Source organism: Anabrus simplex, chromosome 13, assembly GCF_040414725.1.
Source record: "Anabrus simplex isolate iqAnaSimp1 chromosome 13, ASM4041472v1, whole genome shotgun sequence".
Classification (NCBI taxonomy): Eukaryota; Metazoa; Arthropoda; class Insecta; order Orthoptera; family Tettigoniidae; genus Anabrus; species Anabrus simplex.
The window spans coordinates 33,456,409-33,528,497 of record NC_090277.1 but is presented as its reverse complement, the minus strand read 5'-3'; the positions used below and the strand labels follow the sequence as shown (position 1 = coordinate 33,528,497).

General features: G+C 39.2%; 1 protein-coding gene across 1 annotated transcript; it reads right to left on the bottom strand.

The window, feature by feature from the left end:
• Positions 1-25,006: 25,006 nt before the first annotated feature.
• Positions 25,007-70,632, bottom strand: LOC136884811 (zinc finger protein OZF-like). Its single transcript, XM_068230096.1, has 5 exons — positions 70,493-70,632; positions 67,645-67,755; positions 52,699-52,779; positions 44,570-44,652; positions 25,007-26,819 (listed from the first exon to the last, which is right to left on the bottom strand). Exons 2-5 carry the CDS (start codon positions 67,708-67,710, stop codon positions 25,868-25,870), a joined length of 1,182 nt encoding a protein of 393 aa, XP_068086197.1. The 5' UTR covers positions 67,711-67,755; positions 70,493-70,632; the 3' UTR covers positions 25,007-25,867.
• Between the last annotated feature and the right edge of the window lie 1,457 nt (positions 70,633-72,089).

The window sequence follows — 72,089 nt, the reverse complement described above, 5'->3', positions numbered from 1 at the left end:
ATTATCATATTATCTTCGGTGCCCTAGGGCATACTAAAAATAATGCTCAAAGACCGTATAGATTGATACGAGTATGTAGCAAAGATGGAACATGACAGATTTGCTGGAGGAGTAAAACAGCCGACCAGCAGTGCCAAACTGAGTCACTTAATTTGAGAGCATCTGTCGTCGTGTGCTTGTCTGAAATACTAATGCACATTAAAGCCCACATCAATTTCAATTAATTAAGAACACAGCCGATCGATTATATCATATACAGAGTTCAGTTCCTGATTAAATGCACTATAAGGAACCATGCAGCTCATCAGCATCGGTGAGGAACGAACCAAAACAGTATGTTCCCTCATTTAAAGATTACTCTGTGGCGACGAATAAGTTGGCAGTGAACTTCACAGCAAAATATCGAAGGTGCAATAACCCGCACATGCTTTAACATTCAATTAGGTGATTTCACTGTAGTTTTCTGCAAATTACAAGTCATCTTTAAACTAAGTGCGTCTAGTAACTACAGGCTGAGGTGGTAATTTGCATCGTTGTATCCGAGCCCAAAGCCACGCGGATAATTCAGTACGGATGTCCTTACTAATAAGCAACATCAACTTTGGACGGAAGCAGAAGAAGCAACTTTCGTCATTCACTAGAGGAAAATAAGGCCGGATATATAGAAGTTTGATAAATACATTGAACCCCACCGGACAAAAAACCCAGGACCTAATATGGAGCTCTTTTAGTGCGACGATTTCGTTTGTCTGGCCGTGACCCCGCAGCCAACCACGAGAGAAGACTCGGATTCTCAAGTGAGGAAGACAAAGAACAGAACACGCCAAGCCCCACTGTGTGTGAGAGAAATGCGCAAGCAAGACAGACACAGGAATTTAATAATACAGAAGATTGTACAATATGTTTTGGGAATTACTAATGCCAACAGTGAGGGTAGAAATATGAGATTATTCAGCGTTGGAAACCCCAACCAACTGAATACCATCCAGCACAGAGCGCAAATTTGGACGAAATAACAAAGGGCAACGTAGCCAAGATATAATTGCAGTGGCATTTTGGAGATTTTTCTGTCAATGTATAACATAGGTCGACCTCTACAACTTCCGGAAATGTTACAACAGAACATCTAATATATTCATGTTAAGAACCACTTCAAACGGTTTTCATTGTTCTGACATTCGTTGTTTTCCTTAATTCAAAAGGGTTACATTATGAGCTGTAACCTTTTTCTGGATTATCATAACCGTATAAGAACTGTGTGTACAACAACTTTCATTAAAAAATATATAATTCGTGTATTTTTGGGGGGCAATGGTGTAAACTGCTAAAACTCTAAACTCTTCTTCTGAAATATCAAATATCACGGATTTTGAATTGTAACCCTTTCGTTCTGGGCCATTGATTTATGCAGCTATTCCCGTTCATAGTATGTATTAATTGAGCATTCTCGTAGAAGCTGGGAAATAACAGCGAACCGTTAAAAGAAAGTCAGTTGCTCTCAGAAAGAAATGTCTGTTAGCCGGGGATGTACCCCGCGTCAGTGGAGGGGGCAGAGACTTCAACTCCTCAGATCCAACTACAAGAGAGAATCGTATTTTCTGAACACTATTTATTTACAATAGTACACAAGAGATACATAAATACAAATAATACACAAAAATTCAAAATTTTTGAAAAGTTTTTCAAAATTTGATGTGTTGCATACGACACACTGGTTCTCAAGGCATACACATCTCCAATGCAATCTGGCAGTGTGTTTCCGCAACAGTCGGTCTAATTTCCTACAACAGTTAAATCGGCAGTGCAGTGTAGTGCTCCAACAGTTGATTTCACATCCTGTAATAAGCTTTGAAGCAGTTTCTATTTGCAACAAGGCGTAAATGTAGATTGCACTCGGAACAGAACCACCTTGCCCGCACACTTTTGCATCCGGCAACCTACAGCGGTGATTTTTTTCATAATTCGCAAACTCTGGCATGTGTGCTGCTCCAGTTGTCCTTTTTGTCTTGCTAGGATGAGGAGTTGGTAGTCTGTTCCTTTTAAGTGGCATGCAGGGCTCTTCCTCAGCCTCGTCTCCATCTTGTGTTGTTGGTTGAAAATCGAGCAGCCAGTCAGAAATGGAAGTCTTTAACTGGAGGTAGTCCAGAGTGTCTTTAGGTTTCTTTTTCAATATCTGACTGTCCCTCCGGTATTCAAGCCATGCAACAACACAAACAAAATCAATAAAATGGAAGATCAGTCGTACAGTCCATTATTTAGTCCTTGCATCTTGCCTGTACAAAGCAATCACTCTGTCCAACAAGTCAACCCCTCCCATGCTTTCGTTGTATTTCTTGACGATATCAGGCCTATTCACAGTAATGTATCCTCTTCCTCGTTTTGACCAGCGCCGGCAAGGCCCTATGGGTAACTCTCCTTCAACAGATGATGCATGTACTACAGGCTTATTATCAAACCATTTCACGACGAAAATATGCCCATCCCCTCGAACAGACTGATCAACACCACGTCCTCGTTTCTGCATTTCACTATCTGTCTGGAGCCTGCTTTCAGGAGGGATTCGACTTTTCTGCATTGTCCCAGTACCCTGATAATGTGCATCTGAATGGAGGCAGTCCAGCAATTCCACAGAGATAAAAGATCTATCCATGTAGATAATACTGCCCCCTTTATTGCCAAGCTAAGCCCAGCCAGTGAGCGAGAGATCCCAAGGTGGACCGTTCATTCATGGCTTTCTGTTTTCTGGAGGCATTTAAGGGAACAAGGGGTGACGACCCAGCAAAAATGATAATTTAAAAACAACATTCTGACATTTATTGACACAAGCATCATTGGACAACGAAATATCCTTGCTGAGATTAAATACAATGCTGTTTCATGATATCTTATCTTCCAGTATCAATTTACAATCGATCAAAACTAATCTTCATCCTCCATCTCTATGGTTAAGCTCTGGAATCAAAATACAAAAAAGGATTAGGCCTTTACTGCCTATTGAAAGGAAACATATTTTCAATGAAAATATATCCTGAGCCTCCTATGATTGTTCACAAAAGAAATTAGCAGGCAGCCATCTCGCCTATTAGTTCCATAACAAAATTAAACTGAATTTCCCATTAATTTATTACAATTTCAACACGTGGTCACTGTTAGATACTGATAAATTTCGTTAACTAAGGTATGCAACGTCTGTTAATGATATCAGTAGAAATTCTGATGGAAATCTGAGTTGACTCCAAGATCATAATTCATTAATTATTATTAATTTCCAATACTATCTGAGTAACATTTACTTTGATCATCACACGATCGTGTTTACAAATTGGTGTATTTCACTAAATAATCCTCACTGTAATCATGACACACATTTGTCAAATTAATTCATTAATCAATTAATTATTATCATTATTACTCGTTATCTCCTAAGTTCACATTAATTATGTCGATTGTGGACATTTTAATTTTTACTTGCACAGTACTTAAAGTTTCGAATCAGTTTGAAAATATTTGGAAATTTTAAGATAAATACACTGAGAAGTAATCTCATAACCACGTGTGAATTAGTTAAGGATTAATTTATAAATCGCTTGCCTTTGCTGAAAAATGAACTAGACGATCTTTCGCCTAAATTTGTGATAAGGAAAATTAAATCCTAGCCTAATCTTACTTGACGTTATTCTCAGCAAATTGTTCCTTAAAGTACACTAAACAAATCATCATGGTGGCAAATCAACGTTGAAATAATCCGTACCGTCGCGATGAACGCACGACCAGATTAAAATACACTGAATAACTGAAAACATGAAAATATTCCTAACTACATCTCAAACACACACACACACACACACACACACATCACATTCACACAAAGTAACACGTATTTTATGTATACAATATTTACAGCAAATCCGCCATTATGAATTAATTAATTATTTTTAACGTGGTCGCGTCAATATGATTCGGAAGATGAACTTGTGTCTGGTAACATTCTCAATTCCATTAGTGGCTAGTGATCGAACTAGTGTTATCACTTGAAGTGAAATACTCTTTAAATAACAACGGAGATCCATCTAAATTTCAGAGATTAACTTTAAGATACTAATAGAATTCAATAATCATCACCATCACGTGGGTTACAAGTCGCATGTGTAGCGTTCGTGGGCCTTAATCACATTATTTTTTATTCCATACTCATGGAATGTATCCAACACGTTCTCCGCTTTATTCTAATTCACATTGTGCTCCCAAAGACACAAGCAACAAATTATTCAATAAAAAATTATTCAATTAATATCCCGCAGGATCACCAATATTCCAGGCGCAATCCTGAATTGAGCACATCAAATATCATATATGAGAAATGCTAAGACAATTTATAGCCCACGACCGTTTAATTACATTCTTAACCCGGTCTTCTACTTACATGTATTATTATTATTATTAGTGATTATTAGGTCTATCAGTCCTCCTTGAAATGTCGTGAAATTAGATGACACGATCCTAAAAAATTGCAGGTGAACTTGGATGACACTCAATTCGACACTGTTTCACAAAAATTACGTAAACTCCATATCACCTTATTTCCAAATACCACACGTAAGCAAATGAAGTTTATCGCGTGGTCAGTGATTTTTAATATGTCTAAATCCTACATATGATAATTCATTCAAAGGCAGACTACAACAATTAGTCTAATAGATTTCAAATTTCAGTCACACACGTGTAACTCAACTACCATGACACCTTGAGAAATGAAAATGGAAGTAACCCAATCTACTGCAATAACTGATAAACTACGATCTAGGGAAGAAAGATCATCTAGTTTTACATAGATGAGAAACATATCAGACAGTTAAAATGCTACTCAAGTTTAGCTGAAGTTTGATTCCAGTTTGAGGTCTGGCAATCCGGCATTTTCTCGTCAGTCACCTCCTCCAGCCAGAAATGCCTTACATGCTGAGCAGGTCATGGAGACACAGCAGTAGACGTCCCACGATGAAATTCCGCTGAATCTTGTAGAGGAAGAATCCATCTTGATGTTCACGTCGATTCGTTGGGATGAGTTTCGCCACGTGCCAGTAATGTAAGCTGTAACTAATGCAACAAATATTAGATTTTGCACACTCACGTCGGAATATTTAATGTTTTCGTGGAGAAACGAACTTAATTTGGATCCACTAATTTCGAAGTACACTCCATAATACTTTATTGTAAATAACTTCACTAAATTAGCAGAGTGGACGTCCGCCTACACGGCTGAATTTATTTCAACGTGGTCTCGATGAATATCGTCAGCAGCAGAGTAGCAGAGTCGCAAAGTAGAGTAGAGCACAAAGTAGCAGAGCAGAGTGGAGCAGAGAGATATTTAATGTGAACATGAGGTTTTATAGTTTTCGCTCAGGGGGTGTGCCTTTTCTAGAGACGATCATTGGTTCACAGGGTCTCTTGTAATTGGTCGTGACTGTTCTGGAAGCTTGTCTGCTCGCCCACTCGTCGGCATGCACGTGCCTCGCTTGGGACATTGGTCTGTCACGTGATCAACCCTGCACTCAATCGAAGACTGATCAATACCTGCTCTCACTGAATTGAAAAAAACAGTTTGGTGCGCTCATATAGCTTTCCAAATGATAAATCCAACTCTTGGCGAAAAATAAAACTTTTAATGTTGACCTGTTGTAAATAATCCAATGATGACCAAATTTGACGGGGATTGATTTTGCCAAGCGGATTACTATCTTCCCTCCAATACTCAGATAATTATACTGTTCTATAGTGGTGTTACCTTTCCCCTCATACATAAAAAAACTAAAGGCAATCCATCAGGCGAGGCACACACAAAGTTTTTCGGTCCACAGGAATTGGGCTTGCCATGTACATACCGTCTCGCAGATGCATGACCCCAAAATGGAACCATCTGTTCATCGATAGCCACACGTTGTGTCCGGGGATTTTGGAGACAAACCTCTCTGACTAGATGCAATAAAGGGTGAACCTTTCAGAACTTATCTGCTGAGCGAGTATCATCTGAGATATCACTGTTCACAACAATTTTCAGATTGCTTCGAATTGAAAAGAAACGTTTCCGTGACATCTTGTCAGCAATTTTTGCTACCTTGGTGCCTGCAGCCCAGTACATTGATATCCTCGGGAATCGAAGGTAAGACATCGTAATGGATATCCCAAAAATACTTGAATTTCTTGAGCTGTGGTATTCGATGACTTCCCGTTCCGTGCGAGACAGTTCTGGTTCGTACAAGAAGAAACAGAATCAAAAACTTTCTGTCGGAATATAACGTAAAAGGTACTCGTGAGTTTCTTGTTCTTTACCCTGCCAAACTCCCTCTTCAAAGGCTGGTGCAGGCGGCAACGGTTGAAAATCATTTGTATGACGCCATGGGTGTGGATTTCTATTTTGTGCACCATTGTTCAGTTCACCAACGATACCGGGTTGAACTTCCGACGAGTCGTGTTCTTCTTCTTCTTCTTCTTCTTCTTCCTCCTCTTCCGGCATAGGATCGAAGCTTTCATCATCGTCGTCACTAGATAGACCTACAATTTCAGATGTTTTCCCATCAGTCAATGGTATTCACCTCAAGCTGTGTGAGTATTTCAGCCGATGTCACTAAAATGAAATAAATATAATAGCATTTTAATTTTATGTACAAACATCAAGAAAATAACTTATAGGTATTAGAAGGGCGGGGTATTCACAGACACTGTATTCAAATCCAAAGAAATATTTTTTTAGTAAGACGGGGAATAAAATATCACCGAAAGTGTTTTATTTGAGCTATGGTAATTTTGATACCAGTATTCAGAATTTCAACCTCCATATTTCAACTTGGGATTCACCACTGTCCAATTCAAAATAGTTTACTTATTGTAACTTGTATAATTTTCAGTAATCGACAGCAAGTGGTAAGTAAAATTGTTAAAAAAAGCGAGAAATGTGTATAAAATAAAATTCAATTCATCACTTGTAAATAACACTTATGATTACCGCAGTAAGAACCACTGTGTCGTATATGAACTACAAAATAGATGCTGTACATCTACCAGTTGAGTTGATCACAATGCTTACATCCCCTTCATTAAAACTTAAACTCATAGTCTTTAAGAGTATTAGGCAGGTAAGTAAGATATGCAAGCAAAAATCATGTACTTACAAAATTGCACCATTTTTGTAGTGTCCTCCTACAGCAATGCTCAGGAATTACTGCACTTGGCCAACAAATCGTACCGTTCAGCTTTGAGACCAGTCTGTTGTAGTTCATACTGACATCTACTGGCACCCATATGAACTCAAACGACTGGTGTATCTGGCGACACAACGGTTCTATAGTGAGACAAACTATGATAAAATTTGTGTGTTGTATACGACACACGGCATCTGAGGAGGTTCATTCAAAACATATGGGTACGATGCTTTCCTTGTCTTGTGTCCAGCTGGCTCCCTGGAAGTGCGTGATGTCTGTCAAGAAGTCGGAGCTTCAAACCAAAGTCTTTGTGAGTTTAACATTTTATGTTTTAGAGGGGTTTAAGACTAGAATCCTGTAATTAATATGGAGAAACGTAAGATTTTCAAGCAGTGCATTTGTAAATAAATTCAATGATTACCGGAACGGTTAACGTAGGCACTGAATAGACCAGCTTATACAATTTGTGCTAAGCAATATCTACTTAACGATTGGACGAAGTAAGATTATTAGGTGTTACATGCTTATGAGTGGACGGACTAATTCCATTCATCACTAAGTAATTATCGGCAGTGAATGGAGGGGCTCATTCCAGTCAATTAAGTAAGCACACCAAACGCTTACGGGATTCTTTCAAAGCAGGAACCCAAGAGTTTGAGTGTCACGTGCGGTAATCGTGAACAACAACGATCGTGCGGCCCGGAGTTCGGAGAAGTGTTACGGGAACAATAACTAAATAGCCCGTAGTTTGATGCAGCAGTGATCCATTTTCCAACCCATCAAGGGTAAAGCCTCACTAGTTAGCGGTCGACATCCCAAAGGGGCGCACTACCTCGTAAGTCAACATTATCGCCATGGAGCACTAATCACCATTGGCTTCCTCTACGTGGCCGATTATCATCACAAGATAGACACCAGATAATTACTAATCACTACAATTTTATTTAGAACCGTAGTTGCCGCACACGGTCACGTACATAATCTGTAAATATCAATCATTAACGCTTCATTCTGTTGATATAATGTTTTCTAATTACCTGGGATATGATTAGGTTAATGCTAGTGTTGGCTACTGAATGTATGATTCGAAGCAGTGTATCGATTCATTCAAGTGTCCGAGTGAATCGATTCACAGGAACGGCGAGCTCACGGCACATGATTCAGCTTACTCCTAGCGGACAGTGCTGAGTGGCGCACTCACTGGACGTTGACGGGGAGCCGAGCTTCCGCTGCAGCGAGACAGTGAATCAGTGAATCATGGCACATCGAAAGAATCGTGAACGAGCGCGGCTCAGTGAGACACATGATACACACGGCTCCTTATCGGCTCACTGGACACGCGGAGAGCCGAGCTTCCGCTGCAGCGAGACATGCAGTGAGCCATGGCACATCGAAAGAATCGTGAACGAGCGCGGCTCAGTGAGACATAAGATACACACGGCTCCTTATCGGCTCACTGCAGCGAGACATACAGTGAGCCATGCTACACTGAAAGAATCGTATGCTATAATGGACTCTCGAGCTCAGCTCATTTGAAAATAATACCCATTTGCATTCACTGTCCTCTTCTTACAGGGAGGTTTAAATAATAGATGGATTTATTTGCAGTGTTAAAAAGGTAGTCACAACATAATTCTGAAGTAGCTAGTAAGTAGGTAGGCTATTAGGTTATACTATTTATTAGTTTAATGAATCTTAGTATTATAACTTAGTTGACATTTGACAATTAAACTCGACTCTAGCCTGCCCTATGACTATGAGTCATGCTCATGACCACTCAAAAGTACCTGTTTTATATTGGGAAGAACCGCAGTCTAGCTCGAGCGGTCGAGGAGAGAGGTTGCGTAGTGAAGTGCGTGCTGTAAACATGGTCGGCATTGAACAGTACCGGGCCGCTATTGGGAAATGGCAGGCAAGGCAGAAGAAGGAGACCAGGAGTGGATTGGTGATAAGTACGGACGGATTGAAAATGAGTGAAGCGGTGCTGGTGGTGACAGTGATAGCAGTGCTACTGGTTATTGGGGGGGTGGAAGTAAACCCAGGCCCAAATACCAGTGGAAAATATAGTACGGAGGATTTGGCCGCACTCAGGGTGGTTGTGAGTGAAGTTATGCAGGAAAAGTGTCAATGGGATAAGGTGCAGGAAATAAAGGGCATGATGGAGGAGCAGAGAAAGGAGATAGGGAACATGAAGAAATGGCTTGAAACGAAGACAGAGGAATCGAGCACGAGAGTGGTCAATAACGAGAAAGAAATCGAGTTATTGAGAGGGGAAGTGAAACATCTGAAAGAGGAGGTGATGAAGATGAAGAAAGAAGCGGAGGGGTACAGGCAGGAGAGATTGAAAAAAGCCATATTTATATATGGAGTTGAGGAAGGGGCGAGAGAGAGCAAGATTGAGCTGATATATAAGGTGGTGGAAGTTATACGTGATGCAATGAAGATAAACTTTAGTGAGATAGACATAGATGATGTAGAGAGAGTTGGTAAAATCAAAGGTCGGAGGCCAATTAGGGTTAAATTGTTCTCAACCTTAATGGCAGAAACTGTGTTAGGTAACAGCAAGAATTTACAAGGGCTGAAAATAGGGGTGAAAGGAGACATGGGAAGAGAAGGAAGTGAAAATATGAAGATCTTGAATAGGCACCTATGGAGAGCGAGGAAACAGGGGCTAAAGGCCCGAATAAGAGGTCTGAGGTTGGAGGTGACAAACGGGCGATGGGTTAGAGTACATTCAGTGACGAAGCTAAAGGAAATGGACGAAAACGAGAGAGTTGAGGGTGGTGAGAGGACAAGGCAAGATGGGAAGAAGAAAGAAGAAAAGAAGAGGAGGAGGGACGTGGCAGGAGAGCAGAGCATCTCGGAAGAGAATGGGCAGTGCAGCCGGGAGACAGAAGATCAAGATAGTGAAGTGGACGGTGAGAGTGAGCAGCAAGAAACTGGGAGAGTAGAGTGTAGAGGTGCAGTGAGCAAGAAAGGACAAAGGAAGGTGGATTCAGAAGTCCAAAATAGTGAGGGGGTGAGTGGGGGTGAGCAGCAAGAAGGGGTGAGAGCAGGGTGCAGTGGTGTAGTGAACAAGAAAGGTCAAGAGGAGACAGATCGACAAGAAGGTAAAAAAAATTATGAGTAAAGTCAGAAGTAAGAGCTTAAAAGACATATGGGGAAAAGTACGTAAAGGGATGGAGGATACAGAGGAAGAGAGGTCGATAAATACTAGAAGTAAGAATAGAGGGGGAGACCTAGAAGGGAGGGAGGGAAAGTTATAACTATATTGGAAGATAGGATGTGTGAATATTGAGGGACTAAGGAACAAATTAGGAAACAAGAAAGTTCGGGAAGTAATTGAAAGTTTTGATGTTGTGGCACTCTTGGAGACGTGGTTGGAAACAGGGAGGGAGATTTCATGGAAGGGGTTTGAGATAAAATATAAATATAGAAGAAAAGAGAGGAATAAGGGACGAGCACCAGGAGGGATGATAGTTCTAATTAGGGAAGAAATTAGTGAAAGAGTAGAGGATATAGAGACCGATATGATGGAAACCATATGGCTGAGATTGAATTTGGGAGGGAGTGAGGGAAGGAGGAAGAAAATAAATCTAGCTTTTGTTTACTGCCACCCTAGTAATTCAGCATATGCAAATAAATATTTTTTTGAAGAGTTATTGGTGGATATTGGTAGGATAAGGGGAATGTATCCAGGTGAGGAGGATATGTTGTTATTTGGGGATTGGAACGCGAGAATAGGACAACAGAGCCCAGTTTATAGTAGGGAGGATGGAATGTGTTTGTTGGAAAGTAGAAGGAGTGAGGACAAAATTACAAATAGTTATGGAGAGAAGCTCCTAGAGATGTGTGCTGTGGGAAATTTGTATATTCTGAATGGGTGGATAGAGGGTGACAGGACGGGGAAATTGACATATGTTACGGAGAAGGGGGGTAGTGTGATAGATATGGTTTTAAGTTCGGAAGGGATGATTGAGGAAGTTGTAAGTATGGAAATAGGAGATTGGATTGAATCACACCATTTCCCGGTGAGGGTTATGCTGAAAAGGGAGGAAGAGAAGTGTACAATGAAGGAAGATGAGACAAATGATAAACGAGGGAGTGGTTATAATAAGTATAAATGGACAGAGAAGGTGGGCCGGGATTGGAATAGGGTAGTAAAGGAGGAGCTACATCTTCTGAAATATGGGTGGGAAGGGGCGTTAGAAGAGAATAATACTGATAAAGCCTTGGAATTGTTGCTACATCCAATAAAGATGATAGCGCAGAAGGTGAAAGCTAGAAAAGGAAATAAGAAAGAGGGAGAAGAATGGTTTAATAGGGAGTGTGAAGGATTGCGGAGGAAGGTGATGGACGCGTTAGGAGAATATAGAAGGAAAGGTGGGAGCCAAGAAAGGGAGTTTTTCTGTAGATTGAGGAAGGAGTATAAAAAGAAAATCTCTGAGACAAAAAAGACGTGGTTAGAGGAACAGATGGAAGCCATAAATAATGACTGCAAGACAAACAATTTTGAGAGAGTTTGGGATAAGATTAATAGAATTATTAAGGGTGGAAGGAATATAGAGAGAACGAGTATTGAGGAAGTGCAATGGGTCAGGCACTTTGATGAATTACTAGGAAAAAAGGGGGGTGATAGATGGAGAGGTTCGGGAGAAGAAGTAATTTGGAGGAATAGGGGAGTGGCAATTTATGACCTGGATAAAGAAATCACAAGAGAGGAAATCTGGAGAGTGATAAGCAGAGCCAGAGCGAAGTCGGCCGGGGGGTGTAATGGTATAAATAACAAGTTTTGGAAGGAAATTAGTAAAAATGAGATAATGATAGAGGGCATGGTTAAACTATTCAATAGGATATTTGAGGGAGGAAATTACCCTAAGGAATGGGAAACAGGAATTATATGCCCTATATACAAGGGGAAGGGTAGTAGGAACAATGTGAACAGTTATAGAGGTATATCTCTGTTGGATTCTTTGAGTAAAATATATACTGGGGTGCTAGCGAACAGAATAAGCGGGTGGGCGGAAGAAAATGAAATTTTGACAGATTACCAAGGGGGATTTAGGAAAAAGAAAAGAACAGTGGATAATATAATGATAGTAAAGACTATTTTAGAAAAGTATAAGAATATGGCTAGAAGTACGGTTTATGTAGCAGCAATAGATTTTGAGAAAGCTTTTGACAAGGTGAATAGAGAGGCCCTACTAGAGAAATTAGGTAGGTTAGGGATTTCGGAGATGATGTTGAGGGCAGTGGAAGGAATATATAGGGACGTCAGGTTTTGTGTAAAATTGGGAGAAGGGAGAATGAGTGGACCATTAGAGTCCAAGGTGGGTTTAAAACAAGGATGCAAGTTATCGCCAATACTGTTTATTTTATTTATCAACGATATTTTAGAGGGGTTTGGGGCAGAAAATTGGGCTGTACCAGTAATTAATGGTTTGGAAGTACCAGGACTGATATTTGCGGATGATGTGTTATTGATGACGCTAACTTCAGGGGCGATGAATAGGGCCTTAGAGTCAGTGATGCTATTTGCGAGGAAATGGGGATTGAAAATTAATGGAAATAAGTCTAAAATATTGGTAGTACAGGTGGACAAAAGAAGAAAGATAGAAGGGAATTGGGTAATTCAGGGAGAAAGATTGGAACAGGTAAGGAAGTTGGAATATCTAGGAGTTATTTTTAATGATAAAGGAACTTGGAGTGACCAGATCAAAAGAGTGAAATATAGAGGATTGGCAGCCTTAGCCTCAGTCAGAAATTTGCTACTCAAGTACCCGGGGATCAGTTATAAAACACTGAGACTCGTGTTCAGGTCGGTAATCGTTGGGAGGGTATTATACGGAGCAGAAGTTTGGGGGCTGGATGAGAAAAGAGAGGAACTAAGAAGGATTGTTAGTAGTTTTGCTAAGTTAGTGATGGGCTTACCGAGGTGTACAGCAAATGTAGGGGCGGAATTAATGTGTGGGGAGGATTTGGAATCAGAGGGTGTGAAAAGAATAGTTAGATACTGGATGAATTTAAAAAGACAGGAAGGTGGGAGAGTATTACAGGCAGCATATGTACAGCAATTTAAGAGCATGTATAAGGGTGGATGGTTAGAAAAAATAAAGGGATATTTGGAGAGGATAGGATTAGGACACCTGTGGGGGGAGGTTTGGTCAAAGACAGAAGTGAGAGGGATGAATATACTGGAAAGGAGAATTAGAGATATCCATAGGCAGAAATTATTGGGGGAAAGCAGACTAAGAAATTCGCTGACTGTTTTGACGAAAATAGAGGAGATAGCAGGGTTGAATATTAGATACGTCGATAGGTCAAAACGATATGGGATGATGTGGTGGCTTTTAGGTTTGCCAAGGAATACAGGCTGGTTACAGGGGAGGGATAAGACAAGGTGTGTACTTTGTGGAGATGTGAATGATGAGTTTCACTTGCTAAGAGACTGTGAGGTAACGAGGGGGTTAAGACATGGATTATTGAGTGCCGAGCATCGAGAAATATTGGGGAGAGGGGATGAGAACGCAATACTGAGATGGATTATTAAACAATGGGAAAAAGGGGGTGAATTGAACAGGTATTTTTGTGCGACAAAAAAGGCCTGCGAGAGTAAAATGAAGGAGAGTGAGTTAGAGGGTGGGCAGGGGAATAGGGGGGTGGAATAGTTATCTGTATAAGGGAAGGGGATAGTATGTTAAAATTCTAATGGATTAGGGAATATAGGGACTGAGTACTTAGTTAGGTGGAGTTGGGTAAGAGGACAGGATTGCATGGTCTGTTTGTTTTAAAGTTAGCTGGAATGCAAGTGCTGAAATGCTGAGTGTTGTTGTTTGATTATGGATCAGGTGTAGGTCAGTAACAAGAATGTGACGCAAGTACAGAGCATAATAAGGACACTGGATGAACACTGAGTGAGTGAACTGCTTCAGCTAATGACTGCTAATTATTCTTATTATTATTACCCTTATTATTATTATTATTTATTATTAATTTTATCGTTATTATTATTATTATTATTATTATTATTATTATTATTATTATTATTATTATTATTATTATTATTATTATTGCATGTGAACATGTATAGGGGCGAAGTCGCCTGTTATGTTCAATAAATGTATATATATATATATTGGGAAGAACGACTCAGTATTCTCTCAGTTCATATGTCACATCGTTGCACAAGACTTCAATCATATGTGGACAGACGCAATAACAGTATGTTGAATCAGAAAACCAGCGGGCTACTGTACATCTCGGGTAGCCTATACAAAATATGACTATTAAAAAAATCCTCAGCTGATAGAAAAATACTTTTTTTTTAAATGACTGAGCGAGTTGTCGTGCGGTTAATATCGTGTGGCTATGCGCTTGCATTCGGGGGATGGTGGGTTCGAATCCCACCGTCGGCAGCCGTTAAGATGGTTTTTCCGTAGTTTCCCTATTTTCTCACCAGGAAATGCTGGGACTGTACCTTAATTCAGGTCATGGCTGCTACCTTCCTAATCCTAACCTTTCCCACCCTGGGTCACCGGAAACCTTCGATGTATTAGAGTAACTAGCATTTTTTCTAAGAAAGGAGTTCATAGTATGAAGACCAGATGGCAGCTGCGAGCACTGAATGCTGTTGCTGCTGTCTTACCAGCACATACTACACAGATGCAGTAGGAGCGGTGACCAATGAGCCGTGAATCGGATCACTGTATCGATTCAGTACCGTGAACGGAATCAAATGAATCGATTCAGTAAAATGAATCGAATGTCCCATCACTAGTTAATGCATGTCCTCTAATAGTTGATGCATTGCCGAAGGGAGGATTAGCTAGTTAATACGGTTTAAATATCAGTAATCGCAAGTGTTCAGATGTCTTTACTAAGAAGACTGACTTTAGTCTAGAAAATATTGTTTAGTACGGTAGATGTTACCCACGGCTTCGCTCGCGAAGATTATTAGTTCCTCGGTACTGCACTAAGGCATTATCTGTAAATCCCTAAAGTATAAAAACTCACCGAAAAATTTGATTTCATTTACCCCAGAACCTCTTTGTAAACCACGTTTGTGGCATTGCGTTTTGGGGCTATGACGACCAGCCTACTGGCAGACCTAAATCTGGAACACGGAACATGGAACTCTATCTGTGAGAAAAAGTCCTCTTTTATGTCGAAAATAAAGTTTTCTTTTCTTATAAAGGAGATTCCATATACCGAATTTCATATCTGTAACATCTTAGTTTTTGAGATCCTCATAAAGAGTATTCAACACCTTCTTCACTTATTTTCGATCTCCAGCTTGAATTGATTTTCCGAAAAAAGTACGTGTTTCTTTATTTTTAAAGGAGACTACAAATACCAATTTTCACGTCTGTAATATGTTACGTTTATGAGATATAATGTAGAAATACTCATTATAAAACTACCCCCACTCCTTGGCTGAGTGGTCAGCGGTGAGGTCTTCGGTTCATAAGGTTCCGGCTTCGATTCCGGGCTAGGTCGCGATTTTTAATCGCGTGTGATTAATTCTTCTGGCTCGGGGACAGGTTGTTTGTTTTTGTCCCAACATTCTCCTCTTCATATTCATTCAACCCACCACATTATCAACCACAACAGGAACACATAATAGTAATCACAGCCCTACACATACGGTTGCCGTCAGTAAGGGCATCCAGCCGTAAAACATGGTCAAATCCACATGTGCGACACAGTTCGCGCCCGCAACCCCCCAGGTGTGGGTAAAGCGGTAGGAGAAGAAGTTATTCATTTCAAAAAATCACCCGCTTTTTTATTCTTTCACCCCAGTAAGTGGATTTTCCAAAAAAAGAAGGTGTGTTCATTTTTAAAGGAGATTCCATGTACCAATTTTAACGTCTGTCACATCTTCATTTTCTGAGATATACGTATCCTCATATAATTCCACCCCTTAAGTGGATATTCTGAACAGTTGTGTTCTTTTAGTATCTTTAAGGGAGATTTCAAATACCAATTTTCATGTCTGTAACATGTTAGGTTCTTGCTATAAATCTATACTTAATATTATAAAGAGGAAATATTTGTTTGTTTATAACGAATAGACTCAAAAACTACTGAACCGATTTTAAATATTACTTCACCTATAGAAAGCTATATTGCCAGTGAGTAACATGGGATGTATTTTATTTTCAAAACAATTCGAGGGTGGGGCGACAAGGGGAGATATAAAAATATTAAAATAATAGGCTAATATAGGCGAAATCGAATTTTTCGTACAAGGACGAAACCGAGCTCATTTTAAGCCCCTTGACGCAAAGAACAAAACTCGGTAAATCCTTCGGGCCCGAGAACATGTTTTAAGGCCCTAAAACCAACCGTTATGGAGATATTGGAACCACACTACTCCTGCTCTAGGAATCGGATAAAGAAACGAACGGCCGTAACTATGGCAACGTCAGCTCCAGGATTCTACAGCAGCTACATTATGCATGTACGTTTGGGCATAGCTGCCAACCAATATTGATGCACATACGACTTATTACCTGGAAAAAATAAACTGTTGTGTAAGACGCTCATAGCACTCCTTTGAGCGGGGATGGAAAGGGAATGAAGTATAAAAATAATAGCTCCGGAGATCTCAGTAGTACAGCGACCAGCAGTTGCCGACGGGCCTCCGTTTTTACGTACTGGCTTAGGTTTCAACATTTTGCTGAGTCTGTTACCTGGAGTCTGGAGTAGTTGGATCACTTATGTTATTAGTGCCGATATTTTGGTCCACTTTTACGATGATTGTAACCATGAAAACAACGTATATACTGTACACAATTGTCAAGATGGTGCGCCCATGACATGAAAACATTTCTCAACATTTATACTCAGATTCATTATATGATATGCGACATGAGTGACAAGCCCTGAGAACTATAATTTTCGATAATTATAGTAGTTTCTTTTATGCATAGCGTATTTCCTTGATCATTTGTAATAGTTACGAAATGTCGGATCAAACAAATACATTCAATAATATTTATATTTGTGGTACTATCTAGCGTAAGTGTACTTACACTAAACCTGCAGCTTTGTGAAGGGAGAGGTATATCTAGGCGGAAATGAAGGAAAAACATGGTAGCGAAAGATCTTAGAGGTCGACGCTAATTAGGAACTAATATTTAGAGGCCCCACGAAGAAAAGAAGAAGAAGATACACTATAATTCCAAACATGACAAATAATTTCTACGTACTTAAGTAAATACACCAGTGATTTAAATATCTAATGAAGTCAGTCACACCGATAGTATGAGTAACTAAGCCAGTTTCTGATAACCCGTACGAAGAACGGGTACTTCTGCTAGTTGTAGATAATTTCGCTGCTGTAGAATCCTGGAACTGACGTTGCCATGGTTACGGCAGTTCATTTCTTTATCCGATTCCTAGAGCAGGGGTAGTGTTGTGCCAATATCTCCGTAACGGTTGGTTTTAGGGCCTTGAAACATTGTTTTCCGGCCCGTAGGGCTTACCGAGTTTTGTTCATTGCGTCAAGGAGATTAAATTGAGCTTTGTCTCATCCTTGTACGACAAATTCGATACTTTGCCTATATAATCTATTTTTTTATATATCCCCCCCCGTGCTCCCCACCTCGAACTGTTTTGAAAATAAAATACAGCCCATGTTACTCACTGGCAATGTAGCTTTCTATAGGTGAAGTAATTATTAGAATCAGTTCAGTAGTTTTTGAGTCTATCCGTTACAAACAAATATACAAATTTTTCCTCTTTATAATATTAGTACAGGTGATGTAGGCAAAATTAATCATTTTCATGTTGTTTTAGACCATTCATTGATGATGGCACCGGCCTGTTGTTGATAAGTTGTTACAAGCCAACTGCTGTGGATCAGAAAGCTAAGCAATACAAGTACAGTACGAAGCACCCGCGATGCCTCGCAGAAGCGTTAGACAGCCCATTCGCCAAACGGCAGCATTTGACAGCGGCCTCATTGGGGGACTGCATGAGGCTGGTTGGTCATATTGAGCAACTGCCAGGCATGTGGGCCATTCAGACGTCACAGTGAAATGACATTGGACTCAATGGGCACATGAGGTTACCCAATCACGTCGTGCAGTCTAGGGTCGACCAAGAAACACCACCCACATGGAGGACCGTCGTATGATGCACTAAACATTGCGGGATCCCGTAACTTCGGCACCCGCCATCCGCGAAAATGTACTGGAGACTCTACAACATACTACGAGTTCCCGCAGGGAGTCTCGACGATACGCACCCGCAGAATTTTGTTCCTACCGACCCAAGTGCGGTTGTCATTGACACCGGAACTGAAACGCCTGCGTTGGAGTGGTGCCTTACTAGACTGGCATCGGATCATGTTCAGTGTTGAGTCCGGCTTTTCCATAACGTCCGATGACCCTCGTGTGCGGGATTTGGCGGCGTCGAGGGCAGATCATGCCCATATTGTGGAAAGACACACAGGAGTAATCCCTGGCACCGTGGTGTGAGGAGCCATGGGATATTCGTTTAGGTCACATCTAATAGTGCTTCGGCAGACTTTGACGGCACAGCGATACGTCATAGATATTCTGTGTCCGCACATCCTACCCCCCTATAGCACAGCACCCTGGGACAGTGTTCTAACAAAATGCGCACGTCCACGCTCAGCACGTGTGTCTATGGAATTCCTAGAGCACGTTAAGGTCGTCCCATGGCGAGCCAGTTTCACGGACCTCTCCATCAATGAACACATGTGGAATGGTATTAGAAGGGGACTCCGTTCCAGTACTAACCTGCGGGATATGGAGGGACAGCTGCAAAAACTTTCGACGAACTTGCCTCAGGAGAGGATCTAAGGTCTGTTTGATACCATTCCGAACCGTATAAGTTGTTACCAGTCAATTGCTGCGAGTCAGACAGTTGTTACCAATGCAATGATGCATTGCGGCCAAGGGGGTACGACATCCTGCTGACCTGGCGCGCCAACCTTCCACCTGTAACTGCCAACGACCTTGTCTCTTCCGTCCCATGTTTTAATTAGTTCGATAAAAGCACATGGTTTTCCAGAATATGCAGTTTCATTCACCTTTAACCAACCCTTCTGTGTGCTTGCCTTTTTTTGTCATTCAGTGTATAACCTTAGTGGTAGATGGAAGCTGAAAAACACACTACTATTTTAAGGCTGAAATATTTAACTTCAATTTCATCTTTTCCCTAAAGGAATGTTTCCCAAAAAATCTAAGATATTATAAAATCCATAGGACTACAGGAAAAAAATCACACTATTAAGTGGTACATTCCACATCTTGCAAGTAATCAGAAGCGAAACTGTTTTATTCCTCAGTTAAGCAGAGTATTTCTGAAGTCAAAGGTTGGTAGAAATCTAGCAAAATATTGTACAAAAGAGAAATTTAAAAATAAGTGCCAAGGACGAAATTATCCGAAATTCTAAAATGCGCGTAACACAGCTTGTGCAATAATAAATAATGAGACTGTTAGGAATGTAATAAAGGTGTCAATAGCCATTGCATCACATATCCTGAATTACTTCCTTATAAACAAGCACAAACTGGAAGGTAACATGAGCTCCGTAAGGAGAATTATAATTTACTTGCAGATATTTTGAGTTACCATCAGTTACAAAGAACTAAAGATGTATATTTTATTAGGCATGAAAATGCTTTTTAAACGTGCAACTATTGTAACTGCTAGTATTCATAAATTTTGTATGATTTGATACAAGACACCAATAATAACAATAATAATAGCATCGTCGTCTCTAATTTTGCTACCTATTTTACCCCAAGTTCTCATCACATTTCTGTTGGTTTTCTGCACATGAATTCCAATGCTCTAATATTTCAAATTCTCATTTACCGTAGCACGAGGACTTTTTAACTCCTTTTATATCCTTTTCTAAAATAACAGTTTAAACAGGAATTATTTTCTTGTGAACCTGCGCCGCCCCTCACGATATTATCCGTTACAAATATAAATAATACAGGTGACTAAATATCCAATAGATTTCAGGCAACTTCACAATAATAATAATAATAATAATAATAATAATAATAATAATAATAATATTGGCTTTACGTTCTACTAACTACTTTTACGGTTTTCGGAGGTGTCGAAGTGCCGGAATATAGTCCCACAGAAGCTGTTTTATGTGCCAATGAAGTTACCGGCACGCCGCTGACATATTTGAGCACCTTCAAACACCTCCGGTCTGAACCAGAATGGAACCAGCAACCAACCCCCCCCCCCCACAAGGTTTCCTGTAACTAGAGTGAGGGTGAGCTGTTGTGTTACGTACGGTACGAACAAATTAAGAAATTACGCTTAAATGTTAAATTAACTTGGCGAAAAAGAATCTACTAGCAAAGCTCAGTAGGGTCATACATGATTCTCCATATCTGTACTACGTTAAGAAGATTGAATGAAAGAAAAATAACATTGTGATGAGCGAGGATGTTTCCCTGTAGGTCTCAGTATTCGGAATATAACAGTGTGTTGACAAATAACAAGAGATGAGGCGAAGGGCAATAAGCAATGGGTTACTCTTTAGGGGGCCGGAACCTGAACACGGGGCCACGGCAAGAAACAGTTCAAGCTTATAACATCGCGTCAGCTTTTGTACATCGATTCCAGGAAACAACAATATCCCAGGGACCTTGGAACAGCGTGGTTTCGATTGTCGGTTTGTACCGAAATTGAGAAATGTTCTGTATTTTAGTTGTAGTGTTAGGAAGACTGTGACAGGATTGTGAGCTGCACGTTAGTTCCTCATTTTGTGCCATATTAGTGACTTTTTAATATGGACCGTTTTTCATAAAGAAGTCAAAGCTATGTACATCCTCGGTAAGTTATGAAAAAATAATTTTTATTCTAACGGCAGCACTAGCAAGTAGTAGCAAAACATTTTCGCGGTTGCCTGCCTTAGGCCTGTCCGTTTTGTCACACCGCATTACCGATGCCATTGTCCAGCAGTTGGGATGCATTTATTATGGAAGCCTGGCGAGTTGCGGTTGCAACCATTGCCACAGAGTTCGGAGTGAGTTTCGGAATGGTTCACACTATCATTAAAGACAGGTTGAAATTTCGCTAACTGTGTGCCCAACGGGTGCCTCACAGTATTCAACTAGCACAGGAAGCATATCGAATGGACCCCTCTCTTGAACACCTGCTGCGCTTGCCAAGGAAGGGAATGAGTTCCTGTCACGAGTGGCGGCAGGAGACGAGACATGGTGCCCACACTTCGAATTCGAAGCCTCCAGTGGAAGCATTCAGGGTCGCCGCCACCCAAAAAATCCAAGGTGAGCTAAAGAATGCTCTGAGAGGCAAACGACTTGCCTCGGACGACGTCAAGCAGTACGTTCGGAGCTAGTTCAAAACGCAGCCACGGGAATTTTACGAGACGGCCATCCACCACCTTGTGTCGCAGTGCCTGAACAGTGCTGGGCAATACTTTTGTCTTCTTATAAAAGGAACCACTTTGGTACTACACACCGTAAATGTGACTACCTTACAGGTCGTCGACATTTCCATTACGGGAGAATCAAGGCCAACCCTATTGCACCCACAAACAAGGCAGTGTCTTCCCATTTCATGGCTTTTCTAACTGTGGCAGGGTCGGGAATCGTATGCGAGATAGTTTAAGTCAAATTCTAAAATAAGGAGACCTAATAGTAGCGGTTTAGGGGAAGTGTGCCTGCCTCTTACCAGAGGCCCCGGTTTAGAATTCCGGCCAGGATTTGAGGGCTGGTTCGAGGAACACAGCCTACTTGATTATAATAGAGCAGCTATCTGACGGCGAGATGCGGCCCCGGCAAAGAATAACGGCCGAGAAGATTCGTCGTGCTCACCTAACGCCGCCTCGTAATCTAAAGGTATACGGGCTGACCAGCAGTCGCTTGGTAGGCGACTGCACTTCATGAGTTGCGACATGGAGTTTGAAAGGTAAACAGAGAAGGAAGAGACAACCCTGCAAGGCTCCTTAGCTTGCAGCTAGTTCTTCCTTCCGTTCGCGTGCATTTAGGACAGTTGGAAAAAGTATGTCTTAACAAATGCTCTTCATAAAACATTTGTAAAAGTACTAAGTGCCTCTATTTATAACAATCATACAAACACCTCCTATTGATGTGGCTCAGATAGTTGGGTCACTGTCCTTTTGAGTCCAAATTCACAGGTTCTAATCCCAGCTCAGGTCAGTGGCCCTTAAAAGGGTGTTGTAATGGCACAGTTCCTTGTTCAGGCCCGTTAGTAAGTATTATATAAGGCGGCTCGCGGGCGCGGCACAAATGTCCCGCATGCACTATTGATACATGAGATAACTAAGAACTTACTTTCGAAGGAGCGCTACAGCGTGCTGGATTTCGGATGTTGTGAAACAAATAGCAGTCGTTTAACTGCTCACGTTCCATAACAACAGTGCATTTGTAAATGCAACAAATACATACACACATACATGCATACATACTGTATCAGAAAAAGTTATTGGGCAAGTGTATGGGAAGGATCTCAGATTATGTACGATCTTATTGGAGCAGGTACAGAGAAGGAAGACTTCGCAGGCAAATAATAGATGGTATTAAAATTTTCTAATAAGTTTATTAATAATTTGAAGAAAATCACCCTGCTTCTCATTCATTCAAAAAAGTAAATTTCCATTGACATGTTCAAAATGTAATTACATTTCAGAATTGTAAATGCTGTTAAGATTGAACAAAATATCGACTTCATTGTATGCATCCACTTGATGTTCGTAAAATGTCTAGAATAAATAAGAGTTTTCAATAATTTCAATTAAATACACACTAAAGTTCAATTAAGTTTTCACTCATGGATTCAAATTACATAATTAGAGTTCAAATGAACTATGATTTCCTTCAAATCACATTGATGCAAGCCTAGAGTCAGTCTAGGTTAATATAAATTACACAAAATTTCAAATTACACTTGCTTCAGATCCTAAAGTTCATTTCATAATTAATTATTTTAAATCACTTGCTTCAGAAATCCTTAAGTTCAATTAAATAAATTAAACATGATTTTAGCTTGTACACTTGTTGTAAGAAAATCCTAAAGCTGTTATAGAATGACTTCAGATTACACTTACTTCAGAAAAACCCTAAAGTTCATTTAAGAATCTAAAACAACTTTCAAATGTTACGTACATTCAGTACGTGTTGAAGAGATGTTAAGTACAGAACAAAAATGGCCAACCAGACACCAGTGGGTTCCGAACCCACAACCTCCCGATTTCACGTCGGTTGCACTACCAATTGAGCTATGGTGGCCTAGGCCATCTTTGGTCTGTTGGAAAGGATCTAAGCTACAGGTCTGGTACTACTACCATCACACTGTAGAGTACGTTTAAGTTACCCGTTGAGGGCCAAGTCTAGTGTGATGTGGCGCTTACGTCACTCGGCCTGTTCCCCTCCCTTGCTGTCTCTCTCACACCTGCATGAAGCAGCAGATACCAGTACTTTTGTTCGTACAGCTGTCTCTGACGCTAAAGCTGAGTCATTCTTTAATGAAAAAAGACTTAGGAAAATCATATGCCAGGGCGTAAGACTTCCTGGTACAATAGATACATACATCATCATTATAGACTGTTATGCCTTTCAGCGTTCAGCCTGCAAGCTTTTGTGAATTTACTAAACGTCGCCAAAGAACTCTATTTGCAACTAATGCTGTGGCCTCATTTAGTTCTATACCTCTTATCTTTAACTCGTTAGAAACTGAGTCTACCCATCGTCGTCTTTGTCTACCTCTACTTCTCTTCGAAAAGCTAATTTGCATACCATACACATTGCACCTATTTTCAAGTTCCAAGATATTATACTGCAGGCTTTTAACATCAATTCTCACTGAATCCCAATTGTCAACATCAACACCTTTGATTGATTTTAATAATCTACTTTTAATTCCATGTGTTCGATTTTCAGTACGTTATATGATCAAACGGTGAGAAGTATACTAGACTTGACTTCGTACTGGACTGGACTTCAAGCTTTCATAGAGAAAGCTTGACTTTAGGTAGCAGAGGAAAGGAAATGTAACTTTCCTGGGACCTGGTCTTATTGTGTTTATGAATTGTGGTAATAACATACAACTATGGAGTGCTTCGGCACTTTGTATTGTACCACCTGTGGCAGTTGGTATATGCTGGTGAGAGCTATGGAGTCCAGTATTTCAGACTTACCAAAATTTATGTTCCAGAACCAGTGTGTGTTGCTCGAGTGATGTATCTTTAAACCAAACGTTGGAGTATTATAATGGTACAGTATCTGTGTGATGTAACAAGTGCCAATTATGAGATTACACAAGTTGTGTTAATACACAGAGAGAGTGAAGGGAACGCATCTACATATATGTGCTTTGTTCACCAGACTGACTGCAAATGGAATGTTCGTCTTCACTTTTGGTTTCTCAGAGTTTTTGTTGTTGTATGTTATTGTGTAAATATGGACTCATCCAACAATATTTTGAGAATGTGTTTTATGAATATTTTGGTGTGTGGATTACGTGCTCATGAACGGATTTTGCTCTGAATAGAGTTAATATAGACGTGAAGTTATTGATGAACCTACGTGTAGTCCGTACCTATATAGCTATTTTCAGAAGCTTAGTTAATGCCTAAAGGAGATGTACCAGTACGCAACATTATGTACACACCTTGGGAGTGGAAGATGTATCATGCTCTATCAAAGTTCAAGGGATCCATTCTGGTCAAGTCTGGAGCCCATACTACGGACATTTCGGAATATTATTTTGTTATGTTAGTTTAATTATGTTACTTTCTTTGCTAGTTGCTTTACGTTGATCCCACAACATATACCTATTATGGCAACGGTGGGACAGGTAACGGCTAGAAGCGGCCATGGCCTTAATTAAGGTACAATCCCAGCATTTGCCAGGTGTGAAAATGGGAAACCACGGAAAACCATTGACAGGGCTGCCGACAGTGGGGTTCGAACCTACTATCTCCGGAATACTGGCCGCACTTAAGTGACTGCAGCTATAGAGCTCGGTTTAATTACGTTAGTAATCTAATCAGATAGACTTAATTTGACGCCCAAGCGTGAGGCGATAAAGTATTTTTATTTTCGATTTTATTTTCTTCATACTGCAGTGGTTAATTATTTGCATTATATAATAATTGGCACCCGGCATGGGGCGATTATTTGATCTTATTCATATTTGCTTATTTTAATATTATGGCAATGGTTATTAATGATTTAAATTGTTATTCACAAATATTACAGTGTGTGTGTGTGTGTAGGATATTGTACATCCAGTTTGCACTCTTAAAGAAACTTCTTACCACATCCATTACACCAACGTGGGGACAACTCAATAATCGCAAAAATGTGTTGAATATTAGATTTTGTTGAAATGTTACCGCATAGAACAGATTGATATGTTTGTGTCCAAAAAGCGCTGTCTTGTTTACGCAACTACGATATATATATAAATATGAGAAAGTGCAAATATAACCACACTTTTGACCAAAACTGTTACATACAGCATTGTCAACAATGTGGGCGAGCTGCAGTATATCTTATGATGAGTTTTCGGAGACTTCAATTGGTAAAATACTAATTTTCGCATTGTTGACAGGTCTGTAGATGATCACCAGTATAGGCAAGCATGTGTTGTCGATTAACATTTTTCTCATATATTTTCCACCTTCAGTCATCACAAGAATTTTGACAGTCTCCACCTTGTGTAAACAGATGTCGCTGATGATCCGTCTTGTAAGATAATTTCTTTCCACGTTGTTTACCGAAGGTTGTTGAAAGCTTATGAGTGTGTGTAAGCACGTGTTGCCGAAGATGTGACTTCTGAGAAAACTTATTACCGCATTGATTACAGGAATGTGGACGCACACCAGTATGTATAAGGTCATGTCGCCGCAGGTCACACTTACGAGTAAATGTATTAGCACACAGAGCACAGGAGAATGGACGGACACCAGTATGCGTAATCAGGTGTTTTCGAAGATACCACTTCTGAGAAAATTTTCTACCACATTCATGACAGGAATATGGACGCTGATCCCTATGTGTAACCTGGTGTTCCTTGAGATACGATACTGAAGAAAACTCTTTACCACATTGTTTACAAAAATGTGGATGCTCTCCAGTATGTGTAACCAAGTGCTGCCGAAGACTGGACCTGTGTGAAAAGTTACAACCGCATTGATCACAAATATATGGACGCTCTCCACTATGAGTGATAAGGTGATCTCGGAGTGTCGACTTACGAGAATACTTCTTACCACATTGATCACAAAAAAGAAGACGCTCACCACTATGTGTTAGCAGGTGATCTCGAAGACTCCCCTTACGAGAGAACTTCTTATCACATTGATGACAGGAATGCGGACGCACACCAGTATGTGTAATTATGTGTTGCCGAAGATGCGACTTCCGAGAAAACTTTGAACCACATTCATTACAATAAAATTCCCACTGTCTGATGGAATGGATATGGTTTTCTTCAGAGTCGGAGAACTCCTTTAGGTTACATTCATTATGAGTGGGCAAAATGCATATTACCTCATTTCCTTTTTTCAATATATTGCAGCTACTGTTACATGAATCCTCTGGATCTCCAGTCAATAATTCAATGTTCCCAAATCTAGAAAACAGAAAACAAAAAGTTAATACATTTTACGAGTAACATAAAATCAAATACAATATCGAAAATAAATGCAATATATGTAACAAAACTGCTCCTTGTCACATTACACAGAACTCCAAATCAAAATAATTACAGATAAAGGCCCGAACAGATAGGCCCATATAATTTCCAATTGACAAATAGAAAGTTTGCACTTAAGAACAGCACATCCAAATAATTCAAGAGGGTACAATATGGAAGCAACGATTGTGAGAATGTTTCTCATAGTGATTACCTTACATGCATTCTTCGAGTTTATTTATAACTGGAACTCATCACATTTGGGTTGCCAAATAATACCTAATGTTTTAATAGCTTAAACCATAGTGTGGTTACATGTCGATAAGATTTTTCTATCATCTACAGGGACATTGGCAAGGGCTTGTAGACAATTTGACGTCCAATTTCTGAGATACACACATGTACTGTAAAGCCGGAAAGAAATTTCTGACTGAAGCTCCTCAGCTACTTCAATGATAAGTCGTCAACGTAAAAACAATAAGATGCAATAGGGTGAGATTCTGTGTGTTCATAAGAAAGTTGAACTAGAAATCTCAGATCAAGAAATAGGGCAGAACTAGCAACAGTAGTAAGGTAGCAGTCCGTGATCACCTCAGAGGATTCATGCCTCGCAATATGCAGAAGTCGCCTGTGGTTGGGGTGTATTAACACAAATGTGTATATCTTAGCAATATCAGCTGAAAGAGTAACAAGATTATTTCTGTAACATAAAATAATAGACAGGAAGTCAGGCTAAATTTCAGGGTCAGCAATTTACAAAGAGTTCAAAGCTATCCAATTTGCTGTGCATGAAGTTGGCTTGTGGTTATATTCACAACTGCACAGTTCAACTTCAATGTATAATCTGACACAATAGAGAATGAAACAAAGTAGCATATGGATCTTCCAGTACTGCCTATACCAAATATAGGTAGCAAACAAATCTAAGTACAAATGCCAAGCTTCATGACAATACTACAAGACACTCAGGATAAATGACTCCCCCAGTCCAAAACATCCTGAACTAGTACAATATCTCTTGAACTGCTCTTCACCGATACAAAACCTGTGCTTAACTAAGTATTTGAGTGGGTGACACAACTGCAGGCCTTCTAACATTTATATCATATTGGGAATTGTTTGTTCTTTACAAGCCAATAAGGTGTGGGGTCCATTGTACCGGGGGCAATTGCGTCCGTTACACCGTTTAGATACATGAGAAGCAAAAAAATGGAAGCAAAAGGTTATTTTCCCTCATAAACTTGCGGCAATAATGTTTGTGTGTTTGAACATTGTACGATCAGAATTTCTATCATTATCAAGTTGGCTATTGTTGGTATTCTGAAGTAAAATCTAAAATGAATGGCAATGTCAAAATGACCGTGAATCCAAAACAATCAGTGGATCCAATTCACAATGCCTTATTTTCAGAGATAATGCATGTTGTAAAAAATGGTCCAAAATCCACGTCACATTCCCTTGCAATAGTACTAATTACTGGTAAAGCAGAACCATGGCCATCCTCCTATACTGGTACTAATCACAGGTATCATACCCATGGCATGTCTCACATAATGGCACCACTCACAGGTAACAGAGACCAACAGTTTTCCCCACATTAGGGTACTACTCACAAGCAATGCAGACCATTAGTCTTCACATAGTGGGACTAAAACAGTCACCGACTAGATCAATGATAATGACAATATATCTTCTTTAAAGGGGCCTATCTGCTAGGTACCAGAACCTACTGGTACAAGGTGCAACAAAATGAAAAGATAGTTAAAACTTCAACATGTATTCACTGACAAGAATCTAAAGTGAATGATGATGACAAATTTGCATGAACTGAAAACAATCTGTTGATGTGATTGACAATGTTTTAATGACTTCACTATGCAAGGTATGATCAGAAAGAACTTGAGGATAAAACATACAACTTAGCTTGGAGTCCCAAAGCTTGACGTTGCATCAGCTTGTTTGCATCCCAGAGTTGTTGTGCTTTAATCCTCGACAGAGCAAGTTTGCTACATAGTTTTTATGTCCTATAGCCAAGAACACCCAAACAAGAGATCGTAAGTTCAAATCTGCAGGTCAGAAGATAGTTTTAGAGTGGTTTCATATTTTCATACCAAGCTGCTTAACATAATGTCACTAGTGTGAAACTCCTTCCCCTCAAAGACTTAGAAGCATTTGACCTCCTCCTTATGGTGTACTCTACTGTGTCCAGCACAAATCTCACATGGAGTGACCGGGATTTGAACCACGGAACCCAGTGGTGAGAGACTGACATGCTGCTGCCTGAGTTACGGAGGCTACTATTGAGTAGTATTACTTTTATAATTAAACTTATGTGTTAATGGTCCACCTTTTCAATCCTATATTATGCAAAGTGTATAGACTATGTAGTATTGAAAAGGTGGACCATTAAAATATAACTTAAATTATTATTGTGATCACAATTCAATATCGATCAAAACCATGTTTACATCCTATGATATTGAGTAATATGGCAAGGCAACTATGAGCTATGATATAATAACTTCAACAGAAACCAACAGGGAGAACAATCAGTAAGATATATACCACCTGCAGGAAAAGCTCCTGCCATGGTGTCTGGAAATTCTGCACCACCACCACTATGGGGACAACAAATTGTGATAGCGAAGAACACAGGGAAGCAGGCTAGGAGCCTGGAAGACAGCGATTCTCCAAGCCCAAATCATTTCATGTAGCTTGCTCTTGCTCCAGAGGAATAAATCTCGCATTGACTGACAGAACACACGCACCACTCTCAATCGGGCGGCACATCACCTCTCAACATCAGAGTGATATTCTAGCAGTTTCATTTACCAGCTTTGATCTCGCTTGTTGGTATTTATGATATTAACTATCAGGAGCTAAGGAGAGACAGCAAAAAACGCCACACTGCTCATGCAAAGTACAACAATACAGTGGCACAGCAACAAGCACTGGTCTTCCTGCCCCATTATACATAGTGAATATGAGAAATCTGAACCCGGATATCAACCAATCACCCCCAATCTACAAAATTATCATCACGATACTGTCCAATGCTGCACGAGATTATCTCCTAGAAATTCAGTACAACAAAGATGGCCATGCCATCAAAACTTCTAGAAATTTTTACAGTCCTAATCAACAAAATAAGACTGGCGCATTTTGGACACATGCCGCAGCACAGAACCTGGCTAAACAACCCAGCACAAATAAGCGCCTTTGCGTCCACCCTCCCCTTGGTCAGTGGTGGCACATGGGGTTGATGGTGGCACATGGGGATGATAGCAGCTACATGGATGATGTTATTGCTGGCCATCCTCAGAAACAGGGACATCAAATATTCCAGGCCATTCACATCCGGAATTCTAACAGACACACCTCGTTGATGCGTATCCTTTCCTGGAATATGGCATCAATGAACCAGCTCCTGAGGGATGGTTTGCTGATCTACGTGAAGTGATGTCATGCAGAGGCTTCTTGGTCATCTTGACAACAGCGCAGACACTGCAATCGCTGTCAATTCTATGATAATGCTACTATTACTTTCTTCAAATTGTATGTGCGATTTGTAGCGGTAAACACACCTCAAATTCTTGCACAAAAAAGGGATCACTCAAATACAACACCTGCAGTGAAGATCATCCATCTTTCTCAGTTAAATGTAAGGGTAAACGTCAACCTTCTCCCACTCAGCCAGAAAAACTGTTACCTATCACACCCATTAACATCTCTACCGCACCCTCCCATTCCACTCTTCCCCAGCTACCACTGAGAACATCCTGAAAATCATCACTATGGAGCTCCAGAATATTCTCCCATTCCAACGTCCTGATGTTCTGTATCAGATCCAGCAAGCGGTGTGACTGATCTTCCACTCACTCTGACAGAACGTTCTCTGGGATGTGAAAGCACTGTGCATTATATTTCCTTGATCCTAGTCCACTGTTTTAGTAAATGAAAGTTTAATATGATAATGTGTGTTCTTTAAGGGTCAAGTTACCAGTGCTCCATTAGATGTTGCATAGGGGCAACAATTAATATTCATAAATCCATCCCTCCAGAATAACATTACCATTCTTTAAATGAATATCTATCTGAAAACTTTAAAATAGAAATCACAATTGGAAAGAAAATAATAGCTTTAGCAAGATTTTATACACGTCTTGGCTATCCCCACCTCAGAAATTTGTAGAATATACGAATCATAAATACAGTACTTAAATAACAATCACAGATTTAAAAATTACATCATATACACAACAACAACAACAACTATCAATTTATGATCAACTATTACATGATATACAGGGTGATGACTTACGCTTCCCTTTCCCCAACCCACTCTACATCACATACGAGCCTGGAATGTCTGATATGCAGCCCTAACCTAGCAATGAACTATAACATTACCATGCTACCTTCAATGGGAAATGACCCTGCCCCCGCTCTACTAACCATAAAAAATATATTAACAAACCCAAAGCAACATAACCAACGTCTCCGAACAGTCATATGGTATACATGAGCCTACTGGGTATCATACATACGAACAATATCACAGCATGAATTACAAGATAAAATTAAGAAATTAGAATCCCCACTAACTATTGTCAAACCTAAAACCCTGCAGCATTTAACACCCTTGAAAGGGCCTTGGCCTGCCAAGTGACCACTGCTCAGCCTGAAGGCCTGCAGATTACGAGGGGTCGGGTTGTCCCCATGATGCATCCTCTCGGCTGGTATTCTTGGCTTACAAGACCGGGGCCACCATCTCACTGTCAGATAGCTCCTCAATTCTAATCGCATAGGCTGAGTGGACTTCAAAGCAGCCCTCAGGTTGAGAGAAAAATCCCTGACCTGGATGGGAATCAAACCCGGGGCCTCCGGACGAGAGGCAGGCATGCTATCCCTACACCACGGGGCCAGCTTAACTATTGTCAACCGACTTAATATTCATCACCACACCTCCCATCCTCCCAAACCTCCCCTCCCGTCCTACGCATTCCAAGTATTAAAATATTCCCATGAACAATACAACGCATACCTTCGCATCTGTGACCCAATATTTGGAAATACCATTAGAGATGCTTGATCATACATCAATGCTATTAAAAGAAAAGCATGTGCAAACATTTGCACTGAATTATCCAATACAACTGACACTTGCAAATACCAGACCTAAGTTAAAACAACTGACAAACAAAAAACAATCCTAGCCCTATTATCTAATAATACATAACAAATCTGCACTCACTGATAATAAAACAAAGACTGACATTTTTGCAGAACTTTATAAAGTAATTTTCTCACCATCTTCCGATCCCAATATCTACCATCCTGACCACGATGCAATATTGGTATATTTGGGTATCACACAAAATCCTCTTTGCCCTAAATTTGAATCCCCTCCAGCTTTTGTCTCTCAACATCCCCATAATGCTCCTATTACAGTCTAAGACAGGGCCATCCAGCTATTGCGCTCCGAGAGCGCGCCCGCGCTCGGGGAGCACTGGGCAGTCAGACTAGCGCTCCTTCCCCTACCACCACTACAGTGTGGCAGCGAGGAGACCTGAGACAGACGATGTTCGGACCGCGCTAACTAGATATGTATGTACAGTCGTTCGTCCGACGGCTTTTGTGGGTTTGTTGACATATTGATAGGGCTGTTTTGCCATAACAAATATACCGCATATACAAATCGAAAGGTACTCCGATGTATGGAATATGCAGGAAACGAAATCAAGGGTTAAGTAAAGAATACAATAATGCGATTTATTCAAAACTGAAATTTGAACATACCTGAGAGGAAAATTCAACAAAATTTTACCAATATTATACTAATATTCTTAAACAATTACGCGAGTTTCTATCGCTCATCGTTGCATGGTGTTTACTTTTGGTAAGCTTAAGAACCGAAAATAAACGCTCACAAATGTACGTTGAGCCGAACATTGACAGAACTTTATATGCATGTTTATATAAAAGGGGGTATTCTTCTTGCGGAAAGCCACTATGAAATTCTTCCAAACTTCGTGACATTAGAAAGCGGTCTTTAAGACGAACATTTCACTGCAGTTCAAGCTACTCTAATTGAAATAGCTGTGGAGCACTGTCTGCACTAAGAGAAAATGTTCGAACAATTACATCTAACACCGCTTGGGGTTCTGATAATTCAGAAAATCTCTTTTCAAACTCTTCTTGTAATTGGCGAATTGCCTGCAAGTACTCATCAATGTCGACAACTTATTTCACTGCTTCAACCAATGGAAAATGTCCTGTGTCCCTTGCACACAACTGGTTTTCCCACAAAATCAATTTTCATTTGAACTCTGAATTTCTTCCACCAAATAGCAGATATTGTGCTTTTCGCCCTGAAGCGATTTTTTTCTTTTTGCTATTGGCTTTACGTCGCACCGACACAGATATGTCTTTATGGGGGGCAGGAAAGGGCTAGGACTGGGAAGGAAGCGGCCGTGGCCTTAATTAAGGTACAGCCATAACATTTGTGTGAAAATGGGAAACCACGGAAAACAATCTTCAGGGCTGCCGACAGAGGGGTTCGAACCTACTATCTCCCGAATACTGGATACTGGTCGCACTTAAGCGACTGCAGCTATCGAGCTAGGTAAGCGAAGTGTTCAAGGTATTCAGATGGACAGTAATGTCACTTAAAAAGGACCAGTCCGCCACCCACGTAGGATTACGCAAAATAATTTCGGGCCGCTCTTTCATGTCATAAAAGGTATCTGTTGCATTCCGCAAGCAAAAAACTCGATGACGCACCTTCGCCTTGCTCAGCCATCTTACTTTTGCATGGTACGGGATATCCGGATACTCCACTTCGATGTCATCCAAGAACTCTTTGACTTTTATTTGTTGCTATTTGCTTTACGTCAAACCGACACAGGTAGGTCTTATGGCGACGATGGGACAAGAAAGGCCCAGGAATGGGAAGGAAGCGGCCGTGGCCTTTAAGGTACTAATTAAGGTTCAGTCCCAGCATTTGCCCGGTGTGAAAATGGGAAACCACGGAAAACCATCTTCAGGGCTGCCAACAGTGGGCTTCGAACCCACTATCTCCCGAATGCCAGCTCACAGCTGTGCGCCCCTAAGTGCACGGCCAACTCGCCCGGTACTCTTTGAATTAACGGCGCATGAGTCCATGGGATCGAATAAAATTTACCACTTGCACAACTGTTCCGATTACGTCTTTAAGTTTGGCGACTTTTGCACAGATTGCCTCCTGGTGTATAAAGCACTGGATCGCCGCCATTAGGGTAGTACCGCTCTCAGTCATTTTTAATTTTACATAGCTGAGGAACCCCGTGCGTAGACCACATAATGCAGGAGCTCCATCCGTCGTTACACTCGTGAACCGCTCCCATTTTAATCCCATTGACTCAAAAACACACTCCACTGCTTTGAAAATATCAAAACCGGTAGTGGTGTCTTTGAGAGCTACCAAGTCTAGGAAATCCTCGGTGAGCCGAATATCGTCATCCACCCTCGAATGAAAATAACGATCTGAGCTGTGTCCGCAATGTAGGTTGATTCATCGAGGGCGATGGAAAAGGATACAAAATTTGCTGCCTTCTCCATTAATTGTTGTTCCATATCAACGGCCATATTGTCTATTCTGCGAGGTACAGTGTGAGGAGAAAGAGAGATTTTGTGAAATTTCTCAACTAGCTCCATAGGACAAATACATGCCGCCGCATCCATTAGGCACTCCTTGATTACATTCCCTTCCGCGAAGGGTTTCCCAGCTTTGGCAATTTGCGACGAACATTTGTAGCTTGTTCGTAAAGTGGGTCCACCAACCTCACTCTCCTCAATCTCCTGTCAGACAAAAATACGGCAAGTCACAACTTTAGTGTTCTTCAGATAATTCAATCATTTATACATTCCCGTTTGTAAATAAGCATTTAAAAATTAAAACAATAATATCTACAGAACAGTGCTGCTTGAAATTTTCTTTTAATTCTTCCAACTTCGATTAGCGACTGGCGTCTGTCAAATCACCGTAATAATCCCTGTGGTTGGCACTGTAATGCCATTACAAATTGTGTTTTTTTTAAACATAACATCTCTGTGGTACACTAAAAAATCGGATACTCTCTTCGGCCCGGCGGGCAGACCGCTCGCTCAGCTAGCCAAGCTCCTCCCACCACTACCGAAACTACCTTCCCTCAAAGCGCTCGGAGCACTGGCTTGGAGCGCGGCCAGAGCGCTAGCGCTCGGGGAGCGCTGTTTGGATGGCCCTGGTCTAAGATATAAAACACACACTCAGGAATAAAAAGAACACAGCCCCTGGACTAGATCAAATTTCTTACAGACACATATAAGAAGCTCCATATCCCTTTCTACAACTCCGAAGTAAAGTATACACCATAATTCTCCATACTGGATTCTTCCTCTCCCTTCCCCCAAAATTGCGTACATGCAAAAAAATTTGTTATTTTGAAAACCCCAAAACCTACCATCCCAATTAAATTCTTATCATCCCATAAGTCTTCTAACAGTGTTCTAAAATCTTAGAAATCATCTTAGCTCACTGCATATACTCCTATCTCAACTCCCTCTGTCTCATACCTCAGTAACATGCCAGTTTCTCTCCTCAGCACTCCATACATAACCATGTATTACATATCTCTGTATTCATCACAAAATATTTACCTACAAAAATATCTGCAGCCCTTACCAGTCTTGACGTCGACAATGCCTTTTAACGGACTGATATATAAACTCCATCACCTTCCAGTTCCAATGACAACCATCCATTTAATAGCCAAAATCAGTATCTATAACACATTAACCTACACATTTCCACTTAAAGCAGGAGTTCCACATGGTATCCCACCATCACCATTTTTGAATGTCCTGTGGCTGTAGAATCCAATAACCAATCCTTGCAATCCCATCTCTAAACCAATTTAAATGAACTTGAACAATGGCTCAATCTCTGACAAATCAAAATTAATATAAGAAATTCTTTTTATAATTATTTGCTTATCGTAAATATACATGCTGTCCCACTTACAAACTTCTTCTAAACTTAAACAATCAACCCATTGCTGTAATGACCACACTTACATACCTACGCATAACATTTCAAAACAATTTTCAGTAGAATGTACAGTTTGGACCAAATTTATAAAAAGGTATCTCACAGGATTCACCTCCTCACCTGGCTGTTAGGTCAAACCTTGGGATTAAAAGTCATACAAATCACACTTCCTACCAATTACCACTTCCGAGTCAGACAAAAGATACATTTAAACCCAAAATGGAGTTATGGACAAATACAGATCACACGTCTCTGGGCAAGGTTTTTCTTGTTATTTTTCATTTCCTCAGAAATTATGACAACTTGGTTTATTAACATGGAGAAGAATTGGTTAATAAGACCTGAAATGGTGAAGTATAGTGGGAAGGCAGGGAAGAAATAGCTTCATAGAGCAGTAAGATTAGCATGGAGTGTTGGTAAGGTACTTGCAGATTGGACAAAAGCAGTAATTACACTTATCTATAAGCAAGGGAACAGAGAGGATTGCAACAACTATCGAGGTATCTCAGTGATTAGTATACCAGGCAAAGTTTTCACTGGCATCTTGGAAGAGAGGGTGTGATCAGTAGTTGAGAGGAAGTTGGATGAAAAGCAGTGTGGTTTCAGACCACAGAGGGGCTGTCAGGATCAGATATTCAGTATGTGCCAGGTAATTGAAAAATGCTATGAGAGGAATAGACAATTGTGTTTATGTTTCATAAATCTAGGGAAAGCTTATCACAGCGTACCGAGGGAAAAGACGTTCACCATATTGAGGGACTATGGCATTAAAGGTAGATTGTTAAAATCAATCAAAGGTATTTATGTTGACAATTTGGCTTCAGTGAGAATTGATGGTAGAACGAGTTTCTTGGTTCAGGGTAATTACAGTGGTTAGACAAGGCTGTAATCTTTCACCTTTACTGTTCGTAGTTTACATGGATTATCGTCTAAAAGGTGTAAAGTGACAGGGCAGTTAGGTGGAAATGTAATAAGCAGTCTGGCCTATGCTGACGACTTGGTCTTAATGGCAGATTGTGCCGAAAGCCTGCACTCTAATATCTTGGAACTTGAAAATTGGTGCATTGAGTATGGTATGGAAAATTAGCCTTTTGAAGTTTAAATTGATGTCAGTAGGTAAGAAATTCAACAGAAATGAACGTCAGATTGGCGATACAAAGCTGGAACAGGTAGATCATTTCAAGTATTTAGGTTGTGTGTTCCCCCAGGATGGTAATATAGGAAGTGAGATTGAATCAAGGTGTAGTAAAGCTAATGCAGTGAGCTCGCAGCTGTGATCAACAGTATTCTGTAAGAAGGAAGTCAGCTCCGAGATGAAACTATCTTTACATCGGTCTGTTTTCAGACCAACTTTGCTTTATGGCAGCGAAAGCTGTGTTAGAAGTAACAGACATGAAAGTAGCAAGAATGATTGCTGGTACAAACAGGTGGGAACAATGGCCGGATGGTACTCGGAACAAGGAAATAAACACTAAGTTAGAAATGAAGTCGATGCATGAAGCTGTACGCATAAACCACCTTCAGTGGTGGGGTCATGTGAGATGTATACAGGAGGATAAGTTACCTAGGAGAATAATGGACTCTGTTATGGAGGGTAAGAGAAGTAGAGAGAGGCCAAGATGATGATGGTTAGACTGAGTTTTTAATGATTTAATGATAAGAGGTATAGAACTAAATGAGGTCACAACACTAGTTACAAATAGAGGATTGTGGCAACTTTAAGTAAATTCACAGAGGCTTGCAGACTGAACACTGAAAGGCATAATGGTCTATAATGATAATGTATGTATGCATGTATCTAAGAAAAATATAAAAACCAAGCTCAATAGCTGCAGTCGCTTAAATGCACCCAGTATCCAGTAATCGGGAGATAGTGGGTTCGAGCCCCACTGTCAGCAGTCCTGAAGATGGTTTTCCGTGGTTTCCCATTTTCACACCAGGCAAATGCTGGGGCTGTACCTTAATTAAGGCCTCGGTCACTTCCTTCCCATTCCTAGGCCTATCCTATCCCATTGTCGCCGTATGACCTATCGGTTGAAATAATAACATTAAGTTATTTATTAGACCACCTAATCAATACAAAATCGTCTTGGATGATTTACATAAATTTGTTAGCTAATAGTGGGACATGTTTCGCCTTCTCTGAAGGCATCATCAGCCATAGTCTTAACCTTAAATTAAAAATAAGCGTCTAAATAACATGTAGTGATGAAATGAATTTTAAAATCTTGAAGAGATTTGAAGTAAAATAACATTAAAAATAACAATGATGGTTTGAAAATACAATGTGATGAGATACAATAGTGGAAGTATTAACAAAATTAACCTTAGAAGGCTGCTAAAATAAGTACAATGGAATAAAACAACAGATTGCTCATTGTACTTATTTTAGCAGCCTTCTAAGGTTAATTTTGTTAATACTTCCACTATTGTATCTCATCACATTGTATTTTCAAACCATCATTGTTATTTTTAATGTTATTTTACTTCAAATCTCTTCAAGATTTTAAAATTCATTTCATCACTACATGTTATTTAGACGCTTATTTTTAATTTAAGGTTAAGACTATGGCTGATGATGCCTTCAGAGAAGGCGAAACATGTCCCACTATTAGCTAACAAATTTATGTAAATCATCCAAGACGATTTTGTATTGATTAGGTGGTCTAATAAATAACTTAATGTTATTATTTCAATCTACATCATCAATACGGACCAAAAATGATATTTATTACATGTAATGACCTATCGGTGTCGGTGCGAAGTAAAGCAAATAGCAAAAATATAAAATAAATATATTTAACATTGTTTTACTTTGAGAAAAATGTTTTCTGTTCTGTTATTTTGTTTGTAGTGATTCAATACTTCAAAAAGAAAACCATTTTTATTTCTAACAACGTGTTTTACAAAAGCAGAACATAAGTTCTTAATTCACTTCCATAAAACATGTGAAATTAGTACATAACCAAAACTTAAACAAATATCTGTAAATGTAATTGGCCAAAGAGTCCAGTTTTTAGGCTGATGGCTCACTCCTGTAGTGGGGAGAATGAAATACGTAACTATTAAACTAAAAAGTTTGGTTCATCTCTCTTCGCCTCTCTCTGTCTTTGGGAAAATATCTACCATGAGACAACCTATCCCGGGTAATATTTGCAAAGCTTGTGGAAGAACCTTCCTCTGGGGATACAACAAGAGTGTCATAAGATCTCGTGTAGTGCAGTTTTTAGTGCAAACACTGTAAAAGTCTGTTCAAGAACCCTCCCAACGGCAAACATCATGAAGAAAACTGAAGTGTAGCTCCATCGAGAAAGAAATTTAAAGAGCTCAAACGTATTCCACCAGATAACAATTTATTTATGAATAGTAAACCTTTACAAAATATTTCAAACTCTACTTCATCTATTTCATTGTCTAGATTTACAACAAGTTCTCAAGAGGAAGCTTACTAACTGTTCTATCACAGTGCAAACATCTAAAGAAGGAGAGCAGCCGGATGAGGTACAAAATGAAGAAGGAGAAGAAAAAGAAGATGGCCGAGAATGTCTCAAAACCTTTTTACCAACAAAGCAGGTTAATTACAGTTTTCTACATATAACTGTCTGCGCGTAATCTGAAATGTTAACAACAAGCCTCTGTTACCATATGTAGATGTAAGTTCCCAACCTAATCGTAGAACGCTTGTAACAGAGAAGAGCCGATCAAGATTGTCGTTATGCAAAGTATGAAGCAGAGATTGTAGAAGTAGGGCATAACTAAAGACGTAAAACATAACATTTCTAATCATTTTTGGCCAAACCAGAGTTTTTGTACAGGCTATATTAAAATAGATGTTCATGAATATAAACTTAACTGAGTTGTAATAAAATAGCTACATAAAATGTAAAAAAAAAAATTAACTGTAAAGCTTACCTCATTAATCCACACTATTCAGTCACTGCTCATTAGCCCACACTTATTGAAACTGTTAATAATCCCTTGCTCAATTGCCCCCTGATCATTTGCAATTGCTTATTAGACCCAGTTCATTGAGTCATGCTTAATTGACCCTTGCTCATTAACGACTGCTCACTGCTGATGACCACGCATTTTCAACACCCTTACCCCTCACCTAGGCAGTTTACCAAACTTGGAAGAGGGATGGGTGTTTGTACTGTATTTAGAATTAGTTGACATCTTCTCAGGCTAAGTTAGTCTATATAAACTTGATGTGCTGCCAAGTTTTTAAGTTCACTTCAGACTATCATTCTTGGGTCAGCCTTTCATGGTGATGGCCATGCAGTATTTCAAGACTCAAGAAGCTAGTGCTCTGCCACCTGAGCTATTCAGCCTAAGTTAGTCTACAAAGATGTGAAATGCTCCTATGTTTCATCCCATCTCTGTCCAGTGATCCTTAGATCAGCCCTTTAGGCTGAGGAAAACTCAGTTTTCAAGACACAAAAAGCTAGCACTCAGCTCCTTGAGCTACTCAGTCTAAGATAGTCTACACAGACTTGATAGCTAATTTCCAAAAAAATTTTTAAGTTCTGAACCCAAACCTTTAATCTCTTTTTTTTTTTTTGCTAGGGGCTTTACGTCGCACTGACACAGATAGGTCTTATGGCGACGATGGGATAGGAAAGGCCTAGGAGTTGGAAGGAAGCGGCCGTGGCCTTAATTAAGGTACAGCCCCAGCATTTGCCTGGCGTGAAAATGGGAAACCACGGAAAACCATTTTCAGGGCTGCCGATAGTGGGATTCGAACCTACTATCTCCCGGATGCAAGCTCACAGCCGCGCGCCTCTACGCGCACGGCCAACTCGCCCGGTCCTTTAATCTCTAAGTGATGTAAACTTTATGGTATGTAATTAGAAGTCTCTAAGGTTCAAATCTGGAAGTTTAAAAAGTTCAAATCAACAAGTGAGTTACTCCATGGTCCCTCAGCTCTGAGACCCTGATTTCGACTTCCATTATATCCATATAAGAATTCAATTGTGTTAGGCCTTACACCACTTCCCTAGTCCCATATAAGCAATTTGTACTCACTATCTCACACAGAACTAAAAGTTCAACTCCAAGTCCCTCAGATTGCCTTCCATTATGTCCCTATCAGTATTAAACGTTACACCATCTCCCTAGTCCCATTAGCAAAATGTGTAGGCACCATCATGTTCAGTCCAGCATCAAGTCCCAAAGATCACCCTACAATTTTTTTCCCCCTGTGTGTAAAGAATATGTATTAAGACTTACACAGTGTCCCTAGTCTTATCTGTACCATGTGTAGCCGCCATGTTGTTCCATGGTCCACTCCGAGGGAGCTAATGCTTCTGCACATTCCACAAAGGTAATTGGAGGTATGTTGTCGAGGTCATAAGCAGCATGAGTATTTTGAAGGCTAATAATTACCTCGATATCTGTGAAGTAAACATTGGAGAGGGAGATTGGTAAAGGCCGACCTATGAACGGGTACATACTTGTACTTTTCCCTGGCTCATTATGGCTTCTTTAAATTTCTCACTGAACGTTGAGGCAATGGCCTTGGTGGAGGCAACTATTGTCATTAGAGTAGAATGCACTTTATGCTGATTTGCCGTGTTTGCTCTTAAGGTATTAAAATTTGACTTTGCTGCTGTCACTTGTTTATGTACTTTTTGTGTGCTTCGTGGATGAAATCCTTGGTGGTATTCCTCATGCATTTATATTTATCCCAAATAAGATTGCTTGCATCCTGTTTCCATTTCCTGTAAAGCACATTCCCTTTGCATATCATTTTGAACATTTCTTTTGTGATCTATGAAGAGATTTTCTTGCAAATGATGGGTAGGTGGCTTCTTAGAAGTTATGATAGCAGTAGACTTCTCTATTACATTTCTTTTACTGGTGGTTTCTTGTATTTTATGCTAACTGTAACTGCTAGGTCTTCGGAAGAACAAAGGATTACTTCAGTTTTCAGTATTGAGGGTGGAGGACAAGAGTTTTCATTATACGGGTTAGTTCAAGAATTATTTGGTCAAGGAACACATTGTAGAATTCTACAACGAAAGTTGCTGGTAATGGCTTGATGGGAAGAGGCAGAAGGTGAGGGCGATCATGCTGCCACAACATTTCCAAGATAAAATCACCAGCCTTCTAGATACTTTTGAATCAATGTTGTATACTTTGTACACAACTTAGAGACAGTAGTAACACCTCATTGACATCACCGGGGAGAGTTCGGAGCTCGGTACATGGAACCCAGAAGGAACTTGCTTCCAGCACATGTGAATTCCACCCAAACAAATTCTGCCTTTGTTTCCAGCAGCTCAAAGTGCACAGGGTTGAATTCGGGTTTCATAGCAATAAGTGTTCCTCCTATTGAGGTTTCCTAAATACTGTCTATGACTGAGGTATCACTTCTATGTCATAGATTGACAAATTTATCCAGGATTCAGTAACGCACACTACTGGTGGGTCTAAAGCAACAAGAGTAGCCAGAACTGCCTCATTAAGCTTCACATATTTCAGGCTGTGAGCATTATATCAAAACACAGTAAAGTCCTGTTTGTGCAGTCCAATATTCTGAGTTGCTTACATCACTAATTAAACTGCTTGATGTAATGTTAAAAAATGATTCTGACATTGAGGAGAACTACATTTCCAACATGAACATGTCTGCAACCCCAAGTTAATTTTCTACAGTAGAGATGTATTAATTATTGCACATGTTCTCTGGACTGGTGAGTAAAGATTGTACACGTCACAAAAAGCTGATTAACATGATATTTAGAATTACACATGTTACACAGGCATTTGAATTAGACGCCTGAGTTTGGTCTTGGGTTCAATTCCACATCTCCACTAACACCAACTGAACACATCGTAAGATGGGGAAATGATATGGGCGGTTTGCCAATTTTGCTCCCTCCAGCAACCCTCCAAACGGCAGATATCCAATACCCATTCCTGTGGTGGACTGTAGACCTTCACTTCTTCACTTCTACACCATGCCCAAGAATTAATCTCACATTTAGATACTACTAATAAGCACTTATTAGTTTCTAATCTGTACACAATTCTCTGTTTGTTCCTGTTTCTCTGTTTGTTTGATACTATTTTTTCAGATGTTATTACACTTAATACCATTAAAAACACAACACAAATTCCGAGAACTCGTATCACTACGGAGCTGCTTGCCACCATTTTGAACTATTTTCTGGTTATTTTGTTGTGATGAGCTGCAGATTTAAATATTCGAGAATAACATTCTTGCAAAACCAAACATATGATTCCTTCACTTTCATCCAACACAGCCAGACAAGAGGTAGTGTTGCCAACATTCCTATCCCAGAATATACTTTCCACCTGCCTGAACACTGAGAATGCCGAGACCAACATCTCGCTCTGAATCAACCCCCACTTTCACTCACTTAATTTTACCCTACCAGGATGCATTTCTCAAATAAGTTGCTTACCTGTTACTCATGACCATATTTCAGTTTTTTACTGAATTGATAGTTCTTGGAATAATTTGATGAGTTAGTGAGTAGTGTTTTGCATTTCTACTATACATTGCCAGTGATCACCAGATTGTGCAAAAATCAGGTACTAATTACAGGGTCAGATGTAAGAACAAAGATTTTGAAAGAGCAACAGGAGGTCAAGTTAAATGTCGGAGAGCAATAGAGATTTCACATTCAGACAATTAAATATCTCAAAATTGCATGGAGCAGTGTTAGAGGTGAAGAAGAATAAACAAAATACAGATGATGGAATATAACACACCAGCCTCTGAGGATCATTGCTGGATTTTCTGCCACTGGATCCCAAGATCAAATTTTCAAATGTTGGAATAAGTTCTGAGTATGGAAAGCAAATTGAGTACATCAGAACATGGTCATCCAACTGCAAATAATCAAACCTTGAAATAAGAAAGATTCCAGGCAGGTGTCTGATGTTACTTTTTCATCTGAAACAACATTAAAAATATGTACCTAATAACACCAAGATAAAAATCTACTATGCCATCATACGAGCCATTATATTGAATGGCTTTGAAACTTAACAAGTCACTGAAGTTGACAGTAAATATATCAATATCATAGAAAGAAATTATTTGCGAGGTGCCACTAATGAAAAAAGAAGGGGTTTCGATAAAAGATTGTGAAGATATATACAGGTATGAAAGGAGACAGAATCAAGTGCTTAATTCACCGCAGGGTGATTCTCTGGATGGGTCATGTTGCAAGAATGGCCAACAGCAAGATCATGGTCAACCAGACACCCCCAGGAACACTTATTACATTATGGAGAAAAGAACGGGGATGATAATATTAATAATCATTGTACTGGCTCAGGTATAAAGTGGTGCCAATTAAGCGGCCTGCTGATCACTAGATACTACAGGCTGACTTATTTTAATTTTGGGGAATTTTCTCATGAGCCATGATCAAACCAACAAGTTCAGACAATGAGTGAAGTACAGGAGACAGAATTTGAGAATGATCTGGATGGACCTGAGCTCACCGTGAAACCAAGGTATTGGGATATCGAGGACTTTACTCCACCTCTTGTCTGCAGAGGGACCTACTGAACACATAAATAGCAAATTCCATATAATCGAGGGTTAGGGGTGTAAAATCAAATTAGCCTAAACAGTACTTACTTGTCTTCCTCTTTGAAACAAGCGACCAACTGACTTACTGTGCGTTCATCAACGCATATTTCATCCTTAATGTTGGTGGAAGGCTGTAAGGAACAAATATGCAGAACATAGTAAGAAATGTAGAGTAAACACATAACTAGAGTAAAAGTTTATAAATAGACATGATATAGCTGACAAAATAAACTGCATAGCTACACAATAAAAATATCACTTTATTTCCCCAATGTAGAAAGGAAACGCACAAACAAGTGTCAAGTCATAATTATTTGAAAAACAGGAACAAGAAAATGCATTCGTAATATGATAAAGAGGACAGCACTGGAAGAGGGAGCAAAAGAAGTAGAAAAACTTGACGGACAACAACATTTTCTTTTCTTCCTATAACTTCCTGTCATCGGGTACATCCTATTATGTTCTTAACTGACTAGTCACTTTTTTGTTTCTTGTGTTCCCACAGATGACTGATTGTCAAACAGACATACACTACATCTTAAACTGAGAACAGTCAATTTCTTGCCTATCATGTTCAAGATTGTACAACAAATATTCAGTTGTTTGACTTTTCATTGACTTTGGACAATCTGAAGGCTTTATCAATATAGACTTAGAACATTTATATTCAGATGTTAAAGGACAATGCTGGCAAAATTCTCTTCAGATAGCAAGTACACCACATTCCCAGAAGCCCCGGACCTGATTCTTGAACAAGTCAGAGAAAATCACCAGATTCTGATGCCTAGTTGCTGGTCCACTTAGGGTATATGAGAACAATGAAGGTGTTAATTGATAGAGAGGTAGAGTCCTTAGTCTAAAAAGCTAAGAATAATAGCCAAAAAAATTTGTTGTGCTCACCACACATCGACATATAAACTGAAGGCCATCAGCATGATCGGAGGTCGCTTGGCAGGGTAATGCTTATCAGACCAGTTGAGCCACGGGTTTTGGTTTGGTCTTAAAAGGGCTCTGTTCAGGGACTTTAAAACTACCCAATATGTTTCCTAAACATGAGCAGAAAAGCCTAATATTTTAAAAAATTGTCATTCAACTGACGTAGTCTACACTTGACTTTGTATGCAATGTTAGATTAATGTTATCTCTCAGGTTTTTCGAAAGAGAAAAACCTTACATTTTGCTTCCTCACACGTGAAATTTCCACTGTTCTAACAAAGGTGAAAGGCCTCTATTTAGTTAAATGTCATTGAGTATTTCATCAATAGAGCAATATTCAAATGAATTCATAAATCTAAAACTTACTAATGAATGCTGATGGATAATAATGCCGTATACTTTGAAACTAACAACCAGCAAAAGAGAAGAAACTCCTATTGTCTTGTGTAGCAAATGCTGCAAAAAGAAATCAAGGAATCAAAGTATATGGGAAACACTGCCCTGGAAAACCTCAAGGCACAATTCTTCTCAGAGGAGTCTCTTCAGAATCGACTGCATTTATGGATATGCCACGTATTATATGTAGTACTATATTGACTTTAATGTAAAATTTTATACCGGAAAGCCAACCCCATTCGTTCACGGCAACAAAGCTTTAAACAACAATCTATATAAACTTCATGACAAGAATCACGCTTGAAACAGGCAATTCTCCAGATATTTTCAATGGACTGGTCATTTGAAGATTAAGTAGGCCACAGGCAGATGAAGAACAAAATGATGTTTAATTATCTCTAGAAAATGAAGGTGAACTGAAGCATGGGAAATAAGATGGTTGGAATTTTAATAGTGACACCACTGCTGCAAAGACGCCATGCAATGGAATCAAATGATGTCATTGACAGCACAAGTAAGTTGCAGTACCTCACCTCAGAGCATACCTTCTTACATCACACGCATGCAAACTAGCATAACGAACAAAGCCCCGGGTTAGACAGGAAAATAAGATAGTGTTGTCATGATGTTTTGGAACCAGGAACAATGGAATTGGATAAAGATTGAATGTGCCAGAGGTCATACAACACGTCAGTGTCCTCAAGGTCTTCAAGAAGCTTGCAGCAAAACTGCATAGCCTTACAGGACAGTGGCACAGTGGGTAAAAGCCTTCAGTAAATCTTGGTATAACATTCATATCTTTTGAGTTGTCATTGTCATGGAAAATCATGGGTAATATGCATTGACGGTATGCTGTGAAGGAACATAGGGCATTAGGATAAAACCATCATAGTCATACATGAGTATAACAATAACTTTCACATGGCTGGGGATTCACGAACCCTCAATCTTTGTGGTTTCCCATAAAGATGCCATTATTTCGATCAGCATTTCAGCTGTGGCTCATGCAATTTGGCCCATGCCTCATCCAGGATTGAATTAAGGACAAGCACACATACATAGTGTTCATAGAACAACAAAAGGCATTCATTATCAGATACCGAAAAAGAAGAATTATTTACAATCCGCACAAAAATCAGTCTGCTGTGATAAGAATTGAAGACTTTGAGAAAGCAGCAGTATTCCATAAGGAAGTGAGGCAAGACTGCAGGTTCCCCTCCTTATCAATATTTATATGGAAGAAAGAGGCAGTAAATAAAATCAAACAAGAATTCGGAAAAGGTATTACAGTCAAAGGAGAGGAAATCAAAACTCTGAAGTTTGCTAATGATATTGTTATTTTATCTCAGTCTGCAGAAGATCTGGAGAAATTGTTGAATAGTATAGACTGAGTCTTGGGAACAGAGTACAAGATGAAAATAAATACTCCAAAACAAAAGTAACAGAGTGCAGTAGAACAAAGTCAACTTACGCAGAAAATATTTGATTAGGAAGTGAACTTCTAAAGGTCATAGATGAATATTGTTACTTGGGTAGTAAATAAACTAACGACAGCAAAAGTAACGAGGACATTAAATGCAGAGTGCAGGAAGGCCTTTTTTCAGAAAACAAATTCCCACCTTTCAAACATTGATAAACGGATTACTTAGATGTTTTTGGACACACTTGTCTGGAGTGTGGTGTTGGATGGAAGTAAAAGATGGACAATAACTAGCTCTGGAAAAAAACGGAGGGTAGATGCTTCTCAAATATAGTGTAAAAGACAAATGCTGAAGGTGAGTTGGGTAGATTGAATCATGAACAGATACCGAATTAAATTGGTAAGAGATCACTTTGGCTAAATTTGACAAGAAATAGAATGATAGGACATATCTTAAGACACCCAGGACTTGTTCAGTTGTTTTATGAGGGAAGTGTAGTCAGTAAGAACAGTAGGGGTAGATCAAGGTATGAATGACAAGCAGATCAGAGCAGATGTAGGACATAGTAGTTATCTAGCAATGAAAAGGATACCACACGATAGGGTTGCATGAAGTGCTGCATCAAACCACTCTTTGGACTGGTGACACATACAATAACAAGTGAGAAATTGTGTCCTAGTTAAGAGAGAATGCAATTCCTTTCCAAGAGGACATGCTAAGAACCCAGTCATATTTATTCATCAAGATGAACAAGCAAGCCCAGTGCACTTGTAAAATAGACTGTATTATACCAAACATGGTCATACTGTATTACACCTTCCTTCATATCACCCAGAATTGAATCTCATCAAGCTGATATGGGCAAGTGTCAAGAATGGCATTTCTGAATATAATGTGATGTTCAGAATGGAAGCATTACTGTAATTTATGGTGAACAAATTGCTTCTGTTACAAATGAGGACTGGAAGTAAAATTTGTGAGCTTTTAAATAAATTTGAAGATCAGTAATTTCAAGTAAAGGTTTATTGGACCATGGTAAACATAAATGTGGGAAGTGAAATGGACAGAAATAGTGCCAGTGATGGAAGCAATACTGAAACCGCAAGTGATAATAAATCGACAGACACTTCCAGCGGAAGTGAAATAGATGTGGATACAGAACATGATGAAACAGTGGGAGGGGCATTCTTTAAGAGATTTACTATGCCTAGCAATAGTGACAGTGAATCATCCATATACTTCTATCAAGCGATTAACATACTGAGTTATATGAAATATGCAGTTATGTGTGTAATTATTGGAAGGGCTTGTAAAAGCTTTCTTAACAGGAATACTACAATTTATGATAAGACTGTATGTTTCACAAGGCTTGCATTGTACAATATCCACACTTACACTCTCCTATGTATGCTTGAACCTAGTCCTTGCCACCTTTCACTACAGCGCTCTTCCTGTCCTGCACTTAAATGAGTGTTCTCCACAGTTTGCACAAGGTGTACCCAAAGATTCTGACTTTGTCCTCAAGACAACGAAAGCAATGTAAAAAGGAAACCTGCAACACCTGAAATCTTTCTGATGTACAACATACAGGCAGACAGGGCAAAAAAATATGGTGTATCTAGGGAGTGACATAGGATAATTGTGCTGACATCAAATGCTAGATAGGGAAAGCAGATTCCATCTTCATTAGCATGTGGCAAGTCCTATCGTGAAACGATCTCAGAATAAAGCTCAAGAAGAGAATTACAAAGTGCTGTGTCCCCTCCACCCTAGTAAATACTGTACAGCCCTATATATTTTATTACTACAGAAAAGAGAATCCGAAGTTTCTAGATGTGGATATATAACAGGAAATTGTACAATTCCTGTGGGTTATTTTCATGTCAAACTAACAGACATAGGTCTTGTGCTGACAAAGGGATAAGAAAGGGCTACGAGTAGAAAGGAAGCAGCTATGGCCTCAATTAAGGTACAGCCCCAGCATATTACTGATATGAAATTGTGAAACCACAAAAAACACCTTCAGGGCTGCCGACAGTGGGTACCCCCACAATGAGCTGTCGACCACAGCTTATCAAACAATTAAAACTCAAGAAGCTGAAATACATGCATCACATTATGAGGACTCCTAAAAAGGACAGTCTGTTACAAGTAATATTTTACGGAAAACATTTAGGCAAAAGGGGACTTAGAAGAAGACGGACATCTTGGATCAATATTTTGAAGAATGGGTTGGAGCTCTTTGACACTTAACAAAAGGAAGATAGCCATGCTCCGGCCTAAATCTGGGTAGGATAAGGTAGCAGTAACAGAGATGAAACCAGCCACCCGATGCCATGCAGTAGAGGGACTTTGAACAATAATAGCTCCTATATATTGTCCCCTTCAAAAGTGGTAAAAATCATTTACTGGAGAATATTTTATTTCTACTGTGTGTTGGAACATTATTTCGTGAACCAGGAAGGGAGTTTTAGCACATCGAGTCGACTAGAACCAAACACCAGGTGTACGGAAATCCCAGCCAAGGGCGAGCAAGAGGGAGAGAGCAGATACCGCTAGCCAAGTAACCTTCAAATCAGCCGTGAATACCACGTGATCAGGCGAAATGTGTGTCAAATGCTCGATCGATATTAGTAAAGTTATATGATGTCTGACTATGGCAGCCAATCAAGTGATCAATTTGGTGTGAAGTTAATGAAGTGACCAATCGTGTATAATGAAAAGACGCACCCCTGTCTTGAGACGGTGAATTATGGATTTTCCTAAGGAAACTTTACTCTGAATTTTCTACCTCTGAACGCGACGAGTGGGAATTTATTCTGACTTCAACTACAGACGTTAAGAGACGCACTTTGCTCACTGGGGAACTTCGTCTTATTTAGAGCTACCAACATCTTGCAGATAGCAGTTCAGACATTCACGGATTCTACTTACAATCAACTGAAGATATTAAAAGATAAGTTGCTTTTCCATCTCGTCAAACAGCGGTGTGTGTTTTGGACTTGTCTCAGACTTAATTTTCAGTTTCAGCTTTCACAAGAACTTCTACAGAGGAGATCATTGGTTCGAGTGCAAGTCAGGATGCCTGTCTTCCTACGAGATGAATGGTATAGTTTCCAGCGCGCCAGCATGTCCTCAATGAACGAGTAGAATGTAAAGCAGCTCAGACGGGCGAGACCAGGATCGATGGTGCGTAACGTGGTAATGCACTAGGTCATCAGCCCGAGTTCTATGATCGACAGTCACCACCAAGTAATATTTAAACATTGTTATTCTTTCTTCCTATTTGTAAATGTAAAGTGTAATGATATAGCCTCTACTTATTTGCTTAGAAGAATTTCTATTAGTTAGAATTTTTTCCACCTCTTCTTTCTTGGTGAAGGTAGTTTGGGAATGTGTGAGTATTTTGAACCTATTAGCTTGTTTGAGTGGATGTCATCAAGAAATGTTTCAACTGTCCCGAGTTCATTGTGGCAGGAGAAATAAAAGTAATACGAGCTCAACGTTAAACTAGGACTATTTGAATAATTTTTATACTTGAATTGAGATCAGATGGGACAGTAATTTCGTGGATTCCATTATATCAGAGTTCATTCCTCGATTATACGACGTATGGTTGGATTCCGAGTGCGATAGAGTCATCTGAGATATTATTGTGCAGTAGCTCCCGCATGTATGATCTTGCGCGGCCAGGGATGATAATAATAATAAAAATAAATTAACCTAATTATCGCGTAAAAGAACACCTAAGGTCATGAGCATAATAATTATTATTGAATAAGGTTGATGTGCGCTCATTTATATTAATTTAGGCCTGGGAAATGGCAGTATCTGACCGATACATTTATATATATTTGTGCTGTGCTATTATAATTATTTGACTGGTAGATGGATATTATTGAACTTAGCAGATAAGTTGTGCATCCATTATTGAGTCAATTTAAGAAGAAAATATGTTACCTGACGTAATTTCTTCGTTGTGAGCGCAGATTAATTGAGGGCCACAATTATGGTGGAAAGGTAAAAATAAATACCGCAGCTCATGAACCGCGTGCGCGGAATGTTAATTCTGACCTGTGTTTAAGCAATTTTGTCGATTTTCGGATGATTTTTGTTCGTAAATTTTTCCTGAACATCGTCGTATAACTGAGTTCTTCAATAAAGTGATAATCATTGCTCTATCACATCTCAAGTTGATGAGAGGAAGTCCCCACAATACTGTCATCATGAGAATATTTTCCCTGACTTTGACTAAACATGAAAATAATAATCAAGGGCTAGCATTCGTGTAAATATGTATATAATATTTCCGTGTATCTTTGTGTGAATGTAGTGTGTGTGATTTGTCTGTATTTTGCTTATTGTAATTTTACAGTCCATATTTATGATGATGCTCTTCGTTGTTTCGTGGAATTTTTGGCCAATTTTATGCCAACTTTAGTGGTTCATTATTTGACAGAATTTAAACCTTTAGTGAATTTTATTCGTTTTTAAAGGAAGAATAGGGTCTTAACTAGCGAATACATATAAATAAGTATAGGCCATGTCAGTCGATTGAACTCACAAAATAGAAGTTGTAAGAGTAATATAACTAATTATTTCCAATCAATGGGTAAATGTAGGTTAACACGATGTCAAATTCCAAATTATTGTGTGAAGATCAACTACTGAATAATTATAAAAAGGAATTTATTAACTAGTTTAAAGGACAAGGAAGACGATTCAACCATAATTTCATGGGAGAAATTTTTTTTTATTTAATTTTCAGAAAGGAGTGAAAATGATCATTTTCGAACTCGATTTGAGTTAAGTCCATTGAGGAAGGAAATTTTATTTTCAAATCATTTAATTATTAATGGAAGAGATAATCTCAAATTAATTATTATTTATCATTTAATTAATTTTCAACTAAAAATCTAAATATTATATTTACAGATTCAGGCATTTGCTGTTCCATTTATCGATGGAGTGTCCATGTTGATAACGACATAAAAGAAGACGAGTTACATGAAAATTCCTAGATTTTGTAAATTATTGTAGAATTTGAGAAGAGCAGTAGTTGTAATAAATGTGTGAAACCTATTTAGCTTTCTCTCATTTGCCACTAGTTCATCATCTATCCCTGCACTTAAAATTTTCGCACAGCCGATAAGCGAACGATCTACCCCCTGGAGATCGTCGCTCACCGGCCGAGCTGAGCCCGGCATGACGGGTGCAATATTAACTAGCATACAATTTTGAACTACATGAAGATAATACGAAAATCACTTCAAAATATTGGAAATCTCACTATACATCTTTCCAAGAGCCTTCAAAATGTCTGCTTTAAAATGAGGTGCTCTATGAAGTCTATTCAGCAGTTTGTTAAATTTCCCTTATCAGAAAAAAATAACCAAAATATTAGATTACTTCAAATGTGTTCACCTGTGTTTCTCTTGGCTCTGCCAACTCTGATTTCAGTTCTTCTTTCAAATGCATCTCTTCTGATAGAATTTTGTAACTGTCCTGTGGAAAAGTTAATATATTAGGCAAATTTTTCAGACATATCTGGAAATGTAGTTATATATGAGTGGGCTTAACAATTCATCATTTACTAGTAAATGAGAGAGTTTCAGTTTCAAAACTTCATTATCATCTGTCAGAAAATTTCCATGTCGAGTATCCATAAAAGCATGACAACTAAGAGACCTTCAGGAGTGGAGAAATGTCCTGTCTGAATGCTCAGAGATAATTTTGAAGAGTTGAACAATTACATAACCTTCTAAAATAACCCAAATGATCAGGAAAATGTATAGACATACTTACAAATAATATGCTCATTATAAACAAACCAATTCTGAAATATTAAGAATTTCACAATTTATCACTGCTATCTTTCACATCCTGTTCAGACAAATAACTCAGCAGGAAATATGTATCATACATATTTCCTCTTGTACAGTATATGAAGTGCTTAGCCTGGAGACAGGGAGGATCCTCGATAGCTCTACCTTCAGCTGCCATAGAGAGCTAAGTGTCACTGAGGAAGCAAACTAAGGAATTCAAGAGTAAGGTAAGAATTTTTTCATTGATTTCCTCTTCCAGCCAGACACTAGCTGTTACATACCAGTCTCTCATGATCACTGAACTGTACACACAAACTACCTATGTGGACATCAATTTCACACCTATTCCTATAGGATCTGGCTGTATTAGGAATGGTGTTAAAAATACTGCTCATAGCAGTCACTTTCATATTGTAAGTGTGAAGGATGAGACTGAGACCCAAAATACAAGCGACAAACTTGTTCTGGGCCAATCCAGAGGACATCAGGCATTGAGCAAACAGGATCTCACCAGGGATGGATTAGGGCAGGCCACCTCATATGAAATTTCGAAAGGAAGTTATCAAGGACATAAGCCCTAAACAACATGAACCATACAAACAATTATTACTATAGGATATCTGCAATATCATAGAGGGCCTGTATTCATGAAATCAGTGCTCCTTGTGAAAGCGTGAGAACATATGGTCAGCTGAGAGGGATATTGCTATATGCTTTACGTTGCACCAACACAGATAGGTCTTTTGGTGACAAAAGGATAGGAAAGACCTAGGAGTGGAAAGGAATGGGACCATGGCCTTAATTAAGCTAGAGCCCCAGCATTTGCCTGGTGTGAAAACAGGAAAACAGGGAAAACCAACTTCAGGGCTTCCAACAGTGGGTTCGACCCACTATTTTCTGAATACAAGCTCACAGCTATATGACCCTAACTGCATGGCCACTTGCTCAATACAAAAAGTCAGATTGTTATCTCAAGAACGCTAGCCCTATGTTCAGCATATGGCTGCACTAATCAGTGTAACTAATCCAAGGATACATTTTGTTTTAACTAAGTGTTACTGAATTATAACCGACATTGTTTTTGTAATTACTGTTCGATATCAAACCTATTTTAATGTTTAAACAAAGGAAGTGCTGTGAGGCACAGTTATTATTCATTTGATCATGTTTCTGATTTTGTTTTTAAAGACCTAGGAATTAACTCAACAATGGTTTGTGAGGATGAAAAGAGACAAAGGTCTGCACTGTCTTTAAAATTGCCTCCATATTTCGATATTTTGGGGGGTAAAACATTAACATTTTCAACATCTTGTAATTTTTCTGTCGGTTACGGGCTAAAAGCTATAATTTAGCTAAATTTCAATTTTCTAGCTCGTCTGGCAGATTATGCCGCCATCTTGATATGGGGGGAATGAAAAATTAGGATTTTCAGGAAACTTTTAAACCCATGAAACCTATAGGTTATCATTTAGGATAAATATATCTGAATGCGTTCTTATGATAAGCCCCAAATTTGAGACTCCCAGCGAGGCCTCTCAGAGTATTTTTAAAATTTTCTAGTCTTCTAGGGATCCTAAAGTTTTAAGTTTCTAGGATGCCTGGAAGTGCCTCATTAATTCACGTCAATTTTAATTTGTATAACTTATATATACAGTACAGTGTACTACATATATTGATCGTTCCAAACTGACTTTCATTTATTAATATAGGTTATATTTGATCCCCTTCCCTAGGGGTTCTAGGGTCGTCTTACCCCACAGCATATTTTACAGATAGTAGGTAATATTTGTACGCCTCCCACCCCAAAGTGGGCCGAACTTGTATTTTAAAAATATCCTGAATGACACTATCCATCTCAGCAAGCCGGCGAAGTATGGATTTGACACTATTTTAGGTTATTTTCATACATCATTAACACCCCACCCCAAAGGGGGCTGAAGGTGGACTTAAAAAATTCCGGAATGTCAATATTCACCTCAGCGACTGCGAAATTTATAGATTCATCACTGTTGTGGATTATTTTTATATATCACTCCTCCTCGGACCCCCCACTCCAAAGGGAGCTGAAGTTGGACTTTAAAAATTTCTGGAGTGTTACTATTCATCTCAGCGACCGCCAAATCAATGGATTCAACACTATTATTGATTATTTTTATATATCACTCCCCCTTGCCGCCTTCATGAAGGGGGCTCACTTGGACTTTTAAAAGATCCGGCGTGTCACTATTCATGTCAGCAAACTCGGAAACTATGTATTCAACACTGTTTTCTATTACTTTTATATATAACCGCCCTGCCCCCCACCCCTAAGGGTGCCAGGCATGGCTTACCCTCACAGTGCTTGTCTCCAGATAAGTTATGAGTATACCAAATTTCTTTGATTTTGCTCGAGTGTTTTAGGAGGAGATGTCATTTACATACAAACATTCATTTATATATATATATAGACTGAACATGAGGATCTAATAGAGTCCTATAAGGGTATAAATCTTGGTAGAGCACAAGCACTGACACATGTGGATTGGTGCAGTGTAATGAGTCTACATGAAACATATCCTTATCATCATGGTTGAACCACACCCACCCCAAAGACTATACATACATATTTAAATACGTGCATCAAAAAGAAAAATGAGGCGTAGATCCCCGACCAGCAAGGGCGAACGACGCAGTCCTGAACTGGAAATGTCCCTCTTACCAATGCAATTCAAGTTAATGACTAACACTACTATGAGTAAAAATCCACATAAATACTAAATGAGGGTTTATTGAAATATAATGCAAATCAAATACACCAATTAACGGAAAATACCAGCATTGAAACAGGGCAATACATACATGTTTGATGTCGACCCAAGTGGAAAACGTGTCAACATTGTGACCTCATCAATTCTTTTAAACACCAGGCATAGTTATTCATATCATGTTTCCATTGAATAATCAATGACCTCGCAACATAATGCTGTGATGTTAATATCTTTTGCATGGGATTAATTTGATCATTCCATTGGCGAGAAAAAATTCAATCCAAGCGTGAGCGTCTGTTACCCTTTTATATCATTTTTCAATAATTCCTCTCGTTAAAAGATTCCCCACACCAAGGAGCAGATAAAATAATAATAATAATAATAAATTAAACCTCAGAGTGTACGCCCAAGGAAGATTTCATCAAAGGGCAGAGAGAAAGCTCTCTGGACCAGTGAATGGAATTCCAATCTCAAAGAATAACATGGGCCTGCACACGCCCACGAAAGAAACGAAATAACATGGCGCCCGCCAGGTCACAAACGACCAGGACGGACACCAAACAAATAAACGACATCGCACCCAAGAAATAACAAGGCACGGTAAAGAAATAAATAGAAATCAATTTACCTGATCGACACGTCATCCTCATTCATCCTCACATTCATTCAAACAAACAGCATTTTTGCCCTCCTAGGCAAACAATACCAGCAGATTGGTATGAGTAAATAAATCAAGGCAACTCGTACAGTGCAAGTCATCATTTCACAAATTAGGTCTCACAATAATTATAGATACTTGGCTCAGCCAGTGCAATTGGCAGCAGGACGTTCGTGACCCCACGGTCAAACGTAGAACCATCACACACACACTGCGTACGACCAGAATGGATTTCCCAGCCGACACGCAGGGCATACCTCAAAACGATGGCAAATATTTCATAGCGAAGCTCATCAAAATAAACAGAGACTCAGCTATTAATGCACCACAATCACGTCCACAACAGACACACCAACCATTCTCGCCCTGAGTACAAAGATGCGTATCGGTCGGCCATTATACGAAGAAAAGAATAAAGAAAACAGAATGCAGAAATAGTATCATTTCAAACTATTAGGGTACCTTCAATATCAATCATGAAGGCATGATAAAGAAGGTCTGCTTTAAATCTATGAAACACCCATTTGAAATGTAAAAATGCCACTCCTGTGTGTGAGGGCTCCATGATTAAATTAGCATGCATGAAGACAACAAGATTCTCTCCAAGGAGATGATATTAAAAGAGTCTCGCCGAAATAATGATCCTTCGTGCTCGCGACTGAGGGAGCTGCCCTCTATCGATTGAAAGCCGAAATTCATAAGTCACTTGAAGCGAGGCAGATACATATTCTTTGAGACATGGGTAAAATCATTTTAGAGAACATGCTACATTAGCATGTTTCATGGTTGAGATGCACAGTATGGAAGACTTGACACATTTATTGTTCTTTGCCTCAGTGCTTAGACATTCCTGTTTTCCTGTAGGTGACAGCTCAAAAAATCTGCAACAGGCCACAATTATTATTATTATTATTATTATTATTATTATTATTATTATTATCATCAATATTCTGAATGGCTAAATTAAGATGAGAAGGAACAATCCTTGAACATTTTGCTTCATGCTTATTCTAATAGCAAGACTCTTCCTTAACCTGGATCCGCCCAGCGTGCCATATATGGCACGGCAAACTACACCGTTTTCTTGGACTCTTATTATTGAAACTGCACGCACTGTTTTGTTTACTACAATATTGCCGTGTTCAGAGAAGACTCGCCGAACATCTTATGTAGTTTATTTTAGTATATCGTACTCATTGGTACGATGCAGCTACATAAAAAAGAAGTCTTGTTTTCACGAGTGCCACTAATAGCTGCACCCTTTGAAGTAAGTAATTCCTGGTTTACTTCTATAGTTATTTATATGGAACCAGTTGTGCTATATTTTTTTCTAACCTCCTTATATGTATGAGGATTAGCTAAGATATGTCTTGGTGATGATAGGTGTCCTTTCATTTGAAGTAGAAATTTGGTGGTACTTATCTGGCACGCTGGGCGGAAGTGCTGTCTTTCTGTCCGGTATAACTCGGCGTATAATTGTTATAGTTCCGATTTTCCTGTCCGTTCATTAAACTTTTCTTTATCAACCTAGCAACGCACGATAGTGTAGGCTGTAAATCATGTGATTTACTTTAACAAGTTTTAATCACACAGTAAGTATTTCACATAAAATTGACACTACGTTGCGGTTTACTTGTTGAAATGTATCTTTTATGCAGTTTTTCATCCTGTCTTTTCATATGCTTCACATTTATGGGTTCATACATTTTTCTAAGAGAATTTCATTGTGAGAAGTACTCAACTGTTTGGAAAAATATGAACTTTCCGACGTAGAACAGGTATTTATGGAGCCTCCAGACACTGCAGTTTTGTCGGATGATGACAGCGGAGATGAAACTGGAGGTGGCTTCGCCGATAATTTACCTGGTAGGTACCCAGCTTCAGCGAGCTAATGCATAATGCATGGCAGCTGAAACACACATCTCGAGAAGACATTTTTCACCTTGATTTTCAACGAGCAATTGTCCAGACTTATCTTAAATGCTACAAAGCTGCTCCCTTGTTCAGTAGATCTCATTGTTTTGGTCATAACGCAGTACAGGAAGTTTGGTACGATGGAATGCATCACTGGCTTTCTATAATTCCAGGAGCGAAGAGAAAATTGCCTTGCTAGGCCTAGAACCTAATGTACAAAGTGCAATGTAGATTTATATGTAGACTGTTTTACTTATTATCACTCGCACAAAGGTAATAAGTAGTCTGTACTTGCCTTTCAGAACATCACCGTTAGTGCAGTACTCACACAAACAGGTGACTTATCTCTGTACATACCGCTGCTATAATTCCTCATACAGACTGATTGTCTCAAGAGGTAATAAGTGATTTGGGTAACTTGTGATATTTTAGCATTATTATTTAAAATATAAATTCATTTCCTCATATTATTGACAACTCAGGTCATTTACTACCCCGATAAAATCATCCCTAGCACCAAAAATCTAGGTATTTTTAATAGTTCCGGAACAACATTACTTTTGTAATATATGCAAATATTAAAAAAATTTGTATACTGATGATTTACAAGAGAAAGTATTGATAAAGGCATATCTGTAAGCCAAATGCGGAATAAGATCCAAATTCTCATATGTGAATATATGTGCCATATATGGCACGGGCCTTTTCTCGGAAGTTATATGTCGAATAAATAAAATTAAAACTTTTCTGGGATCTTCATATGCACATTATCCAATGCTAAGAGTTGCAAGATGATTCTCAAAAAATAAAATCTTGGGCGGATCCAGGTCTGGGGCTGACGGAACAAAAATCACCATCAAGGAGGTGAACTAAAAGTGAACCAACACTCAAATCAGATAGCATTTTTGTATATCATGTAATAAACGCAATAAACTGATGATTGTTTATAAGAGTGCATTTAGTATTTTGTACTGCATAAATAATGGAGGAATCTTCCAGACAACTTCAGACCATGCTGCCAATAGAGGCAAACATGGACACTGCACTAATGCAATTGTATTCTTTGAGTACAAGAAGAAATGTCTTGTTAAAGGAATAGATACATACATACATCTTCATTTTATTAAAGGAATAGGTACATATACACACACACACACACACACACACACACACACACACACACACACACACACACACACACACACACACACACACACACACACACCCCTTCATTATAGACTTATTCCTTTTGGTATTCAGTCTGCAGGCCTTTGTGAATGTACTAATCACCACTATATCTCTTATCCTTAAATCATTGAAAACTGAGTCCAATCATCATCACCTTGGTCTCCCTGCATTCCTGTTACCCTCCATGGCAGACACCATCATTCTCCTAGGTAACCTATCCTGCTCCATTCTCCTCACATGACCCCACCAAAATGTGCTTCATGACTACAGCTCCATCCATTGAGTTCATTCCTAACTTAGCCTTTATATCATATCAAGTACACTCCTGCCGTTGTTCCCAACTGTTTTACCAGCAACCATTCTAAGTAAATTCATGTCTGTTACTTCTCAGATGTGAATATTTTATCCCGAGTCCACCCAGCCTTCTCCGCTGTAAAGCAAAGTTGGTCTGAAAACATGCCTATGTAAAGATAGTTTTGTCCAGGAGCTTACTTCAGTCTTCCAGGATACAGTTGATTGCAACTGTGGGCAGACTGCATTACCTTGATTCAAGTTCATTTACTATATTACCAGCCTGGGAGTACACACATCCTAAAGCTATGAAATTATCTACCTGTTGCAACTTCATATCCCCAATCTGACATTCAATTATCTTGGATGTCTTACCTACTGACATCAATTTAGTCTTAGAAAGGCTAATTTTCATACCATACTCATTGCAACTATTTTCAAGTTCCAAGATAGTACAATGCAGGCTTTTGTCACAATCTGCCATTAACATAAAGTTGTCAGCATATGACAGATTGCTTACTAAACTTTCACCTTACTGTATACCTTCCTGCTGCATTACACCTTTTAGCAGATGATCTATGTAAACTATGATCAACAAAGATTTTTCAAAATTCTGGCCAATACAGAAAATACGATCCTGACAGCCCTTTATGACCAGGAACCACACTGCCTTCATCCTACTTCCTCTGAACCACTGATTTCACCCTCCCTTCCAAGATGCCAGTGAACACCTTGCCTGGTACAGTGATTATTAAAATACCTTGATAATTGTTGCAATACTTCCACTTTCCTTGCTTAGAGGTAGGTGAAATTACAGCTTTCATCCAATCTGAAGGTACCTAACTAACACTCCATGATAATCTTATTTTCTAAAGCCATTTCAATCCTTCCTTCACAATATACATTATCATTTCAGGTCTAATTCATTTATTCCTGCTGCTTTATGAAATTGGAGTTTACCAACCATCCTCTCCAATTCCTTAAGAATTATTTCACTAAACATCATTGCCCTCTTGAAACAAGAGTTGGGAAACAATAGGGATTGCAAGTAATATATGACACAACGATGTTGCAGAAAATATACTATGTTCTATGTCTGAGAAAATTATTTGTGAGCACTAATTTGAAGAGTATGATGTACTTCAAGAATGGGCTAGATGGTATTGTTGAAGAAAGACATTATGAAGGGGCTATTGGTAAAGGCTACATTCTACCTCATCGGGGTGTAACTATGCGAATTAGGAGCATATTCGACGCATCCAGTAAAAGGAAGTGGAACTTGTCACTGAATAACTGTATGACAAAGGTCTGAACTTAATCAAACTTATTCCCTCTGTTCCGTTCAGCTTTAGAGAGAGGTCAGTGGGTGTGATCTCGGACATAAGAAAGGCATTCCTACAAGGGTCAGTAAAGAGGGTTGATCAATTTCTGTGGTGGGAAGATCATACTCATACGAGCTTCAAGGTCTTTCATCATAGCCGAGTGGATAGGAAGGTGGCATGCATTTTTCAGGGACAGAAGACTCTGTCTCCCCAGTACTGGGGCTGCTAGGTCTTGTCACAAAAAAGTTACAAAATTCATAACAAACCTGCAACAAGTTGAAGTATTTTATCCATCTTTGTCCCCATTGATTTCTCCTGTCCTGTGTCTCTGATGCCAAAAGTTCTGTTGCAAGACACTTGGGAGCAGAAAATAAGTTGGGACACAGAGGTACTATTAGAAACAAAAGGCATCTTCCTAAAGTAGAATGAACAATTACCTCGATAAGCTTGTATCACTACACCGATACGATTTACCTTGGCTGACTCTAAGGAAGTTTTATTAACTTCATACATTCTGTGATGCTAATAAATATGCTTATGTTGCAGTCATATCGTCGAGAAGAACGCATCACAATGAAATCAGTCTGCAGATAATATTTGCAAAAGGTAGGGTAGCACCATTTAAGAGAACTACAACACCTTGACTAGAATTACTTTCCTGCAATATTGGTGTTTGAATGTTAAAAACTATAAAAGCCTCAGGCTCGATGTGCACTGCTATCTTTGGACACTGCATTCATAGGGATAAAGAAGGGAGTCTGCACAAAATACAGTGAAGGAAATACTGACTTTCTCCCACAGAGCAGAGTGGCAGCATTTACAATGAAGACTTTATCCAGCTGATTTGCCTTCACAAGGTTGTAACGTGGATGAGTCTTAGAGGAATCCAAGTGGTGGGAAGGTCCCGGTGAAGCTGGGAGAAGAAAAGTGGTCTTGCAGAGAAGTTGCTGTGTAAGAAGAGGAAGTTAATCGTGAAAGAGATAAGGAAACTGTGACTTATGCTGTCCCCTATGGGGAGCCTCCTTGGTATCTGGAATAATCTTCTTCTATATCAAGATTGCCACAATAGTCACCTGGTTGTTTCAGTTTACTAATAACAAAAGAAGGAATGTGAGAGAAACACTTGTGGGAGAGACAATGATGGATGAAGTAAAGGCATCAGGAAGGTTACTCATTTGATTAGTTCAAGAAGAAATTTCTGGGGGAGAAGGGATTTCCAGCCGGAAATCATTTTGAACAATATAAAACTGTGAAGGAAATTTGTCAGTATATTGATAGGAAAGATAGTGAGGACTTCATGTGCCCTATAGTAATAACAAGTAGTCATCATCTGGTGCAACTTCTAATTAATGAGAAACATGTTAGAACATTACCCATTGCCACTCGCATGTTACTGTTGCACTTGCGAGAAAGTTTTTCGGTTATACAACCAGGATGAAGGAGCAGCTAGGCCATGCTGTCAAGATGTGCGAGATGAAAAACGGCACAAAGCTAAGAAGGCAGATGCTGATTCTGGACCTCTATCAGAAAACAGAATAGATGCTGTGGTATTTGAGGTGACAACTGTAGACCTTGCTGGATTCTTGTTACTGAATGTACGTAAAAAGGAAGGGGTGGATTATGCTCTTTACATTTGCCAAGGATAGGGCAGTGCACTTGGAACTGGTCAGCAATTTTGTAATGAATGGATTTTTACTGAGTTTTCAATGGTTCGTCACTCGATGAGAAAGACCAAAAGTGTCTACAAAAACAACGGAACAAATTTCACTGGTACAGATAATTTATTTTGAACTGTCAACTAAAACCAGCGAATACATTATAGGATTAACACTCCTACAGCAGGCTGGTGGGATGGTTGGTGGCAAAACCAGATTCAGGTAGTAAAGAGAAATTTGATATATGTCCTCGGGAGAGCTTCACTGTGTTATGAAGAGATGACGACCCTACTGTGCGAGTTAATTCCCGTCCTCTTACCTACTTGCCTGAGAAGCCTCAAGATCTCATTCAACTTTCACCTTGAAGTATTTTGCAAGACAATGTCTGCAGGGAATACTAGATTTAGATCAACTGGATTCTGTGAACTTATCAAGGAGATTTTGATTTTTACTATAGTTGCAACAAGATTTTGAGAAGAGTACCTAAGTCAGTTGATCCAGAGCAGAATAAGATGTCTACAAACACTGGAGAAGGTGATGTGGTGCTGGTTGCAGTTGATGGGAAGAACTGGATCGACTGGCCATTAACACGGGTGCTGGAAGTATATCGTGGGAAAGAATTGGAAGAGTTGGGAGGCTAGAAACATTGTGAGGTGAGATGACTAGTCCAAATCAGTGACTTCTGAAACTGCGAAGGATGATGCTGACGACTGTCCCATTACTTTCACTTGCATGAACAACTAACTCATCAGACTCCTCAAAGTGGTATTATGACAGTACGTCTACTGTTTCATGTGAATATAAAAACTGATTAAATCTAAGTGATTAACAATAAATGTGAAGTTGCTTTCAGTTAGAAAGAAAGTTTCTTGCAGGCTACGTGCTTTAGGAATTAAGACTGTAAGAAATTCTGAAGAGATATCTCCCTCATTAATCCTCCTATCAAAATAGTGTACATGAGCAGAAAGTTTTACAAATAGATTTCCAATGAAGTTGGTAGATTTCAAATAAGGTTGGCCATGTATATATCTTTTGAAGCCTCCGTGGCTCAGACGGCAGCACGTCGGCCTCTCACCACTGGATACCGTGGTTCAAATCCTGGTCACTCCATGTGAGATTTGTGCTGGACAAAGCAGAGGCAGGACAGGTTTTTCTGTGGGTACTCCAGTTATCCCTGTCATCTTTCATTCCAGCAACACACTCCATACTCATTTCATAGCATCTATTACTCAGTAATATAAATCACTTTGGGAGTTGTGATTCCATCGTAATACCAGCCTATATCTGATTCATTCATTACATCCCTGACCTGGTCAAAGACTGGAAAACAGATTGTAGGTTTTCATTTTCATGTATATTTTTTGGGAGAGTAAAATCACTCTTTCACTCCTCACATAAATCCCCAGTCACTTCACGGATGGTGAAATGATATTGAACTTAAACAATATCCATTTATAAGAGGATTCTAAATGTGGGTTCAAATACATCCAGTATTTTTTCAACTACAAGAACTCAAACAACAACAAAAAGGAAGACAAGACCCCTGAGCTAAAAAATATTTAGATATCATTATTACACGTGAAATGGAAAATTGTAAAAAATGCTGTTAAAATAATCAATATATAGATACATAGTTGTTACAATTTTACTTATATAGACAACAGTCATTACTAACATGCATGGCTTATTATTCTATGGACTAGAATGATGCAGCTTACCATGTCAATATATCCTGTCCTACCAGATTCTTCTCTAACTAGTGCAATGTTTTCCCCAGAAATTTTGTCAGCTGTACTAAAACGGATATGAAAAAAATTCTATTTATTCTCCTCACGGCATTCACATTAACAGACAGGTAACATTAACTGCAAAATTGGACTATTTTAGTGTTATTACCCTGAACAAGACACGGAGGATTTTGAACTTCTAGTGTTGTTCTGCTCATTGCTGTGGAGTGCCATACAGATTTGTAACGGTATGCAAAACTGCTAAACATATGAACTCCTATGTAATTATGCTGAAAATAATGACTGATCATTTAACTAAACAGTTTTTTTTTTGCTAGGGGCTTTACGTCGCGCCGACACAGATAGGTCTTATGGCGACGATGGGATAGGAAAGGCCTAGGAGTTGGAAGGAAGCAGCCGTGGCCTTAATTAAGGTACAGCCCCAGCATTTGCCTGGTGTGAAAATGGGAAACCACGGAAAACCATTTTCAGGGCTGCCGATAGTGGGATTTGAACCTACTATCTCCCGGATGCAAGCTCACAGCCGCGCGCCTCTGCGCGCACGGCCAACTCGCCCGGTCTAAACAGTTTTACAGTATGTAATTAATGCATATCCAGGTCATGTTAGCTGGGCAGTCTGTAAACACGGCAGGGCACTACACCCACTTAAGAGGTCTTAGGGAAAGCACTGTAGTTGAACATATACTTACTACAATTCTTTTATCACATTAACATCATGAACTGCCCTATCACTCTAAACCCCTAGACTTGCTCCTAAACTAAATCAATGAAATCCTGCAGGAATTCATTTCTAAAAAAATAACATTCCTTCAGTTGTGGTATATTTCACAGGACATTAGTACAGCTGTTGCAGCACCTACAGCCACAAAATCAGGTCAGGTGATACCAGTGTTTTAATATCATGGTGGAGATAGAGGTGGTCAACTAGTTTGCCATTAACTGGTTTTTAAATGCTGTATAAGGTGACTTTTCATTTCAATGCAGTGCTTAGCCACCTCACAATCCACACGAGCCCTGCAAATTCCTCACCCTAACAGGGAATAAATTTAGTACTCCACTAGATTTATCCATCGGTACAATTTCAAAAGCAACATTGAGGAAGCCTTAAGAGTATTGTGACAGTGAAAAATCCAATTACTAAAGTTGACCATCAATGTTACAAAATCTTATCAATCAGGAGAAAAGATGAGTAAAATCAATAATAAGCAAGCTCCCCATATAAACGTAAATTTTAATCTGTTGGAAAATAATATAGAATTATCAATACTGCATTAATGGCCTAAATCCCCACATCATGATTTTAGGCAAAAAGGAACCGACCAATCACAATCAGTAATGTTATTATGAACAGTAACCTAAATGTCACTGTAGTAGTTTTACCTAATGAAGAAAAAATCCATAGCAATGATAGGATCCCAAATCAGCACTCAGTTTCAGGTACTGATATCTCAAACTCATTAGAAATCTTACTGGGACCTTTTAGGTAAGATAAAGGTGCCCATTCTCTAAAGAATAGGGCCTGCTCAGTTAATTTACACTGAAAATAATTAGTGGTATGTAACCAATCATCAGTGAGGAAAGTAACGGGAAACTACCTCACTCCTCATTTCCCTAGTACACCTCTTCAGTGATGCCTAGGCCATCTATGACACCTGATGGCAGAGCTATTGAGGATGCCACCAACGGAAGCACTGACGGACTGAACATACATACAACCAATCATTAAACTATCTGTGGGGAAAAATAATGAATACAAGGTTCCAATGCCTACAATTATCCACTATTTCCAATAACAATGCATGACATCCAGCATATAATATAATATGGTTGATGGTTTGGTCCGCCCTGTCAATATATTTTCAGTTTCTAATTTTATACAATTATTTCACACTTGTACAAGTTTCAGAAGTCCCAACTCTGTTCATCAGCAATTTGTACATCATAAATCAATATTCCCCACATCTTATGATCTAACATTATTCAGCTATAAATTGTCAATATATAACATAGCTTTTAATACATACATACATAATGATCATTTCCTAATAATGTTTGTTGTAATGGAACACTTTAAAACACTTATAAAAAGTTCAACTGGTTATTCTTATGTTATGTAACACTTTAAAACATGTACCAAAATGTCTGATTGTTTCCTTAGAAAATTCGATGAGCGATAAAATGTTTCTTGCTACTGTTCGTTCCTTTGTAGTCCACTTAAGCAAAGACCTATAAAAAATTAACTATTGTACTACCAACATTAACATTATTGTTTGTTATTATTAGAACACTTTCTAGAATGAACTGGTGTACAACTGAATTATTTGACTCGTTAAGATCTAAATGTGTAATTCATTATATCACGTCACATGGAATCTTGCTATGTAGGTATTGGACTTGGAATTTCGGCAGAGCGGAACAAACCTCCCGTTATGTCCTTGGAATCGCAGCTATTATTTGCTCTTCTTATCGTAAATTATCAAAGCGGAGGAAGACTACCCACTCATCAGATTAACACTCAATGATTCTATGTCGTGCAAATTAGCTTTAAAGATTTCAAAGCACTAAGATGACGGATATTGTTCCCGCAAGAGGCTAATGTATTTGAGAACCTTTAATACAATCACGATGATAAAGGATTTAATATGCCAACTTGAAACCAGTAGGCAAACCCTCCAGAACCTGAGCTACTCAGACTGCCATTTTTTGTGACAAGAGCTACAAAGCAAAGAGAGATGAAGAGAAACCCACTTCTGCTTCAAAACCTAACAAATCAATTCAGTTTTCAGACATGGTGTGCCAAATAAAAGGTGCATACCTATGAATTCTGCATTTATGAAATCATAGAAATATATTTAGTCAATTAGTATACAAATATATATGTGCCTTACGAATAGACACCAAGATACTCATATGTCTGTCTCCTGAACATCAGATAAAAGTAGAGTTATTTAACCAGTTAAACTCAGACGATTGCTAAGGGATTAATTGTAATCACTATAAAGTTACCCAGAATGATACTCACGAATGACGTATTTGATGCTTCCTCAAAGCAGATTGCTTCCTCTTTGATCTTTACTTCCATGTCCATTTTAAATAGTGTTTTGGGATGTAGATTACTTCCACAGACCTTGCACTGAAACATGAGCAATAAACACTATTATTGCTGTTTTGTAGTCGATATTGCGCTCATAGCCACAGGACCACCAGATTTACCTGGAAACTGAACCTCAGGGAAAAATATTTTTAATGAAAGAACATCGCACACCCACAGAATGAGATTAATTTGTACACCCCTTGTGAAAAGCCTGTGACTATGCAACTTGCATATCATTCACTACACTGGGCATCTAATGACTGGTTTGATGTACCTCCCCATACTACCCTATCCTGTGCAACGCTGTTGATGTACTCTAATCTGTTCATTACATTTTGTCTTCTATACCACAACTGATCTTGCTTTTTTTCACGATTTGTTTTACATCACACTGACACACACAGGACTTATGGCATTAAGGATAGGAGTGCAAGGCAAGTGACTGTGGCCTTGAGTAAGGTACAGTCCCAGCATTTCTTTGGTGTGAAAATGGGAAAAAACAGAAAACTTTCTTTAGGGCTGCAACTTCCTTCCTACTCCTTGCCCTTTCCTATCCCATCGTTACCATAAGTCATATCGGTGTCAGTGCGATGTAAAGATAATTTTAATCATGATTTTTAAATTCTACAACCAAACTTTCAAAACTATTCATTTCTTGCTCAATTTGCAGGGCAAATGATCTGCTTTTAGCCACTGTGAAAACACAATCCCCATCCCTCCTCTAGCTCTATTGGCTGTGTACATTTTGTACTGCTCAATATAAACCTCACTGTCTTTACACTACAGTCCAGTGGTGGTTCAGATACAACATAAAATTTGAAAGTCACTATCAGGAATGTTCTGATATAGTTCATTCAGTTTTGTTTTCAATCCACAAACCTTCACATAGTAAGTGGTAAGCCCAGTCATATTCATCACACTTACAAATTATGTAAATCATCCTGGATGTTAATGACAATTGTGGGTAAGCACTGTGCCCTTTGTATTTTAATAAGCCAGTTTCTTACACAGATATAGCCATACTTCTTTCACTGCACAGTCCTCACCTGGACTAGCAGATCCTTTAAGAGCTACCATAAAATATGTTGAATTCAGTAGGAGTTTACCCAGATTCCTTATTGATCCAACAAGTTATTTGATAGAGGATAGACAGGTACATTGGCAACTTTATCCAAAACATTAGAAATATTATTGATTATGTTACAATATACACTGTATATTTGTTCCAACAAACAGTCCCGAAACGGCTACGAACTCCTTTGTTACAACAAAGAGTTCCGAACTGGCTATGAATTCCTTTCTTACAACAGTTCTGAACTGGCTAAAAACTACTCTGTTACAACAAACAGTTCCAAATTGGCTATGAAATCCTTCAAAATTATCTTAATGAGCATACATGATTCAGAATGCTTCCAGAACTGATTGTTAATAATGATTTGTTGGAATTAGCAAATGGCAATTGTGAACTTTATCAACGCCATCTACAAATTGTTACAATATGTTTAACGATGGATGACCTCACTACTCCAGTGAGAAAAACTGCATGTAGTCACACGATTTACTGGTCGAATCAAATGTGCATATATAGAACATGCAGTCCCTGGTATTGAACGCGAACTGCTGGCAATGGCTCTGAAATGGTTCTGAACGTAGTTAGACCAGCATGAGTTCAGGACTCACAGCCCAGAACCAGTTCTGAATTTCTGTTCGAACAGCATGTATACTACTGCGCATCAGCAGGCTATTCAGAATCAATTCGGTAACATGATGGAACAAATTTGCATGTATTCACTAAGAATAGTAGCTTGGATATATTTAATGTAGACAGCCTGCAGTCAGCTGAAAAACAGAATTATCTGCCGATGAGCTTTTGTGTTTATATAGGAACTGAACAATAAATCTTACCTTATTTCCTATCACGTAACGTACGACATTAAGTCCCTTATGGAGATGTACAAGACTGAGACTCGTTTGGACACGGTGTAAAACGTGTACCGGTATGTATGTTCAGTCCGTCAGCGCTTCCGCTGGTGGGATCCTCAACAGCTCTGCCATCAGCTGTCATAGATGGCCTAGGCATCACTGACGAGGCGTACTAGGGAAATGAGGAGTAAGGTAGTTTCCCGTTGCTTTCCTCACCGAGCCAGAGTTGCTATTACATATCAGTCTGCCAAGCCCACTGAAATGCATCAACCGACCCTATGAGCAACATTATCACACCATTCATAGCAGGAACTGGCTGCATAAGGAATTGGCATTACTAGCATCGCTCATACCTCAGTCACTTTCATATTGTCAAAGAAAATGATAAGACAGAGACAGATCTATGAAAGTAAAAAGATTGATCTAGCCTATACCAGAAGACATAGTGCACTGTAAACACTAGGTCCTGCCAGCAAAGGCATGTGTTAAACGTAAGAAACTGCAATTACCTGATGTAGAAAATCTTAAGAGAAACAGCACAATCCATAGTATAAACCAGCGCAGGCAGTCGCAATATGTCCGACATGCACAGTACAAAACAAATTATTCGATCATTATGTAACGACAAGCCAACCACTTCGAAAGTAAACCACAAATAGCGAATAGGGATCCTCACAAATGTATAACCAGTGCGTCGTTCTTCGACCGTATACATACAGTACACACCAGGTATCATTCACCTATCTCCAGCTAACTACTGCAAATGGATATAAGACAAAAGTCATCTGGGACGACTAAGACCAGCCATTACACACAGACCACAAGACAGAAAATAGATGGCGTGCGTACCTACCGAGAGACGAGAGACTGTTCTTTTCTGTTCGTGAAGTTGATTTGGGAGAGACGGGAGACGAATGGGAATCAGAAGCGTACACCACCAATTACCACGATGCTCAAGGGCTGTCTAGCATACAAGCAGTGACGTGCGCGAATGACGCCTGGAATCGCGAGAATCGGTTCCTACGACTCCGCGATCGCACTCAATGTCGCATGCGAGGAATCGGTTCTCGATGACGTCACCAGAGTGTGCTGGGCGCACCCACTAGAGTGAGTCTTCCGTATATAAGTAGGGCAAATTCGAACGTACAATATTTTTGTATACAGTAAAATGTCTTATTGGTTGTCACGAATGAATTATGCCACATAATAATTAAATAACAATTTATCCTAGTAGTCTGGACATCACATTACACATTTCGACACTGTGTGTAGCAATGGACATTGTTACCGTAAAGTGGGGTGAATAGAAATAAACCAGGAAAGTTTAGTAATTTACTGTAAATAATACTGTAATAGTTGCAATTTAAAATTTGTTGGATATATTTGTGAAATAACATATACTGAAGAGTAATTCATGTTTCATAGGTGTGTCCACACTGTTTTGTGGAAGCCATTATCAAGTAAAGTGGAGCCAAATTTGAACGAGGAAATTGGCGCGGGAAAACTTCATTCAGACAGCAGGTAAAATGTTGACATGGGCTAACCTTATTTTATGAAATACTTAGTCTTATGTTTCATAAACGATATCATAAATATGGCATTATAATATTTTTACATGCGTTTGTATATCTAACCTCAATTTATTTTTCAGCACAAATTGTCAGTTTACGGGGTGAATAGAAACAAAGAGTTTCATCACGCCCCCGAACTTATAAACACGATCCTAGGAGCAAGTGCTATCACAAACACAGCCGAAGAAGCAATCCAGGCAGAAGTGGATGATATCACAAACAATGGCCTCCGCTATAGGACGCAAGCAAGAAACATAAAATAAAATATTTTGTATTGTACCATCATTTGACTTGAAAGGTTACCGGTACCATAAAGAAAAAAGGTGGACAGACAGTATTAACTGCAGAAGAAGAAGAATTGATTGAAGATAAAGTATATGTGCTGAATGGGGTTACTCAATGGACCCATATGATGCGAGGATTATTGTAAGACAATATCTTAATTCTCGTGGGAAGATTGTAAAGAAGTTCAGAGACAATATGCCTAGCTGGGACTTCATTTGTTTTCAAATTGAGCATTTTATACAGGACAGGCATATATGTTTTAGTAGGCATTTTATGCACAGAAATAACATTTGGCATTGAATTTTAGAAATATATCTGAATGTTGTAAACCTTTACTTAATTTAACCTACTCATGTTGTACTGAATTTATTGACAAATACACATAAAATTTGAGAAAGGATGTTCAGGTTATTATTCTACCCCACTTATAGCATTAATATCAGATATAGACCGTTTCCAATCCCCCAAATGAAGGTACAAAAGCAACATTACGGTAATATGTATGCCTGTTGCCATTCCCCCACTGGCGGGCGAATAGAAACAGGCATGTTTTATAAAAATATTTTGTGAATGGCAACCGCTAGGACAATGAAA

What these genes read in the sequence shown, in the direction of transcription:
- LOC136884811 (XM_068230096.1), bottom strand. Translation starts at nt 67,710, where the DNA reads ATGGACATGGAAGTAAAGATCAAAGAGGAAGCAATCTGCTTTGAGGAA. An exon ending in AAGCATCAAATACGTCATTC is followed by an intron (nt 52,780 to 67,644) that starts GTGAGTATCATT and finishes ACTTTTCCACAG; the next exon opens with GACAGTTACAAAATTCTATC. An exon ending in TGTTTCAAAGAGGAAGACAA is followed by an intron (nt 26,820 to 44,569) that starts GTAAGTACTGTT and finishes TCTGTTTTCTAG; the next exon opens with ATTTGGGAACATTGAATTAT.